Source organism: Cupressus sempervirens, chromosome 9 (assembly GCF_028749045.1).
Source record: "Cupressus sempervirens isolate cs-2001-9-10 chromosome 9, ASM2874904v1, whole genome shotgun sequence".
Classification (NCBI taxonomy): domain Eukaryota; kingdom Viridiplantae; phylum Streptophyta; class Pinopsida; order Cupressales; family Cupressaceae; genus Cupressus; species Cupressus sempervirens.
Window position 1 is genome coordinate 565,595,779 of NC_143126.1, and position 72,089 is coordinate 565,667,867.

Genomic DNA, 72,089 nt, shown 5'->3' on the forward strand with positions numbered 1-72,089 from the left:
TCCTATGAGAGCAAAGCCTTTGCAATAATTGGCACAATGTCTAAATTTTGGTTCCTGCAGGGAAGAATAAAATCAGGAAATAATTATTTATTAGGAATGAAAGCCAATAATTTCATCTATTTTTTAAACAGATAAACGTGACAAAAAAAACTTAGAGTCCCAATCACATCATCATAAGAGCGCATATATAACTATAACTATAACTGTCTAAAACCAACATAATTTACAAATATCCACAATTCAAATATTATCCCTTGATGTTTTCTTTAATAATGCTCCAATGCCTTAGGGCATTCAATTAGAAACTTCAAAATTAATGCTATCAAGTTAGATGTCGTTTCATAGCCACCAAGGATAAGGTCCATAATAAGATTCAATATCTCTTCATCCAAAAGATTTGTAGTTTTGATGAGTGAATGTAGAAAATCCCCACTCTCATCATCATTTTTGTTTCTCCTTTGGTTTATAATAACTCTTAGAGTAGCATGAATTCTGGACCTTGACTATCATGAAACAAGAACATTCTAATCACAATCTAATCCAAAAATTTGAAAGTATTAGCATGGATTGTGGAAATCTAATAGATCTCACAAGAACATTCATTATAACACTTGACTAACTTTGCAAATTGAAAAACATTGATAATTTAATGCATTTAAATCCACACCAAGCTTGCTAATTGAAAAACATTGATTTGACCTAATGCATTTAACACCCTAAAAAGAGCATTTGCACATTACCTTGAGAGCTTTTGTATAATTTGTACCAGGGATGTTGAGAGGAAATGCAACTAGCCCATTCATGAATGTCATTAAATCGTTAAAAATTTGAGATGATTGCAGACTCCTTGGCATTAAACTTACCAGCTGCTTCAGCATTAGATTGAGTGTAAACTGCATTAAGCAACAAAGGTTACCTTTCTTAAAATTATAATATTAGAATTTAGAAATAAATATAAATATTCTACTTAATATTAAAGGTTAAAATGCTTATAAATTATAATCTTAATATCAGAATATAACTAGTAGTTTTTGAGAGAATTTTATTGATGCATGTTTTATTAGTATTCATTGATAAAAATTCATCTCTTATGAGAATAAATGGTACATTTAGTGGACGCATTATTCAGAAAGTTGATAGATTAGGTATTGGGTTTTTTTGGGGGAGATCACCAATCTGAATACAACTCCAATAAAAGCATGTGTAACTATAGAGTTCCTTAAGATTAAGCCCACTAATTACATATAGGTCTATAGATGTTGATAGTGGAAGGGGTTAGTCCATGTTTCAATAATCTTGCACTCCTTGTGTGAGGCCTTATTGGTACTCGGCAAGTAAAGAAATTTGTGCTTGTGTATTGAGTGTATTGATAATAGTTGTTAGAAGAAAATGTATTGAATATTAGAAAAATATGTATTGTACACACCTTTAAGATAGTTATAGTGAACTATTGTTGAGACAACCTAAAGTAATTATCTAATATTAGAAAAATATGTATTGTACAGACTTTTGAAATAGTTATAGTGAACTATTGTTGAGAACTATAGTGGTCTTTTGCTGACATTAATAAAAAAATTATCTTATCTTATCTTATCTTGTCTACGTAATCACTTTTTTATTGGAACAAGATTAAGTAATTCTCCAATATAACTTGTATGCCAATAATTACATATAGATCCATAGATGTTGATAATGGAAAGAGATAGCCCATGTTTCATTAATCTTGCACTCCTTGCTCACCTAATCTAATTGAAAGAGTTGCGAGGCTCTATTGAAACTATTATTGAAACAACCTAAAGTAATTATCTAACATCACCTCTATGTAATCATTCTTTTATTAGAACAACAATATGTAATTCTCCAAGATAACTTCTAAATGACTATTTTTTAATCTTTGCACACATACAAATCATCTTGCATTATTCCTCTAAATTCAATGTACCTATCGAACCTAAAGTAAGGTCAAGTTTATTTTCTAAGATAGTCAAATAATTGTTATATTCAAACATCATCCGATCAAAAACTCATTTTGATTAATAAAAAAAAAAAGTGTATTCATCATATTTTCATGTGGTGGAGGTCAGGTTTACAATTGCTATTAATCCAGATGTTGTCTATGTAGGGCGTGGAAGAATTAGTATAACATGTAGATAAGACCAACTGCCCCTAAAAGCGATGAATGAGATATTGTGAAATAAAGATAGCAACATGTGTAGAATACTATTGAAATAGTTAGGAAAAATCTCAACGAGAACAACATTAATTGTCTATATTGTAATCTATGTTTGAAATAGTAAAAGCTTAAGCATAGCTTGTTTATTTATTTCTTTGCTCAGGCTGAGGCATTGAAGTGTTTGATTTGGCCATTCCAAAGCTTGGTGAATAAGTCATTTTTCTTGAACTCTAGTGTTGTTCATAATGTGGAAAATATTCAAGAGCACCAGTGACCTTAAAAGCACCTAATCAGATCAATGGGTCAGCAATTTTTTGATTTTCCATTCATACTCTCGCACAAATTCATATCATTGATCTTCTTTTGTTAAGGAATTGTGTTTTAGCTTCATTTTTCTCTTCCCCTGCAACCCACCAAATTTTGTTTTTCAATTCACTTCTACGAATGAAATGTACTCTATTTTGGTTTTCTTTTGTTAAGGAATTGTGTTTTAGCTTCATTTCCTCCTCCCCTGCAACCCCACAAATTTTGTTCTTCAAATCACTTCAACCAATGAAATGGACTCTATTTTAGTTTTTTGTGTAAAGTTAGATACTTTTGGAAGGTATGAGCAATTGTTATCCAATTTGTCTAATGTCTAGTATGTACCAATATACAATTAACTTTTATACACCAAATTTATACGTTGGGTGCTTCCTATTTCAATAAATGACCCACTCTTCCTACCCATCTCAAATATTATAATGTGAGCAAACGCCAAAAACTCACCTTGGTTGAGCAACTTGTCCACCCTTTTGATTCCCTCCACTGCTGAAAGAACTAAAATATATCAACAAATTAAGTGTTAGTGAAACTACTTGAACAAATGAAAGGGAAAAGTTAACAAATTTTGTACAATGTAAGGGATTTATTGTGAATTAAGTAGACTTCGAGATCATTTGATTTCTAACATATGATAATAGATCACACTATTGAAACATTGATATAAAAAGCATACAATATATTGAAAAATAACAACAAAAAACATTACATATTGTAAAAACAATAATATGTACCAGAGATGCAAGGGGTGAGGATGCCATCTCCTATAACCATACACGTCCCCACAAGGGCTAGTATTAACAAACATCTCTTGGAAAAGTTACTTTGTTCAAGAGCTTCCTTTATCCTAATGGCTCTATTGGGTTGTCTACCTACAACTTCAAGTGTATATGAGGAGAGTTTCTTGTCTTCTTCCTGGTGATTGGGTATCATGCTGACATTTGCATGGTGGAAAATCAAAGAATAAAGAGCAAACGTTCCACTTGCAAAAGAAACTGTCCCTTTAAACTTAGAACACATGTTTTCACATCAAAAAGATCAAACTTTGACCTAAAAACAAAGTGAAACTAGAGCTGTTATAATCTTACCATCTCCATTATCATTGGCCCACAATATAGTGAAGACTTATTTGATGAGGGGAAAAAGAGTGAAAGAATATATGATCAAAGACAAAGCCCCAAGAATGTCATCAGGATGTTTTATGCCATTAGGAAAAGTGCTCGCATACACATAAAGTGGTGATGTTCGTATGTCCCCATAAACCACACCAATACTCTGAAACGCCAATTGCACAATTGCAGCCATGCTCAACATCTGAGAAACACCACAATCACAAACATCATTAGAAAATATCCAAAATCATGTTGCCCTAATGAATAATTTCCTTATGTGACAATTGTGATGAGGAGATACCCATTCAGTAGCATAGTTAGTGTTCTACCTCGTAACAACCATAATAGCACTATTTAGTGGGAAAAGCTTCAAGACACAACTCTCTTCATCCAATCTCTATTGCCTGAAATCTGTACTGAGCTACTCTCTGCGCACATTCAGTGTTACTGAAGAAACTAATTCATTTTTGTATAGCTGCAAGTTATTTGATTCCATTAGTCCTTGTTCCAAAAACAATTTATCCATTAATAGGGTGGGGGATTTACTTACTGGGTTCTTTGTCCGTTCTTCTTGTCATGATGAACAAATTCCATATCCCTGTTTTGGCTGTTATTACCATCTGGATTGTAGTGTTTGGAGCACTACTTTTCATGGGGTTTCCTCTTTACAATGATGGAATACTATGGGCAGTATCGGTGGCAGCCTATGCCTTCTTTTCTACTCCATTTTTATGGCATTCACTGGTGAAGCTGATGAAAAATTTAGTCACATGCTTTGAAGACTACGCTTCATTATTCTTAAGATCTAATTACAAATAATCTCATCTTTCCAAACTGTCTTGAATGACAGAGCTTGAGGCATATCTTCGATTGTTTTGACTAGCAGAAGTCACCACCCCTTTCTGGAGTCTAAACTTGTGATATAAAACATGGCAACACATTTCGATGCACATCTAACCATGTTAATGTTTTATTTAGCATGGTTAGATGAGTAGTTTCACTTCAATCAATATATAAAAGGTAAAATATGTCAAACCAATTTCAAACCAACAAATTGTTATCCATACACTCTAAAATAGTTGAAACCGCAAACTTGCTTATGGAATCAACTGTGCGCATTTTACAACAAAACCTATTACATAGTACCAAATATGAGGTAAGTTTTACTTTTTCAAAATTAAATACCTCTGATAGATTCCTATCTATCTGGCATCTATCAATGACTAGTATATGAGTAGTTGTAATTTTATTTTGATTAAACCCCTAATATTGGTTTGAAGGTGGTATTTTCATAGACCACTATATAAAAATAAATTGTGTACATTTGAGCATAATATTAGTTTTATTTTAAGTACACAATTCAGCATACATCTTATGCCACCATTTTGTGTGAACAATCCATTTTGCTTATATGTCTTTTCGGTAGTTTCTAAGAGTTGAAATGTTGCAAATGATTCCTATGATAAACTTGGATTATCCTAGCTCTTTATTGATAGCACTGTTGTGAAGGTTACTATCAATCCCAAGAGCTGCACTTCTATAGCTCCCTATTCTTTTCTTCTTGGACTGATTTTAATGCCAGGCTCCATTGTACAAGACTGTACAATATTTACTCTATGAGTCTACATTAAATATAAGACTCCATTGTAGTTATAAACCATTATGTGCAATTCTAGTATAGCTATAAACTTGCCAGAAAAGCTCTCTTTTTATCATCTTATTAGTCATGTGAATCCTTCCATAAAATATTCAGTTTTCAAATTTCAATTCTAAACTTCTAAATTTCCATGAAATCTCTTGCCAAGATGTGCAGAGTTTGTTTTGGTAGTGGCCTATTACAAATTTCAATATAATCCTTTTGTGTGATGTGGAGATAGCTGACTTCCCCTTATCTTCACACCAAAATATCTTATGTCGGCGATGCCTCTTTGACAAGACTTGATGCACATTTTACCCTATTACCCTAAATAATTGATAATTAATACAACCCACTTTGTTTCATGTAAAACAAACAGAAAATTTTGCTTTCCACAAGCCTTCCCAGTCAAGCATTCCCAGCCACAAAATGAATATCCAAATAAGATGCAGTGCTTCAATTTGTCTCTCTCTCTCTATATATATATTTCATAGAAATTATTTTATCAGTGATCATTACAAGCTGAATATTCTGTTTAATTTTTTAAAGACTTATCCATCCATTACCTGCGGTGAGATTGGGTTCTTAAATATAGTTTCACAAACAAAGGAGACATGGCAGATAATAATCATGGCGACCCTACTAGAAACAGGAGATGAACTTTCAAAATAGTTTTTTTAATGTTAAAAGACATTAGATCTTAGAAAACTATTTTGAACTTAAATGTTTTACTAAATGGCTTAATAACATTTTGATTGGTTATTTTAGAGATTAACCAGAGCTTTTCGGGAGGACTAAGAGAGCTAGTTCATGTCATACTATACTGCAGATAGTGAAGAGCATATTATTCCTTGTATGGCATAAGAAGTTATGATATTCTTGATTTCAATAGATTTCACCTATTAGAACATTAGGCTTAAACTTTCTACTACCACTTTACGTTACAATCCAACTCTTTCATGAGAACTAAGTTAAAGATGCATCTATTTTATAATCCTCCTCCTTCTGTATGAGAACTAGGTCAAATACGTTGCATGTGTTTCAATGAACAAATCTCTTACTAAAATTATGGTTGCACAATTTAACTTTTGGTACAGGCTATCCTTCAAGAATCCTTGACTTTACTAGCCATCGTGGGCTTTCAAAGGGATTCCCCAATGTAATAATAATAATATACATAATACAATGTAGTTCAATTCAAAGCAATTAATGAGAGGAAGTAATTTTACCAGTTAGCAAACTCTATAGTTCAAACCTACCATTACTACATTCCCTCTCCCTCTCCCTCTCCAGACATCCTTGCAATTACCATAACCGATTGTAGTAGAGAACAAGATTATAATATAGTAAAAATATAAATGTATTAGAGTATTACTACTTCCATCCTAACAACAGTACAACAAATATATGCATAAACTATGGTTGACATGAGAAAGCTTATACCAGTATTGATAAGCTAGAAAATCTAGTAGGATCTTGCTTACCATAGAAACAAAAAGATCTGGGGTGAGTATTCTTTGGTAACTCATCCTCTAAAATACCCCTCTAAAGGAAAGCACAAATTGGAAGTCTGAAAAACATACCTTTTTAGCCTCCTTAGAGAAAAGTATGCCCTATTGATGGTTCCATTGATCAAAGACATAGAGTGCATGCCACTCAATATCTTCTAAAAAATTGGCACTTTTCTTAGCAGTATTGATCATATTAATTGCCAGAGATTGCATTCTCTTGTGTGCATCACCCATAGTGATGAGCACAGAAAACTCACCAAGAATACTATTTACTGACTTGGGATAGCTCCTCTGAAACAATCGATCCTCATTCTACAGAATATACAAACTGAAATTGAAATCACAAGATACAATTGTGGGCTGTCCAAACACATGCGACGCAAAAATCTTGCCAAACCTGCCAAAAAGACCACATTTTTAAAAACTCTATAACCCAAATCATCCTGGCATAGATAATCATTTATAATAAAATAGAGTGTAATGAAACAATTTGTACAAATGAAGAAGATAAGAAGATGCTACCAAATATTAGCAGTGAGTAATAAGACATTTTAGGACGAAAAACTTTTAATATCTCATACTTTTCAATATGTTGATCATATAAGCTTTACTATTTGAATTCAAGAGTTGTCTCTAAAAATCTAATTTTGAAGTTTCTAACTGAATGCCCTAAGGCATTGGATAAGTTAGTAAAGCAAACCCAATTTTTTGTTCTTTTTTATGACAAACAAGAGATCTCAAAATCTTTTTCCAATATTGAGTGTATAGTTCTAATCTTTCAAAACATCTGTTTGAGAAAAAATGTTTTTATGAAAGTTATAAAATGTACAAAATCATAAGTCTGGTTAATGTGTTGAATTCTGTAAAACTCTTCAACACTTTTTTCCCTCTCGCTTTCCTTTTCATAATCTATGTAAGGATCAAAGATTATAGTGCAATATGAATAATGTTTTTGATAGTTATGATTAATCCAAAATGAAGTAGCCATGGAAATTGCAAAAAAAAATATCACTTGAAAGCATGGCCGAATGTGTTGCTTTCTGGTGTCACAAAACCGCCATCCAAAACCAAGTCATTAAGAGCGTCTTCAACAGCTAGCTTGTCATTATGAATGCTGGTTTCATCTCCAAGAAGGGGTTCTGCAATATAATGTAAAGATTAAAGTAAGGAAGTAAAAACAGGGGAAAAAAACACCTTGGGTTTCAAGAACAAATCCAGAAAGAATGTTGTGAATGCACAAAGAGTTTGTTTGACCTGCTACAATAATTGTCATGTTTTTTAATACATACACCCCTTATTGCTTGTCACGTCCTGCAAGACAACAACTTTGTTCACGGAGCAACATTTTTATTGTTTTCTCAACATTCCTATTAAAATTCAATTGTATGAGGAGGGACTATCATTTCTTATTTTTGAATTTGACTATTCTTAAACTATTGAATTTGACTAAGGAAAGTGCAATTTCACACCATTTGCCATGTTGATGTTGAGATACAGACCTGTGCAATCCAATCTCCTAAGGAATAGACAACACCACGTATCACCATCTTTGCCAAAACAGGATTTGTCATAAAGCGATGTTAGAATAGTTACTAAAATGGTCATAAATTATGTTGTTATAGTAAAAGAATACTCTAACTTAAGAGAAAAAAACTATACAATATTAAAACATGATATCGTGCTTTAAAAACTAAAAAGGTACCTGTAACGAAGAACTTCATTTCGACTTGCTAATTGGTTGTCACTATTAACTATAAGCTTATCTTTAAAGTTTGAGCTTCGAGAATAGTTAAATATTCTCTACTTAACAGGGCCAACCACGTGAAGGTGGAAGCTCATTTGGCCCCTCCCCCCCCTCCCCCCCCCCCCCCCCCCAAACATCACTCTAAATTCCCCATTAACATTTAATAACATTCAATTCATCCATTTTTGAAATAGAACATTCAATCATTATAATCACACGATAACATTCATTAACACATAAAATTCATAAACACACAACATTCATGAATAATTCATTAACACGCAACATCCAAGAGTAAGTCATTCATGAATAATTCATTAACACAATATTCATTAACACCCAACATTAATGAATAATATTCATTAACACAATATTCATTAACAATATTCAAGAGTAAGTCATTCATGAATAATCATATCTGTTTTGCTTTCTTGCCGTTTCTTTTTTTCATAAAATTTCTAAGAGGAATATCAATGTCCTCGTCATCCCCATTAACATTTAATAACATTCAATTCATCCATTTTTGAAATATAACATTCAATCATTATAATCACATGATAACATTCATTAACACATAAAATTCATAAACGCACAACATTCACGAGTAATTCATTAACACGCAACAGTCAAGAGTAAGTCATTCATAAATAATTCATTAACACAATATTCATTAACAATATTCAAGAGTAAGTCATTCATTAATAATCATGTCTTTTTTGCTTTCTTGTCGTTTCTTTCTTTCATATAATTTCTAAGAGGAATATCAATGTCCTCGTCAGGATCCCCCTCCTATACTGGTTCTAACACATGTCTCCTCCTCATCCGTTCAGGAACATCATGAGGTCGCTGCACCAAAGGGGGGTCCGCTGCAATAACAAGTACTTCATGAGGTTAAATTCCCACCATTTTATATTAGTGAATTATGAGTTTGTATTTAAGTAAAAGAACTATAAATCAAAAAATAAATTTTAAAGAACAAAACATAGATTTTCTTTATCTGAATGTGCCACATGATCTACCTGCTGATCAGTCTGAACATCCTCTCGTACTTGTTCAGCACGACATGATTCTATATCCTCAACACAAAAAGGTTACACCAAGTTCAATTAAAGATGTTAAATTGTATTAATAATTATATAATTAGTTTTAAATAAAAAATGAGCACCTCCATCGACAGTACGATGCACATCAGGGGCTTCATGATGCTGCGTATGATCTGTGTCAGGATTAACAGGCTGCATTGCAATGTCATGCACATTATTATCAAATAAATTGTTGTTCAAGTATTCAATTTCTAATATATTTTTTGGCATATTTACCTATGCACATGATGTAGGAGACTGCTCGATTGGGGCAACGAAAGCTTTCCGTAGGCATTCAGCCACTGCTGCATACCCTTGCTTGAAGACAATTTTTTTGTGTTCTTCTATGGCCTCCAAATTAAAATCAGCGCCCTGCATTTTTTTATTAATTAACAAAATTATTTTCATTTTATAAATAATTTTTCTTTGCAATTCATTTATTGCTACTTACAACGCGTGCTTTGATTTTCGAATATCCCCTAGAGCCAAGTTTGTGTTGCCCAACCTTTTCCAGCCTCGCCTTTGTTGCCTTTGATGTGTCCTGCAACCTATGAAAAGTTTGAAATACGTTAGATGATATAGATATAAAGATTAGTACTAAATAGTGGATTATTATATATTGGTATGAAGTTTTTAGCATAAAGTAGCATGTTCCACCAAAAATATGAAAAAGGGGAAGAAAGTATAGCATCATACCTTTAACTGACATGTGTAATCATGTTGTTTATCCATGGAGTTCATGGTATTTATCATACTAGAGTCTAGACACATTCTACTTTGCATCGCCATTTATTGAAATTGTCTAAGTTTTAATGCATTTATTTTCTGTACTTTTGAAGGTATTCTCATTTGGTTACTAATGTTGTATATTGTGATGCAGATTGCAATTGAGACTGCATCGTTAGTTGTTCCTGATGAGCTTCGATTCTCTGATGGATTCCCTATTGTAAATGATTTCAATCGTATCATGTGTACTTGTTTCAATGGTGCATCTAATATTGCACAAGCTGGTGGATTAGCTTGCCTTTCTCCAGAAGGGTTAAAGGTAAGAAGTGCTCTTCAAAATGGTTGTTTTGACAGATATGTAATATCCGGGTTTCTGTTGTGTCATATTTTATCATTTTCAAGTTATGTTTTTTGATAAGAGACATTGATAAGGTAGCAAAAGGAAAATAAAGCACTCATTGATAATTTACCTTATCTATTCTTTATCAATGATTAATTAACTTACCTAATTCGTATGAATCATACTTGTTCTTGATGATATGAAAAGAAAAAACAATATGTCAAAAAAGGGTCATTGATAAGGTAGCTGTTGTAAAATTTTCTTTGACCTTTCCTCTGTTGGATTGAGATTGCTTATTATAAGAAAGCATGGTTTTGGTCACAGAGATCTGCAAAGTTGTAGGGAAGTTTATTTGAGACTAAAATAATGATCGTTCACTTTAACTTGTATTAGTGCTAAAATCTTTCATATGATGATTATTAATGTGGGATGCTCAATTTTGTTGCAGGCCATGCATGGAGTTGTTGAATTTTATAAAGAGAATACTAGAATCATTGTAGAAACATTTACTTCACTTGGGTTTGATGTCTTTGGAGGAAAAAATGTGCCATATGTATGGGTTTGATTTCCTGGTCAAAATTCATGGGATATTTTTACTGAGATCCTTGAGAAAGCACATACAGTTACAACTCTAGGAAGTGGGTTTGGACCCACAGGTGAAGGTTTTATAAGGGTGAGTGCCTTTGATCATAGAGAGAACATATTAGAAGCTTCATTTGTCAATATATCTTCATTTGTCAATATATCTTATGTAGGATTTATGCCTAGATTGAGATTGAGATTTATAAGCAATTGTGTCAGCATATGAATTACATACCTTTCATATTTACAATAACAAAATTTAAATAGCAAAATTGAGGATTATGTGTGGTAGTATGTTGGAGAAATAACTCCTATTTTAGGGATTTTGACAAAACAGCATAGCGAGAAATATTGAATTCAAAAGGATGAGAATGTGAAGGAACAAGAGGTGCAGGTGAAGGTTCAAATCACATGAAAAGTCATTTGTACACACTGTGAATTTTGTTGTACATTATGTTGTATTTTAAGAGTGCTCCCCCAAGGTAGATGTGTTAGGCTTGGTACTTTGTCTCTTTACTTCACTGATATATGTGTTTGAATTAGTCTACGCACAAATAATTAACATGTTACCAAAGCTGATACGCCTTTTGTGAGCTTACAAAGAGCTAAGGAATGGAAGAGAAAGATTGGAAGCAGGGTGATATCAGGAAAAATCTCTTAATGAGTTTCCATCTTTAGAGTTTCCACAAGAGAAAAAGCAGGGATTCCCTTAAAAGGATAATCTATTGGTTGGGTATAGACACATAATCCATGTGATCAAAGCTTCAGCAGCAACGAAAAATACTAAAAAAGAAGAATGGATTTTAGATGTGGTGGAAACGCTCAGCTTTAAATTCTTTAGGATTCTCAGACTACATTGTTATCTGAAGATAGAGATTAGATTTTGTGATGCTTCACACTTAAATCTGATGTATTGTGTATATGCACTTCTTTTTTGATATGCAACAAAGCACAAAATGGAATTGATGATAGTATAAAATAACAATCACTAATGACAACATTATATACTTGATGAAGGTTTTGAAAATGGGGTTGCAAGCTTTGGGTTTAACTGTGGAGGAAACTCCGTAGTTAAGCGCGCTCAGGCTGGAGTAGTACTGGGATGGGTGACCTCCCGGGAAGTCCCGGTGCTTCACCCTTGTGAGCATCACCTAGATCCAATGAGTGCTAAGTGTTCTATTTATTCTCATGAGAGATGGATTCATGTTGAATCACTACTCATGAAACATGAGTCATCGAGTTTGACTCAAAAATCACATAGTTAAATCCTGATATTCAAATCACAACATTATATACTATTATCATAGTTAACAGAATACTACAGAATATGGGATTTGATATCTTCAATGATGGATTTCATCAGGATTTACATGCAGATTAAGTGCAGATTTGATGCACACATGACCCAAAAGAAAACAAGGGATAGGAAACTCAAGATAGCGAGCAATTATTGTAAAAGAAAGAGAAAGTCAACAAGTATAGTGGTCAAGGCGTTGCCTATTTTTATGACTCAAAATCTAACATGGTACATCATATCACAAGATTCGGTTGTCACAACTTTGAGTAGGAATTTCTTAGTTGAATTCGAGTTTGAGTTCAGCGAAGATAAAATTTGAGAAAAGAACCCATAGGAGACATAGGCTCTAAAATTTGTCACTAAATATGAATAAAGGGCTTCATTTTGTCAATATATCTTATGTAGGATTTATGCCTAGATTGAGATTGAGATTTATAAGCAATTGTGTCAGTATATGAATTACATACCTTTCATCAATAGATAGATTAAATTGAGCTATTTGAAATTGTTGATACTGAAGTTGAACCCTAAATTTGCTCATTAATGTACTAGTAGTTAATACTATTGCATACCTTTTTGGATTTGCTAGTGTACTTTCTTTTGGGTGTTGCCCTTTCTCCTTTGCATCCAAAATGAACTCATTCCAGTCCCTCACTGAAACAAAGGGAGGACGCTCGTACTTTGGGTTTAGGACGAGGCTCTTTCTATATGTGTCCCTCACAACCTTAAGATGTCTGGCAGCTTTTTGTAACAATTTCTTACGATCAAAAATATTACTACCAAACTCATGCTCTATATCTTTGATGAGCTCATCTTTTAATTTTTGAGATTGGTAGTTCCACCTTTTAAGAAAAAACACAAAATTGTTAGATATAGCTAGTATAAGAAAAGACCTGAATGAAAGGAAAAATGTTGCACCAATTAATGATATGAAAAAAAATAGTGGGAGAAAATTAGTTCAGTTATGATGTACAGCAACCTAGTACGTATGGTGGGCCTGAATCTTCGCAGTGTGAGGTCATAAAGCCTCCTATAAAATGTATCATTTCCTGCAAAAAATGTCATGGGATAATTAATAGTAAAAACCATTAAAATGAATCATATGAAAGAAGACTCCCACTTTTAGTTCTCTGTAGCAAAATTGGTTAGTATCTTCTACTAAAAGCATGAAATTGCAATGTACCAAATTACTAAACTAGAGAATTACTGGTATAGACAAAAGGTCATTGATAATTCAGATGATCCTACCAAAGCCCTAATAAAAAGGAATTCCAGAATAATTAAACAACTTGCACAATACGACACACTAAAGAAGGTCATGAGGCATCACTCCACATCAAAAGCCCTTGCATTCACCACTTCCTATCATGTTTACATCTTGCAAGAAAATCCTTATTACAATATAAAAAATAATTATTTAAAGTACTTAGAATCTTAGGACATTTCAAAGGCATTAATTCATTATTGTCAATCAACAACGATGTCTCCATAGATCCCGTGCTAGAAACACGGGAAGCTCTAGGAAATGACGGTGAATTATCACCAATAGATGCACTATGACCCGCATTTGGTGACATACCAGATGGTGCATCTCCTACCACAAAAAAAAAATACACTATGTGATGCATCCCAAGATTAAAATACATATTATCAACTCATAATTAACACAAAACCAAATATAGAAAAACAAGGATTTACCAGCTAGATGTCCCCTTGTTGCCGACATTGCAGTCGGCAATCTCGTACGGGCATCCGTCAACCTCGTAGGAGTCTCCTGCACTAGATGACTTGAACAATACATTGTTAGCAAAGACATTCTGAAATAATAAAAGTAAGAGTTAAGAAGTTTTGAATGTTCAAAATAAAAAAATCCTTCTAACTTGTCAACTAAAAGATTATTTTATCAGTGGCAGTCGGAGCTCTGCTACTACCGGCCTCACCGCATTGTCCTTGACCACGTTGTGGATCAATTGCCAAAAATTCCTGTCTAACAAGAATTTAGTAGTTAAAGTTTCTTACAACTCTTTAAAAAAATTGCATCAATAAAGTATTTTTGCACATATTACATATTTTACTTCACAACATAAAAGATTATAAAATATAAATCTTTATTGAACTTTTGTTATAACTAAATATTCATTGGAGCTTACTTCATAACGCTAAGCTTTCGCTTTCAAATCTGATAGCTTCTTCATCATCTCCCCGGTTTCCATATTTGCCTCATCCAAAATTTTCATTGCTTCTATATTAATTTTTCTAATTTTTTTCTTCAACATTTTTATGAAATTGGGAGTATCAGCAATATCCTCATCAGAATGCATAGCTAGTGGCTCGGTGCTTACTGTTGCTGCTTTACCCTTATCCTGAACATCAAATTGTGAGAGGAATATCAGTAAAACTATCATAAAAACTCAAAAACCGTAAATAAAATAAAGTAATAATATAACATTTTTCAACTATCTAATTTGTACAATTTCAAAAAAGTTTACCCTCGCTGAAGAAGGGGTGGGAGTAGCATCCTGGTGACCTCTATCATTTGTCAGATCCATATCATCCTGTCACAAAGATTAAACATAAAAAATTTAGCTAACTGAAAGCAATAGACAGCAAAAAAAAACTTATTAACAAAATGGTAAATAGTACTTACAGCCCTCATGATAGTAACTTTGTTTGTATCTATGCGATTTAAATGGTAATCAATTAGCAGTTCTTCCCCTACACTTATTGATTTTATTGCACAAACAAAAACTTCATTCCCCTCACGCGCCTCAAATATGCAATTGGGTTGCTTACTAGTTGAAGAAGGTTGCGTACTATTTATAAAACTTGCAATATTACCTATTGCTTTTGGTCTCCCACCAATGTACATAGAAAATCTTTTACTTTGATCATTTTCTTTCTGTTGTATATAATTAGCTGATACCCCATACCTACGCATACTTTTTTTATATCGAACAATCTGCATCCAATCATTGTAATTGTAACATGGACCGACATACTTGAACAGTTCGACAACTTTGTTGTAACATACCTTTATCCCATTCATGGAAAATAGGCCCAAACCATGTAATGAGGATGGAGCAATTCGATATATCCTCTCATTAACACAAAAATCTATGTTAATTGGAGGTAGCTCATTGGGTATCCATTCTTTCTCAATGTGTGAGTACCGAAAGGGCACCTTGATGTCGCCTTTGGTCTCATCATCATAAGAACATGACCCCCCATTAGCAAGGAAAAATTGCATGCGTTTATCAAATTTTTTTCTATTCTTTTGACCTCTAGTTGATTTCCCTCTTTTAGTTGTACTACATGTAGAGATTTTATGTACCATTTCCTCATTTCCCTCATTCGATGTAGATAGATTTGACAAGTACCTATTTGGTGGGTCCTACAATCCATCAAATGGAAAGTGAAAGTGACATATATAGAATGTAGTAAGTTGAAAGTGATTATACAATTATATTTCTATAATTATATTTCTATACGGACCTTCTTTGTCTATATATACATTATATGATTATATAATATGTCTATTTATAACATACGTGCTCATTGATAAACAAGAAGAATATAAGAAAATTATGTCTATTTATTGACTTATACATGTTGATCCATGTCACTGTGCACAATCCACGCCAAATGGGTCAAATCTCTTGTAGTCAATTGACTGTTTGCAAAAATGGTGACAATCAGACACAATATAAACATTGGTAATTATAAATAACATATGTTTTAATCATTAGAAATGAACACAATAAATATGTAATCAAATTTCCTGAATATGTTAATCATTTACCTTAAGTTAGCTAAAAATTACATGATACACGTTTGCTACAAATAACTTAGAAGACAACATGAGCAATAGGCAACATCGCAAACATGAACAAATTTCCCTTATATATGGAATGCAAGATTGTCAACAGAAGGGGTGACGATGTACCTGTAGTCAATTGACTATTTGCAAAAAGGGTCATAATCAGACACAACATAAACATTGGTAACTATAAATAATATATGTTGTAATCATTAGAAATCAACACAATAAATATGTAATCAAATTTCTTGCATATGTTAATCATTTATCTTAAGTTCGCTAAAAATTACATGATACGTGTATGCTACAAATAACTTAGAAGACGACATGAACAATATGCAACATCGTAAACATGAAAAAATTTACCTTATATATGGAATGCAAGATCGTCAACAGAAGGGGTGATGATATTTGTAGTCATTGATTATCTTCATCATCATCATCATCATCATCATCATCATTGCCATCATCACCATCATCACCGCCATCATCATCGCCATCATCACCATCATCATCGCCATCATCACCATCGCCATCATCATCATCATCACCATCATCATCATCATCATCACCATCACCATCATCGTCATCACCATCATCTTGATCTTCATCATCTACTTCTACATCATCTTCACTATCTTTTTCTTCCATAACATTATACTTTATCGGCCTTCCTCTTGGATCATGTCTAACAACAAATGACCAACCCTGTTTATTTGGAACCTCTGAGTAAAACACTTGCTCACATTGGCTTGGAAGAACATAGGGCTCATCTCCAATTGGCTCAAATGACCTTGTATTCATCATTGTAAATCCATTATCATGTTGAATAATCGTTCTATCTGGATCATTTTGATTTAGTCGTAACCTGTACCATTTAACGACGAATAGAACTACTTTGAAGGTGTTAAATTCACACTCAATTATATCATCCAAGATGCCATAGTATTGATTTTGAGACTATTGAGGATGTATGTCGTTTCTAGATGATATATTGGTGACCTCGAAAATTGCAGTTATCCCAGAATCACAAGTTTTTTGTGTGTCATCCAACCTTTTTATGCGGAATTTGTGGCCATGATAGTACATAGCTTTGTGGTACTTGACCTACAATTTTTGAAGTGTGTGTAAATTATTTGCATCGTGAGTTGATACGAAACATATGTCAAGTTATGATCATTAATAAATTTCTACATACCTCTCCACCTCTTAAACCCTTTACTAGATCAACTACCATCGGCATAACATTGGAATCTCCATTACGATGAGCTTCTGTAACCAATGAAGCAACACCTTCCCATGTTAATGAGCAACCATTTTGTTGACATCGTTCAATCCATTCTGTCATCCAATCAAGATTGTTCACAATATACAAATGTATTGCATCCCACTCTCGACCACCTATTTCAAAAAAATACACCAATTAAAAATAACTTATATTGAAGATTTATATGAATTAATTAACTACAATAACATCTTAGATTTACCTCTCACTTTCCTCGATCTACCTTTTCCCATCAAGTACTCCCCTTTGAATTTGTTAATTGAGTTGGGATCCCAAATACGATCTACATGGATGTTTGCTGCAAACTTAGGAAGATATTCAGTAATGTACACCTGGTATACCATATATCCCTCCACCAGAGAACCCTCAGAATGTGCTCTCTGTCGAAACAAGCCTTTCAAAAATTTCAAGTGCCTCTCAACCATCCACATTGACCTGGTTGGTACAGGTCCACACAATTCAATCTCCTCAACTTGATGTATGAGGTAGTGTTCTTGTGCATTGAAAAAACTTAGAGGTAGACACTTTTGCATTTCACACATCAGAAGAGGAATTTTTCTCTTCCAATATTTTATATCTTCTTTATTGATTTCTTTAGATGACAACCACCTCATGTATTTTCCAAGATCATATATAACCTGTTTGACATTATTGGCAAAGTGGTGTGGGAGAGATAGAGGTAGAACGTACTACAATATTTTATAAAAGAATGCAATTGAAACTACATGCAGTATATAAATATATAGTGAATACAAAATAACATGAATTACCTTAATAAATGTATGCCAATCATGTGTTTTCAACCCTGGCCCAAATTCACTTTTATTTGATATGACATTGTTTATGTTCGCAACAAATCCTGTGGGAAATCGTTTTTTTTTTATGACTTCTTTTATAGCATTGCTCTGCTGCTCTGACAATAACCAAGGGCACTTGTATCAATCTGGTCTCCATTTTTATTTGGTCGAATACCATTTTTCATTGCATGGTTGGATTCTTCAATGTCACTACAAGTTTTGACAATTTGATCTTTGTCGCGCCTTCCATCTAAGATTTTCCATAATGTCTCTGCTACATTCTTTCCAATATGCATAGGATCAAACAAATGCACAATTGGGAGTTGCTCGTAGTACGACAACCTATTAAATTGTGTAGGATAAATTTTTAGTCCTTTTGGAAGTTGGAAATTGATGTCTTGACGACCTTCACAACCATCAATCACATCATCAGTAAACAAAACACAATATTAAAATATAAATTTGAAACAAAAAGCATCAAATGGAATGAAATTACCTCGACGATTTATTTTATTGTATGCCAACTTCCATTGGCGAGGTGTCATTCTTTGTGACTTTGATGTAGTCTCTTCTAGACCATTGAAAAGATGTTTTTTGGTAATTCGGTACTTATGATTTCTGTGCAGAAAGTGTCTATTCTCATCAAACACCTGCTTTCTTAAACTTTTTGAATCATGAGTTTTCATCTTTGGACCACAAACTAGACATGCAAATTTACCCTTTGTTTGAAGACCTACAAGATCGTCTATAATTGGATTAAATGTGTTAACTTTGACATACCAAAAAAGAGGTGTCAAGAAGAGAACATACCACAAAAATGTGTTAGCCCAGGGGCATCGTGTATTGTCCATGCAAGCTTTGCATGAAATTGAAATTGTCTTTGTCCTATTGGTCTACAAATGTCATACATAGTAACCCCATTCCATAACACCACCAACTCGTCGATAAGGGGTTCAATATATACGTTGATATGTTTGACTTGGTACTTACCTAGTTGAATGAGCAAAAGCATTACATAATTATTTTGACCATTTGATGGATTAGTAATAATAAATTAATTTAGATGACCACTAAATCAAAAAATACCTGAAACAATTAGTGTCAACATTATGTGCTCTCTCTTTATGGACAACCAAGGAGGTATGTTATTGTTGATAACAAAAATAGGCCACACTGAGTAAGTGGATCTCATCTCTCCATAAGGATTGACACCGTCTGCTGTGAATGAAAGCTTGAGATTATGAGGTTCTTCTTTAAAGTGTGGCCATTTTCCCTCTATTTCCTTAAATGCCAAACCATCTGCAGGCATTCACATAATGTCATCTTGACTTCTGTTGCGTGCATGGTAATCCATAAATTGTGCCAAGCTATTGCACTTGAATAATCGTTGCAAACGTGGAATAATGGAAATATGCCGAAGAACCTTGCGAGGCACCTTTTTTGTTAATCGATCTGATTGATATCTACTGATATGACAAGTAGGGCATTGTGTTGCAAATTCATGCTGTTTATGATATATAATATGATCGTTCGGACATGCATCTATTATTTGATACTCCATTCCAATATCTTTCATGATGGCAGATAATTCTTGGTATGAATGAGGTAGAATGTTTGATGGTGGTAACAAACACTCACCTATCAACCTACGACCAAAAATATAATTTCTTAATTTAAAGAATATTAATTGCTACACGAACCCAATGTTAATTGTAAGAGAACTACGAGTAAAATAATGAAAGAAGATGGCATACCTTAACATACATGTCATTGCTACATTGGATAAACCATTCATAACCTTCAAGTTCACCAATAGCAATACAACGACAAGAAGAGTTGTTTTGGAGCCTTCATATAGGGACTGGTGTGCCTTCTCAAGTAAAGGTACATCAAACTCTGCATCATCATCACCATCATCATCATCATCATTATCATCTTGATCATCGTGATCATTTTGATCATCATGATCTTCATCATCCTGATCTTCTTCCATGGTATCATTACCTTCTACTTCAATATTCACACCTCCATGTTTCCTCGTTTGGAAATCCGCATTCTTCGAATTGTCATGGTCCATAACATGAAACTCAGGGATGTTGACCTATATGAAAATGATGACCTTATATTAACCATGACCATGATGTCATCATCAAATCATGTCTTATGTAATTTATAAACTATTAAAATACATACCAATGGGTGATACTCATTTCCCCCTTCAATGTGACCATGTTGCCTACAATGTTGCTCAGCTGTTGTGATTAGATATCTTTGAGTCTTTAAGCCCTTACACATTTTGCAAGGACAATAACCTTTTCCATCACCTTTTCTTTTTAAGTTAGACCACAGTCTAGCAATTGTCTCCCTATTTTTTTGTGCGTTGATATCGTCAGACATGGTCTTTCTTGAATGGAATGACTCGTTGGTGGAAGAAGGATGATTTGTTTGCAACTTGCAGATGGAGTAGTAAGAGGAAGACACATATAAAAAGGAGTTAGGTCTCTGAACCAAGTAGGAGTTAGGACATGCTGGAGTGGGGTCAGCCCAAGATATTTTGGAATCTTGAAGAACCTGGTAAAGGGTATCTGGAAAGGTGAAAATAAACAAGTATTTTTACAGCTACAAAGGAGGAATCGAGAGCATTATAAATAATGAAGAAGAAACTTAAATCCATACAACTTCACCTCTATTTACAATTTGACCTTTCTGCAAGTGAAATATGACAATATACAAAATTTCCAATCACATTTTCACTTAAAAAAGAACACCAAATATACCTTTGCTACAATATCTTCTTCAAATTCTTTGCTATCAGATTCTTCAGAATTGCAAGCTCCTATGCAGAAAAAAGATGAGATGTACTAAGTAATTTTTGATGGGCAATATTTAAACAAATCAACTATCAAAAAAACAATTTATGAAATTCAGTTGCTTTATTATGTACTGAAGACTTGGCAAGATGTTCCCAAGTCTATCTATAGAATGCCTATCTGCATGGTTGTTTGCAAATAGTCTAGTACGGTGCCACTTTTGAACAACAACAAATGTCACTGGGGCTGGTAATTTGGCTCAAGAGATGCACAAGCCTGTTGACACCATAGAACTTTTAGTTCATCATATAGCATTCAGCTGTCTTCTTTAACAAAATCCAAAGAGAATACAAACAAACTAATGAGCCGTGTCTATCTCAATTGAATAGCAAGTACTATAGTGAGTATTAGGAAACTGACCTTGCGAATAGCATCCAATTCATAAAGTATTAGGGAAGTGACCTTGCTAATTAGTTTAACATAGATTGGTGAACATAAAATTCATAATAAAAATTTGATTTTTTTCCACACTTGTTCAAACCATATAATGAAACGACAAAAAATGAATTGTATACAAAGACCATATTGTAGGCTATCCAAGTTGAAAGTGAATAGATGACCTTTGTGGGGTGTTGTACCAAGTGGAGCAAGTATGTGAGAGCTTGAAGATGAAGGGATCCTATTTTGGGGCCAATATTTGGTGGTTTCGAGGTGCCTAGGGAGAACCTTTGATGCTAAGTCTTAGTTATGTAGACTTTGGCGAATTTGGTGAGCTTTCTACGAGTTTGTACCTGCTGTATCAGCAGCCACTATGCCCTATTCCAGACCTTCAGTATTCTGATTGACATCAATTATAAGTGTGCATCCAGATGTTAGCTACAATTGATTGGGGTGGCTTTTAGTGTGTATCAGTATAATTTGACATGTGTAATGGCAGTATCAACATGCTATCAACATCTTACATTATTTAGAAGAGGTGTAGTTCAGTGGGTAAATGTTTGATCATTGTGGGAATGGTATTCTATGCTTTCTGTTAGGTTAATTTGTGTTGTTGTAGCAGTCTGATTTTATGATCTGAATGTTGTATCAATTTTTTTCAATAATGTTCTTGTTATTTTTCTATATTGTAATGCATCTCACTATAATGTCCCCTTTTTGACATGACATTCAATAATAAAAATAAAAAGTAAAATATAAAAAATTAAAATAACATGTAATATAATTATAATTTAATTAAGTTTAGTGAATGATCAAAATGAATGCAATAAAGAGTTATGAGTATTGAAGGATTAAGATATAAAGGAGAGACCATTCTATGAGAAGAGAACATGAAGGAAGCAAACAATCATTTGGAAATAAATTATTATTCTGTGAGGCAGCAATGAAGGGTGGTGACTCAATTCCTTTTGAAGGGTGGCAATTCTTTTATAAATAAAATATAAAGGGAAGATCAATAGAAATTCACCATCAAATGTCATTTCATTCAACTAGATACAAAATCAGAAATCCATTCAAGAATCAATTTATGAAATCATTACACACCAATATATCAAATTAGCATTCATTCAATCATCACTATCAACATTTGTTAAATCATCAATCCTGAATCCATCAAAGTAAACCATTCAATTGTCCACCTATCATCAATTGGGAATCAAATATCAAAATAACCAAACAATCAGACCAGCAAGCAAACAATCAGTCACTTATACAGGCAAATATCAACTATTCAAGTATCAACCATTCTAGCATCCAATCATTTAAATATTTATAATTAAGACATCAATTGGTTAAGAATCCACCCATTAATCCTTCAAGAAATGATAATAAAGAGAAATCAGACAATTGACAATGATCTATCAAATACATCAAGATATCGATTTTGAATTCTAGTTAGTACTTGCAAACTGGACAGGTTATGGGCCCATAGGGTAGGCTAAGGATTTGAGGCAATATTTATGATACATATTCCACAAAAATTAGCATAATTGGTATAAATACTAGGTCATTACTGCAGAGCGTAAAAACTGGTTGATTAGGACATTTAGCAATTCCTGATTTGGGTACTCCGTTTCAATTTGTTTAAATTGTTTTGTCCAATGTAGGTTGATGCTTTTTAGTTTCAACGTTGAAACCCAAAGTGTCATATTTGGTAGGCATGTTTGTTCTTATAGCCTTAAATTCATTGACTGTGATTTTAAGAGAAATCTACGGCGAGACTTATTTTTCAAATGCATGATGAGAAACGATTTCCACATTGAAAAGTTTTATGAGAATTCCTAGGTTCAACAGCTATGTCTTTTCTAGGGCTTATAGCATCTCTTGTTTTGAGCTTATGCAAGTGACAAAGTATGAGAAGGGTAGACTTTAGCAATGGCTATTGCTTTTGTTATTATTCCATTGTTTATTATTTTTCTTATCTCATATCTATGTTTATTTTACATTTTTTCATTTCCACATAAATTGTGGCCTGAGGGGCCACACTTTTTTATATTGATTTAAGAAAAAAGATCACACATAAGGGTGCATCTATAGCTAACTACTTAACATCTAGAATCATATTAACAAAAAGGTTCATATTCATTCTCAAACATATTAAATTGTACATCAGGATAGCCACCAGGGCTAGCCTCTAAGAGCAATCTAGAAAATTTCCACTATTCAGATGGGTGACAAGAATCATAGTCCATCTTGCAAAAATCATTTTCCAAACCGATACACAGGCTTTCTCAAGAGTATAGAGAATAGCCCAACCTTCCATCTAATTTTTAGAATGAGTACTTAAGGAAGTAGAAAAGAAAAACTAAACAGGGCTTAAAGTTCCACTACTAGTACCACCCATTCCTGTTGGACGTGGATTACTCCTTGAAAACCCATCTATATTGATTTTGAGGAAATCATTTGGGAGGGGAGGCACTAATCTAAATGGTTCACTTTCTTGACTTGTTAAACTCTGGGACCAAACCTATTTTGTGAAGAAAGAGAAAAGCATTGATCCAAGTGATTAGCAATGTGGAGATCCAAATGAACAGTTGACTGAGATAGCTCTTGTTTTGACATACCACCCTCTCATGAAATCTCATTCATATTATAATCTTGCACAATTTTATCATAGAAAAGGTGATTATGAAATTGTCGGCTGCTACTACATGGCATCAGTCAAGGAAAGCCAGAAGCCATAGGATTTTGTGTTGCCATACTTTGGGTTGGGACAGGTTAAATGAAATTGGGAGATTTTAAGAGTTCTCTCTCAAATTTTGAAAAGGTTCTGGAGGTTCACCCTGAGAACTATGAGAGCTTGAAAGTTGTAGGCCATATATATGCTCAACAAGGGGAGCGAGAGAAGGCTTTGGAAATTCTAAGAAAGGCAACTCGCATAGATCCATGTGATGCTCATTTCTTTATTAAGATGGGTGAGTTATTGATATCATCAGACCCCAGTGCAGCCTTAGATTCTCTTAACACAGCAAAGTCTCTTCTGAAGAAGAGCAGAGAAGATGTACCCATTGAATTGTTAAACAACATTGGGGTTCTTCATTTTGAGCATGATGAACTAGAGTTGGCTCAGTAAACTTTCATGGAGGCATTAGGAAATGCTTTTTGGGTTGAATTCATCAATAAAAGCCCCAGTATCAATTCTGAAGTTTTTCCTGTGTGTTTAAAGGATATGGAATTCTTCCATCGACTAGAAGAAGAAGGTGTTTCACTTGAGTTTTCGTGGGATAAAGTGACAACATTATTTAAATTGAGTTTCTTTTTAAATACTATTTAAATATAATTTAAAATATGAATTTATCCATGAGAAATCCAATGAATAGGTGCTCCTGCATCATAGATGGAGATGCTGATGCAAGGTATGATGTTAGTGAATTCCCTCTTAGCCCCCTAGTCCACCAACTCATACATGAAACCATGGGACAAAAAAGAAAAAATGTTGGATTTAAAAGCTTTTCTGATTGGTTATTAGGAGTATGAACGAGGTCTGCATGTCAGATTCGAATGAAGCCCTAAGATTCATTCAAAGCCCCCACACCACTATTGGCATGGAGGCTTCGAGTGAAGCCCCTTGGGACCTTCATTCAAAGATTTGGCTTCATTTGAAGCCCCTAAAATTTAGCTTCCCCACTTTCCATCTGATTTCTTCATTATGAAAAGTGGGAACCATTATTGTGGCCCTACCCAGGAACAAAATTTTATCACCTAATTTTCCTTTTGTTGAGTTTATGATCTTTCTATGAAGAAAATAAAATAATAACTAACATTTTCTATGTTTCAAACTTCTATGTTGACTAAAAAACATCTGATGAAATAACTTTATTTGACAAATTCCATTAAAAAATTATAACCTTTTTCAACCTAGACTTATATTAGACATTTTATAAGTTACACTAGATTAACATGTTTAAAAGTAACTGCACATATCTAAATGTGTGCACTACATAAGTGTGCGATAAAAATATATATGTATATTTCAATCTATCTTGACATATGTTCATAATCACTCGTATGAAAAGGAATGTATTCAAATATTTCAAGCTCATCTTTGTCATTTGGCTCCCCAAAAATGTGCATACAAGTAACAAAATATTATAGAAAGTCAAGTATTCAAACTATTTGCTAAATGTTACAAGAGAACGATAGATCGTTCATTGTTGAATATATAAAATATTTCATATACCACAGAATAACTATTTTATAAATGAAAACTTTCATACATGGGATGAAGCATTCTGGTTGTTTGAAAGTCTATTGGACATTGTGAGCTTGCATAAAAAATATCACAATAGTCCTTGAATGCTTGAATGTTCTTTTTTCACCTATAAGTAGTGGTGAATATAGAAATAATGAGACATTTTATTTAATCTACTATATGGATTTGAATCAAACAAAATTATTATAGCAACTCAATGCAAAGGAAAATCAATATATTTAATTTAAAATAGTCTAAATGTGTTCATAAAAAAACTATAAATGATTATCCCTATTTAATTGATCTTTATATATTCCTAGTTTTTCAACTAACGACCAGCCAAATGAAGCCCATAAAGACAACAAGACACAATTTATACCCAAATTAGCATTTTAGAATATTATGAGTGAACCACTTTTCTTTCTTTGTAGCCTATTTTATCTTGGAAATAGGATACCAAATCATGTTGTTATCCTTGATTTATAATCTTATCCTAGTTGATATTTTCTAACAAAAAAATCAATAATCTATTTAGATAACTTGTCTTTTATAGTGTTAACCATTCTCCAAAAATACATTTTTTTTTTCTAAAAATATCTTTGAACTCAATGGAAAGCTCATGATTCAACTACCTCTTGTCTCCTATTGAGGTATTTTGGGGATGATATAATAAATAATTCATTCCATCCTACATTGGTAATACTTCTTATTTGGTGAATACATCATTTCATCAAAAAGACTCTTTGTGTGGTGAACCTTTAGTATTTTACCTATACAGTAGATAGATCAGAAGCAACAACATATTTAAATAAACTAAATATCTCTAGAAACATATATGTATATATGTAATAATGTAAATCAAATCAATCTGGAATATTTTCAAGATATAAGTTAAATTCTCATGGATCATTTAGAAGTCATATGTCACAAAAATCTTCAAGTGGGTTACAATTTCTTATTTTTGAAAAATAAATCAAATATTGAATAAATTTGAACCTAATATTATTTAAAATAATTTTAAGATATATATTCAATAAAAAAATAAAAAAATAAAAGATAATAGAACTATATCATTGAACATAAGAGGAACAAAATTTCATCACTTGATTTTCCTTTTGCTGACTTCAAAATCTTTCTATGAAACAAATAAAAAACAAATAACATTTTCTATGTTTCAAACTTCTATATTGACTACAAAACATCTTCTCAAATAACTTTATTTGGTGAATTCAATTCAAAAGATTAGAACCATTTTCAACATAAACTTATACTGGGTTTTCAACAATTTTCAAACTTCTATTTTGACTACAAATGATCTCTTGGAATATAGATCATCCATTAATTGTTGAATATGTACAATATTTCAGATACCATACTATTTAATCTTGCCAGGCTGTTTGAACAGCTACATGACACTGAAAAAGAAAATCTTTTGTACAAGCTAATATTGTTCAAGTTTCTTGATTATGTGGATGCATATCTACGACTTGCAGCCATGGCCCAGGCTCGAAATGAGATCCAACTAAGCCTAGAATTGATTGGGGAGGCACTTAAGGTGGATAAAACCTCAGTAAATGAGATTACCATGCTTGGCAACCTGGAACTAAAAATAGATGACTGGCTTAAAGCAAAAGAAACAATTAAAACTGCACAAAATGTATCAGATGGTAAGGATGCTTATGCTGACATTTCTCTTGGAAACTGGAATTATTTTGCAGCTTCACGCAATGAGAAGAAGGATCCAGATGTGAAGGGAATACATCTTGATAAGGCTAGGGAACTGTATTGTAAAGTGTTGGCTCAGAGACCTGGAAATGTCTATGCTGCAAATGGGGCAGGCATTGTGCTAGCTGAAAGGGGTCATTTTGATATTGCAAAGGAAATTTTCACACAGGTTCAAGAAGCTGCAGCAGGAAACATCTTTGTTCAGATGACTGATGTGTGGGTAAATCTAGCACATGTTTACTTTGCATGAGGACAGTTTGGGCTTGCAATGAAAATGTATCAAAATTGTTTGAGGAAATTCTATTTTGGCACTAACACCCAAATTTTATTATATTTAGCTCGATCACATTATGAAGCAGAACAGTGGCAAGATTGTAAAAGAACATTATTAAGAGTAGTACATTTGGCACCCTCAAATTACATGTTACGCTTTGATGTTGGTGTTGCCATGTAGAAGTTTTTAACTTCAACACTTCAAAAGCAAAAACGTACTGCTGATGAGGTTTGTCAAGTAGTGTCTGAATTAAAGAATGCCCTCTGTGTGTTTAGCCAACTGTCAGTAGTGCCAAGCCCTCATACACATGGCAGGTTTCAAGGATTAATACAGGCTGCCCACGTTGCAGCCCTATATGATTGCTTTCACAACCTGCCATCTCCGTGCATTTTTTCTATATGTATGCTAATTTGATTTAAGGAACTGTCAGGCTATGTAATTGTATGATTTGATCATGAGCAAAACTTTGTGGAATAATGAAATATGATACAAGAAACAAGGAATATGCACTATGTTTCAATGAATTTTTAAAAATGTCAAGGTTGATTTTGCAAGATGAGCATCATAGAACTTTACAAAATTATGAAGACAAGGTAGATTTTGTGTTGCTAAACAAGAAAGCATATTTCTAACTGAAGTATTGACATAAAAAGTTTAGTAACTATCCTAGAAAGTAATCTTGACGAAAGAGAGCATATTCTTAAAGTAGTGGCTTGGTAGAAATCCATTAAAAGTGTCCATTAAAAAACACAATACAACTTGAATATGTCAGTATATGGCAGAGAGTTTTACATGGCATTCCTGGGATAAATAGAATAGTAGTCAAGCCCTATTCAAGAATGAAAAAGCTTGTTATTTTCCAAGGAGAGGACTTCTATCAAGACGAATCATTAAATGTGGAGTGCACTTTGTAACAGACACAAAAGATTGCATGAAAGTTGTGAAAGGAGTGCAGAAGATGCTCACTTTTTCCTTACAGAGTAACAAGTAGTTGGTGTTGTTGTTTCTATTAGTGTGAATTATGCAAAGTAGCTAATTGTGTTTGATAAGAAACTCAGTGTCAATTCAGATGACATCCATTTCAAAGGAAGAAGACCTGATAAAGATAAGGCTCTTCAAGCCCTAAGGAGATCAAAAGCGTTCAAAATTCTAGAACCCTACATAGTCAAGAGAAGATAGAGTGTGCAGAGTTTCCCCTAATAGTTGAGATCATGAACATAATCCAAATAGGCAGTTCGTGGAAAGTCGCATAGTATGAGTGAAGAATCTAATGAGATGATACACTGCATATCATAAAAAGTGGAAAAAAAAACCCCCAAAAAAACTTTAAAATACCATGTGATCGGAGCATGAAGGAGGTGGCAAGAACAAGAGCTAAAACAAAAGGGTGATGACATTCAAGAAAGCACAAATGGAAGTCTACAATCATAGCAATAAGTCACAACAAAGTTTTATTACAATGTTTTACAATCAAACGCACCCGTCAATGATCTGTAGTAGACGTGCCCTTGTGCCCTTTTCGATGGAGATCAGACTTTTTTGCTTCCCTCACACCAATGTTGATGGAGATCAGACTTTTTTTCTTCCCTCACACCAATGTTGATGGAGACCGAACTCGCAGCTTCCCTCGCGCCAATGTTGATGGAGACCAGACTCGGAGCTTCGCCAAATGAAATGTGAATTACATTTTTGCCCTTTTTTTTTGTTTTATGCTGTCATGTGTGTCGCAATTTTGACAAAACTAATTTGTCGCAATTGCGACGAACACGGGCATGTTATTAAAAAAAAACAAAATTTTTCTTTATAACGCGACCAACCAACCCATTTAAAAAACTTGGTCACAATTTTTGGTCGCGATTTAGGGTGAAATGCACTAGTGAGGGTTTCTTATTTCATGTTACTAGATATCCTATATTAGGATTGATTATTGTATGCTTTATTTATTCATTTGATCTAATAATATTATGTTTTATATTTTTAGAGCTCAAACCCTTAGTTTGTTATTCCATTCTTTCCAGTGATAAGTTATCTTTACATGCAAGTCATCTTGGCTTAATGAAGTTGGATTGACAACTACATAATCAATGTCTCAAACACTTTTTTCACCATAGAAGATTTTAATTAGGTGATTATGAGGCTAGTAATTGGGGAAAAATGTTAGGATATTGATAGGATAAAATAAGAACACTTGAAATGAGGCATTGATGTCCTTGTACCTCATATCAATCATATAATCAACACTTAGATTACCAGTGTTGTGATTACTCTCCGCATAAATAATCCATCAATTAACACACTATTATTGTTAAATCCATCTTGTGGTTAAATGCAATATCATTAGGTGGATACAAATAAAGGCAAAATAGTTAAAGTGCAACTTAGTTTTAGACCAAAATATTCGACTATTGACTATGGTGCTACCCTTCAATGGTTGTGAGGCCTTTAACTTTTTTTTTTTGCTTTAAAAAAGCCTTTAACATGGTGTTACATGAAAATAATTGGTATATAATGAAAGAACTAGGAATCCCTGATAATCTTAGAGTTGCAATGTATTGTAAGGAAATTTGCAATAAAAAATATCATTATTTCCACATAACCCATAATAGATCTAAAATAATCAAGTACTTAGAATCCACATGTGAGAGAATAGAAAACATACCCACAAAATGTGACACAAGGTATACCTTGAGAAACCCAAATTTAGGGAAAAATCTAGACTCCAAAACCATCCATCACCATGCATTATTCAACAAAAACACAATTGCAATACAACCATGGAAGCCTTTAAAGTCATTTCCACCGCCAAGCATTACATGTGAACAAGCATGAACCCACACATACCACGTCATGCTTCTGACCTTCACAAATGCTCATTTGGCTAACATGTCTCTCCTTGTCTTGTTCATCAACAACTACCCTTGTGGTTGCTTTATAGTAGTAAGCTCCCATAGAACCACCAAGTGACCAGTATTGCATAAAACCATGTGCTATCAAACCCCCATTGAACCACATTTAATTTTGGACATTTAATTAGTTTTTCCTAATATTAAATAATTACATCAAATATTAATATCAATACAACTTATCAAGAATATTCTATGATAATCTCTACAAGGTGCGCATCCATCTAGGTGCCTGTAGGCGCAACATTACATAATAAAATACAATAATACAATATAAACAATATTATGCAACGTGTGAAACACCCATAATCCCAACAATCTCCCACTTGTTGTATACATTGCATAGGGTCAATCTATAGCCACATAAATGAACAAGGAAACAATCCCTCCTAGCACATCCATTGTCATGAATCAATGTACACCATGTGCTAAATCTAGGTACCTATAACAAAATCAAAGTATCCAACATCTCAAACATGAATAATCCCACCTCTTATTATTCCATTGCCATTGCACATATATAGAAGTCATAAAAAGAGAAAGCCATCCAACCTATCACATAGGAATCATAAAATCTTGTACCAACTGAAATACCAATCACAAACACACGATCCAAAGGTAATCACATGTATCTATGGTTGTCAAAATCTATAGCCGAAATAACACCCATATAAAGTTCTAAACCATCCAACTATCCATACCTCCAAATGTATACCATGTAAATCTCACATCATTAGTATATCCAATCTATAACCTGCAATCACAAGTCTCGAGAGAAATATCTACTACATATACACCAAAAAGATCTCACTGCAAAAGATAATGTCAAATCTATAACCAATCCACTCACAAAATCTCATACAAGTGAATCCATGTAGTATCAATGACATCCAAAGCACATAAACTATTAACCTACAAGAAGAACTCTCATAACAAGTCTCCAACACTCTCCCAAGTTCTCCATAACCAATAAAGGAAAGAGATAAAGGAATAACCATGTCATATCTCACATGACATACATGAACACAAATCAGTGATCATGATCTCTAACCAATCCAAATATAATGTAAGTGAAACCAAACATCCATGAAGATAAATAAGACTAAAGAGAACCCATGCAAATCATAATCTATATCATGTCCTTCTACACATGCCTCTGGATGTAAATTGTGCCAAGTAAGATCTCCTCTAGAAAACCTTAATGAAGAAACCATAAGAACAACCAAACTATACCATTTAACTAATTGTGGATGTAATCCTCTCACAAGAAGACCAAACTCATAAACCATTCCTAAACCAAGGAATAAACATAACTAATCCAAGGAATATACCTAATAACTATCTCCCAAACTCAACTATCATAACAACATATGCACAAGGAGATAACTAATGCTAAACCCTCTCTCAAATGAACCCTCCAAAACTAGCTCATATACTATAGCTCAAGATCCATATCAATAAAATACAAGCATAAACATAATGCACTTGAGAGAAACAATGGACTATACCTCTCAAGTACTAAACCATTGAGTAGACCAAGAGTGGATAATGAGAACGCTCATCAAGATATTCAAGTCTCTAATCAAGACACAACTAAGAAAAATATACTCTTAAGTCCAGATCAGGTGAATTAGATGCAACAAGAATATGAGGGTACCCCTACTAGATGTAATTTGGATCCCTACAAATAACCACACAATGGAAATATAACAATAATGAAAGATCTGATACCAAATCACAATACTTGGTTGTAAACATAAGTTTGGGTATCTCATTGAGATGCTTAGTTGGAGATAAACCAAGTAATTGGGATTTAGTGTTGGCACAAGAAGAGTTTGCTTATAAAAATTCTATGAATAGTAGTACTAGGAAGACACCTTGTGAGATTGTTGCTAGCATGCATCCTAGAGGAATTACATAATTAGGGAATTTTGGTCAAGAGGAGAAGAGAAGTGTTGAGGCAGAGGGTTGTACATATTTCATGAAGACTTTGCATGATGAAGTGAAACATAACTTGGTGTTGGAATTCTTTAGAATAACTTGGGGGGGAGGTGAATAAGTTATCCAAGGTCCAGATGTACAATTAAAACTTTTCACAACTTAGCGAACCCATATCCATAAAACATTTTCATCATGCATGCATCCATTAGATTATGCAATCACTTAAGCTTGTAGGTTAATGCCAAATCAATTTGCAGAAATCTAAACATGAAACATAACATATTTAATAACACATTTGACACAATGATTTAACGTGGAAACCCAATTTGGGAAAAACCACCAGTAATATGCTACTCATTCTCACTCTTTTGAAGTGATGCCCTATGAAAGGCCAACCCTATTAAAGGTTACAATACACACTGTTAAATGTGACCCAGTTAAAGTATTTCAATCATCCTATTAGGAGCGAGCCTTGTTAGAGGACTTTAGATCATTCACTTGGAATGTCACCCGGGTAAAGGATTTACAAATGATTGTTAGGTCAACCTTAATCCAAAGGGTTTACCCTAAACCGATACAATGATTAGAAGGTAACAGTAAGGCTTGATCTGATAACAACTTACAACTCCATTTGTAGATTACAAATCTCTATTTTAGTCCTCCCTTTTTCTTGGCTTTCACACTCTTCAACTTTGATAGCTTGTTCACCCTTCAAGCATCCATACCCTTAAGCCTTCTTGCTTTGCTTGCTAATGCAATCTCTTCTCTTAGGTCACTGAATGAAGCAAATACCCTAGACTCATTGTCTTCCTTAGGTTCTTGCACATGACAACCTTTGCTTCTAACCAACTATATCTATAAATAGAGTATTAAAATATTTTGTCTTTCATCCTCCATCATCCATTTCAAGGTTAGGTAGGATTCAATGAATCTACCGCTCAAAAAATTCTCCTTTCAATCCTCTTTGAATTTGCCTCAAAATAGTTCATCTTGAATTTTGTGCCACTAGCTCATCAAGCTTATCTTCCACACGGTTCACACAATCCAAAAAATCAAACTTGTCAGCTCAGATTTATCGAATTCATGATTTTTCTCATAATGCTGACACTTGACATTAACTAGCTTCTGATGCTTGGCACAAACTACATTGCTTGGCATCTGGACTGTCAAAACACTCAACACAAACTAAAGTTTACTGGTGCTCAACATCAACTAAACTTTTCTCGGCTTACACTGTTTCACTCAACTTACACTAAAATTGACTTTGCTCGGCTCCAATTGATTTTCTACTTGACTTACACTATCTTTGTTTGGCACCTACTATGTAGAATGTTAAGCTTTGCAGACAAACTTTGTTCAACTTGTTCTTCTAAACTTAATCATTGTAACCATCTTTTGCTACCTTAAGTATATTACCAATGCACTATAATATCATTTTCTTAACTGATCCTTGTACTCTTTTTTGGGTGATCCCACAATAATGGGTTCCACTTTTTGACCAATTTTGACACTAAAATTAATATTTTTAAAATAAACTTCACGTTCGAGTGACTATATCTCTAAAACTATGAATAATTTCGAGATGACATAAATTAGTGATTTCTAGTACTCTGTTCCTACTTTGTAACCATATTTTTTAATTAAAAAAAAAAAAATTATGTCAATTTTTTCTTCTCCTCTGAAAAGTGGTACATATTAAAATTCAATATTTTTAAAGAGTGATAGTCCGTTTGACACACATAACTTTTTTCCTAGAAAAGATAATGAGGTAATTCTTTCAGCATTGGAATTGTAACATCAATATCTAGATGATGCATTTGGTTTGATTCAATTTGGTTGAATATTGTATAGTTTATGAAGTTTTGAAGTGACACCAATCTTAGACATACGTTTGTTTTGACACAGATAACTTGAACTCAATTTATCTTAAATCTATTTATTTATTTTTGAATAGAAAGCTATCTCAATAACCTATTTCCTAGATATTTTTCAAAATTTTTTTTGACTTAATTTACTAATTTTCTCGAAGTGTTGAAGTCAGTTGATGTTCAACGGTAATGAACCTATAATGAGTTAAACTCATTTTTGAAAGTCTTAATGAATATAATATGTATTACAATTATAGTTGTTGGAAAGCTTGCTTCGAGCAACACAAATTGGCATTTTTTATTTTATAGTAGGAGATCAATCATTTTCAATTTTGGGTGTCAAAAGAGCCTTTTTTTCCCCCTTTCAGAATAGAGGGTCAAAATTTTGTAATTTGACATGTTTGTAGCAAACATACGGTTCACTGTGAACATGCATAATGGGTTCGCTGTGAACATGTGTTCGTGCGAACACACACCCTTAAGTTTTGCAAACATATTAATGAGGTATGTTCATAGTGAAAATGCCTAATATATGTGAAATATGTTCGCTGCAAACATTATTATAATATATGTTTTCTGCAAACATGGTTAATATGTTCGGGCGAACAATTGATAAATGTGATTTGTGGATTTTTCTATTTTTTTGGATTTTCTTCGTCCCACAAAAGTGGAACCCATTATTGTGGGTTCAACCTTTCATATCATAACCTAACCTTTCCTTTAGGTGCTATTGTTACCTCATTTGATCAAATCTTCTTCATCAATCAAAAAAATAATTGTACTTAAATCATATAAGCAATTGTCTTACCAGAAAGTAGCAGATTTGACATTAGTGACAAAACAATGATTAAAACACTATTCATACTCGTGTCAATCTATTTTCAACACTTAGAACATAGTAATTAGAAGTATAAGGACATAATTAATAACACTAGGAGACATAACAATTTTGCAGTAGGTGACGAGGTCATGATTCATTGAAATAATAGATTTCCTATTGGATCATACATTAAGATGAAGATTTAGCAGTTTTGATCTTGTAGAATCTTGACGAAGTTTGATAGTGATAATGCTTATGAAGTTGAGTTTCTTGATGACATAGATGTTTCACTAGTTTCCCATTAGAACACACAATAAGATGAAGATAAAGAAGTTTGAACCTTGTAGAACCTTAAGGAAGTTTGACAGGGATAATGCTTATGAAGTTGAGTTCCTTGATGACATGGATATTTCACCAATATTCAACATTTCTAATTTATATGACTAACATAAGCTTGTTGATGCTTCAACTGTGAAGTAACATTATCCTAAGAAGAAGATGGATGAGATCAAAAGGATTTTGGACAAATTTTTTGGAAAGAGTACTAGAGAAAATGATTTTTTGGAATACTAGTTTAGTGGAAGAATAAACTAGATGAAGAAAATTTTCAGATTTCTTAGTCTGAGTTAGAACATTTTAATTTTACTCAAGTTGAGCATGGATTCTAATGTGGAAATCATTTTTCTTCTTCTAATAACACTAGGTTTCTGATGTAGGAGCATCTTGGGTTCTTGGTAATCTTCCATCACATTGTTTTATTTTTCTATTCTCGTTTTCTAGTTTGACTATTCGTCTATGCAGTTCTTCAATCGTGCATTTTAGCCTACACAATTTGAGAATCTTAAAGAAGACCTATCACAAACCATTATTCTATGATTGTACATCGTATGGTTTTATATTCTTCGAGTTTCAAATCATTTGTCCTTCAATAACATGTTCCTCATTGGCACCTTGAGTGATGTATGCAATTTTTTTGGTGTGATAATTACTCTTATGTGTGGTGACTTGCAGCTCTTAATGAAGATTTGGGGATCATGTGTAGGCATTTATGTTGGCTTGCACATCCATTTGTGCTTAGTTGTTCGATTGATTATCTTATCGTTGAGGTTTGACCTATTTGTTGTAACATGTTTCCTAATTATTGGAAAGTGTGATACATTTGAACCACCCTATGTGTCATGATGGTTATATATGTAATATTCCCAATGTATCAAGTAGGGTATAAAAGGAAGATCTAGAGGCTAATCTCTTGTGCAATTTGTGACCACACTGTGGTTCAAGTCTATAATTGAAGGCTACAACCAAGGATGCTTGTTGCTCGACATGTGTGAAGGCAATTTTCCATTGGATCTACAAATGGACAATTGAATCTTTTGTTTCTCTCATTCCTTGTTATTGTTGCTTCCATTTGTTGTTGTTGTTGCTTTCATGTGTTCACTCTTGTTGCTTGGTTGGACATCTCCATCATATATTTCTCCATCCTTATCAATGTCAATATGAATGTGAGTTATGGCATTGGAAAACCTAGAGAATAATTTTTAAAGTTTGTTGGTCACCTTGGTGATCCTCTATAGGTGTGAAACTTGGTGCATGAACATGTTAGATTGAAAAAGGGTGGCAATTATAAAGAATTCAAAACATCTAATCATCAATAAACTCAAAATTGAAACTGTTCTTCTATAGGAGATCTTAGCTGTGGAAACACACATCTTCCATTTATAAGCATTGACGATGGTTTGATTGTTAAGTTACCCAAAGAAGATTTAGAATATGGAAAAACACCATTGACCTAATTTTATTGTAGAGGAAATATTACTTGGAAGGAAAAACACATGGATGATGTTAAATGATAAATAGATTAAAAAATGAGATGTTAATATACAAGAGTGTATGAATACCAATGAAGAAAAAATAAATTACAAAGGAAACTTCAGAAGTATCATATGGCTAAGACAAAATGAGTGTAATTTTTTTATTTAATCGAAGACCTCAATCCCATGGAAGATCATGAGGCAAAAACATATACAAGAGAAAAAATTAAATGAAAAGTGCAAATGTAAATAGCTAAAGTAAGAACTAGTTATCTTCTAAAATAGATGGATGATTCCATGGAACATTGGTAAAAGAGAATATGCTTATCTTACAACAGGGGAGTGGTAGAGACAAAGTGACATTTTGTCATGGAGAGTCCAACATACAATGACATTTATTTCAATTAAGTGGATATTTTAGAAGCACCTAATTTAAGTACTTTATTTGAGGAGACATGGGTAGACAAAACAACAAACTATTGATCAAAATTCATTGTTCAAGGAGATATCTAAAGAGGAATTACAAATTGTTCAAGAGTTAGATACCCAACTTTAAGATGTGTGTTATTCATGAGCACTATAAATTGTTTTGACCTCATAGACATAATTAAAATCTTTCATTTAGTCGTTGATATAACTACACCCTACATTTTCCACACTATACTTTTTTAATAAAACCTGAAAACATAGAATCACACCATATATTTATTTAGAAGTGAGATTTACTAACGCAAAATGTCTAAACAACAAATTAAAATGTAAGCATTGACAAGAGAACACAAATTTTTCTAATAGTTGCCTTTACTTATGAAACGTTACCAAAGTGACAGTTTTTAAAAAAAACCTTTATAACGTTTTAGTTTGCCGTTTAGCCAATTCCTGCCACCACAACCTATATATTTATGTGTGAAATATTTGACAGAGATTTCAACTATATAAGTTAACAACTGCGTCAACACATTTGCGTATTGTCGGAGCTCTCTGGATCAACACTTTTTCCTTTCCGTAGGGCCTTCATTTTATTTTTAACCCTCGCAGAGAGGAAAATAATGAGGCCAACGATATCATTGTCTTACCACGATCTTGATGAGCAGGCCTCCACGGCTGCCATGGAGGTCGACGACGGAGACCCGTTGGAATTCACGAACGACGTGCTTCCTGACAGTAAACCTTCCGACGCAGATTTCTTCAATTCATTTGAGGATGATTTTGACGACAGCGATATTGCCTGATCGGACCATGCAGGGTATTTTCTTTTCATTCTGGGGATGCACATCCTGAAATCCAATCTGCAGTTTAGCTTAAATAATCGGGGGCTTTGATTATAAGTCTGAACATTTGAAAATTTTGTTATGTGGATAATGAAGTGTATATATTGACTTGAGGTTTTATTACTTTCCGAAATTTCGAACATCTGAAATATCTATTTTCTTGCTGCACTTTTTGAAGTCTTAAGAAGGTTTTAATCAAGTTTTATTGCTGTGTTGGTTTGGACTTCGTGAACGTTGGATGGTGAAATTAATCCTTTGTTATGGGCATTTATTATTTGCCGAGTTATATTATCGCATGTAGGTGCTTGAAATCCTAATTAGAGTTTTGATGGTTTGAATGCTGATATATTTTTTTGTGAGGTTTTGATGGCGAAATGTTTACGCTGATTTGGGTTTTTAATTTCTTATTACTTTAAAAGACAAAAAACTCTCTATGGTCAGTATGTTTTCTGCGTGGCTATTTTTAAACCCTAATTACGAGAAATTGTAAAATTTGATTCTGGGTGAACTTTCAGAGAGAGAGAGAGGATGCAGTTTGTACTATATTTTTGCTCTCGGATGGGCTTTGCTTACTAATATTGTTTTTGGTCAGCACCTTTTGATGCCCCTGGTTTGTGTCGTTAAATGCCTATTCTCGATTTTGTTAGTTTTATTATCGGTGATTAAATTAGTTGGGTTTATGGGCTAATTTTGGGGGTCTTGCTGTATTCTTTGATCTCTTTAGTTCTTTTTGGTTTTCTTGGTGATGCTGAGGCTTTTATTGGACCTACTAGTCTTGTCTTTATTTTATTTCCCATGCATGATAGTCACGTATGTCGTAGCATTCATTTGAAATTGTTCGATAGTCATATTCGTCGCACCTTCCTTTTAAATGTTTTGATAAAATTCTGTTTATTTTAACTTCCTGGATGCACAGCATGAATAACTGTAAGGATGAGTAAATGGAGAGTTATCTTTGTTATGACATTGTTGGTAAGGTTGGAATTAACGAGAAGGATATGGGCGGAGGTAATAGGATTGACTAGATGCGATGGTTTATATTAGAGGCAACTGTGTTTGAATCCTGGGTTGATAATGGACTTTAGAGCATGACTGTTCGCAGGTTTAAAATATTGAGGACGAGAAGACTTATGACGTTTCATTTGCCATGGGTACTTTCCATATCTCCCAATCTGGATATTGTAGAAGTTGTAAAGAAAGTTGAAGATTGACTTAAAAGTATCATTTTATTCTTTGTTTTCTTGGATGCTAACTTCCTTTCTTCCACAAAGTATTTTGTTGAGTGGATTGGCAATATTTGGGGAGAAAAGATGGATATCTATGTACTATTCTGCAGAATGATCCAAAGAGGGTTGTTTTTGTTTTGCTTGTGGCTCGTAGAATGCAACCAGAGTTATTAAAAAAGAATTTTGGAACATGGGTCAGTCAATTCCAGGGTAGTCCCTTGGTTTTGAGTCTAGCCTGGTGAAGTTCTAGCTAACTCAATTTCAAGGTGGCTTGAACTTAAGAAACTTTCTCCTCATCTACGGGTTTTAAATCTTCAGTCTCTTAACTTCTAGGAAATGTTCTTCAAGTGGAATAAACAAGGTCAACCTTGCCTCATCTTAATGCTGGAGTCTTTAATAACCCTCAATCCTGAGGCTGTTGTTCTAAAGTCTTTGTTTATTCAAGTGGGAGGCTATCTGTTAAAATGTGAAATTGAGTTATTGAGGGGATTGAATGCTTTTTCTTTCTTGTGTAAGGAGGGGCATCATATAAGAGATTGCCCAAAAACCCTCAAAAACTAATAATGCCTTGTCAATGATGTTATGAATAATGTGGAAGTTGATTCTAATATTAATAATATTCCAGTCGAGGCCCTCTCTGGAGGGAATAATGTGATATTTAAGGTGTTGAATCTCTCATGGTTTCAAATTTGACCCCTCTACTATACAATGTAGTCTCCACTCAGGGTATTTGGTGAATGAGTCGGTTTCTTTGGAGGACATTCCTCCTAATGTTAATGTTTGTTTACAGGATGGAACGTATTGTTATTCCTTCTGTTGCTGTTGAAAATATGGATGAAAGTGATTCTGTTAATTTGCAAAATGAAGTTTCAGAGGAAAAAAGTGCTTACAATTGGCTCGAGAGACACAGACACAAGGCTTCTGTTGAGAACATGAAAAACTCACTCTGCTCTCCCAAAGTTGCTAGAATTAAACCTAGTTTTATAATTAGCTAACCTATATAGTGTATACAAATATTTATAAAAGGTAGAAAGCCACTCTTTCAAGAAGATAGTAGGATGATGACAATGGTCTCATTGAGAAGGGAGATGAATTGTGTGATGCTAAGAAGAAAAGAAATAAATTAAACAAGTTGATGTTACTCTAAAAGTTAGCAAAAAAGGGAAGGAGGAAAAATCATAGAAATGCTTTTACAGGCTTTATAAGAACCAGAAACCCTCTTCATCTCCCCCTTGTGATAAATGATATGAAATTTCAAAATTTTCTAACTAGAATATCAGGGCACAAAGTCTTTTGATGAAAAATAAGTTCTATGTCTTATTGCAAGAGTAGGTTCAAAATGATTTTCGTTGTTTGCAAGCGATTGAGGCTGTGCAATTACAGAAAATATGTTCTTTGAAAACTGTCTGGAGGAACTCTTTTGTCTTTGCTACTAAATATGTTAATCAGAATGGTGGCTTTTCTATTTAGGTTGATTCCAAGTGGGTGCCTTTTGTTTTTGACAGTGGGTCTTCTTGTAATAGATTGGCCTGAAGTGCTTTTTTGTATTGTTTTATATAACGAAAAACATGAGCACCTAAAGAACATTAATGGCTTGCAGCAAAGGCTTCCCTATTTTCTGTTGATAGTCTTCCAATTTTCAAATGATTATGTGTAATTGTCACTAGTTGGTGATCACTGAGAAGCATACAGCGAGTTCCAGAAACCCATCTCTATGTTAATCAGGCTGGTTGGGAGATCAAGAAGGTAATGCTATGATATTGCAGCAGCAAGAGATATTGCTGCTAGTGTGTAGTGAAAAAGAGAGCTTATTAGGTGTCGATAGAAGCAGTGTTACTATAAGCAAGCAAAGGATCCTAGGCTGTAGGCAAATTTCAAGCTAACTGTTTTGCTGTTCTATTATCTGTTTGAATGGTGGCATGGGGTTCACCCTTCCAGTGGAATAGATCCGAGGGTTCTTTGAAAAGAACCTCAATTTAGAATGTCAAAGCTATGATAGAATCTCAGATGATGAAAATGAAGGCATGGGGCTGACCCTCCCAGTGGGGTAGATCCCAGGGTTCTTTGAAAAGGACTCCAATCTAGGCTGTCAAAGCTATGATATAATCTGGGACAATGAAAATTGATGTTGTACCTTTATTAAAAAAGACAGTTTGTTAAAGAAAAGCAAATTCCAAATGTCAAATTATGAGAGCAAACATCATTTGAGCATACAGTGATCTCTCAAAACGATGATTGGTCTGCAGATTTCTCAATGTTTGGCCATCTCCCAAGGGCATCCAACTGGCTTGGGTTATTGTTCCAGGAACCAGATATCTACTTTTCTCTGAGGGATTTCTTCATGGTAATATTTCATTCGTTAAGAGATAGAGAAATAACCTTTGAGAAAGTGCCCTTTAGAAGTGGTTTGTTTATAAAGTACTAGGATGGCAATTCTGACCAAGGGAGGAGAAACTCAAAAGAACGGCCTTGCTAGGTTAAATTATGATGCTAAAGACTTGAGCAAGGAGCATCCAGCAGGAGATTTTTTTCTAAATATGCTGATTAAATTAGTAGTGAGTATTTGTGAAGTGATGGATAGCAGTTTTTAAAATATTGTTTGGGCAGTTTCAGGAAAGCTGGTGACTACTAATTTATTCATATATGATGCCGGTGGTAATTTGGTCTTATTTTTGTTGTCAACTGAGTAAGCAGTTAGTAGGAACATAAATGATGACCTGGTTAGATGCAGTGATTTTTTAAGATGCATTTAATTTAAGTTAGTTGCAGTTCAAAACATAGAGGCTTCATTGTTACAAACTAATGAAATAATGATTTCGGAGAGCAGTGATTTGATAAGGAAGATTCTAACCAAATTTTGGGGGTGGTAATTCAGTATGGTCATGCAACATAGAAGAGTAGTATTTGAGTACAGTCAGCAGATTGTATTAGTTTAGTTGTGAGGAGTATGTTATGGTTTTAGTGGGTTAACCAAATCAAGCTACTGCACATCAGGTTTTGTATGTTGTGGATCTTCATTTCCTAGCGAAGCAATAAAATTGGATGAAACTATATGTTGGTATTGTTTTGAAGCTATGTTTATCACTGGTAGTGGTGTAGAAAGGACAGAGTCAAATGAAATGGAGGAGTTGATAGTATAATCATGTAGACAAAGTTTTGTGGTAGAACGTGAATGATCAGTGGAAGGAGATTCTGGCTGTTTAACTATATTATCTTGTTTGTTGGGTTGAAACTTGAGTTATATAATGCATTCTGTTACAGTTATCTTCAATGAGCTGGGTCAGTCCATGTAACAATAGTCATATGTTATTGCTGGTCATCTAGAAGTGTACATGGTTGAGCCCAAGGACAAGTTGGCCTGTTCATGTTTTGTGTCCATGTGAATGTCTTAAGAGCCATATGATAGAGAAGTTTTAATATTTATTATGTGAAGATCAACAGTTTTGTTTTGATTCATATTCACTGCACTTCTGTGATAATGCTGTCATCATATTTTTCAATAGGATGTATTTCTTCTGTAGTAATTGATGGTGACGCTATTAGTCTGGTATGAGCTTCTTGTTTTGTTACCTTTCAATAGGTATTCAATTCTTGACTGGATCAAGTTGCTTTAGGAATTGATGGTGACACTATCAGTCTGGTAAGAGCTTCTTTTTTTGATACCTTTCAATGGGTATTCAATTCTTGACTGGATCAAGTTGCTTTATTTTCCTATCCAGTTTTGAAGGGGAAAATCCTTCAATGCTATAGAAGACTCTTGAAATTTATTGAAGTCACAGAAATGATTTGTACCTTGTGAAAACTGGATGTGGAATCTATACTCTTATTAGGGCATTTGCTACTTTCTGAGTTATCTAATGGCATGTACATATAAATATTATGGATGTCGATGTTAAAATCGCAAGTAGGGTTTGCCTGGATTTTTGTTTGGAATCAAGCCTGATAATTTTGAATTTGTGGCATTTAGATGCTGAAATGTACACCGTCATTTGGGTTTTTATTTTTTATTTACATAAATAAATTTTGATTCCTTGTTTCCTGCATAGCCACATTGAAATACAAAGTAGATATAGATGATTGCTATTGGTGTGACGGTTTGACCTTTGTGATTTCTGGATAGGAAATATATTGCTTCGATTTAGGTTTCTATTACTTTCTGAAATCTTCAATGCCATCTACAGTTTCTAGATAACCATGTTCAGAGTAAGAGCTTCTTTTTTTGATACCTTTCAATGGGTATTCAATTCTTGACTGGATCAAGTTGCTTTATTTTCCTATCCAGTTTTGAAGGGAAAAATCCTTCAATGCTATAGAAGACTCTTGAAATTTATTGAAGTCACAGAAATGATTTGTACCTTGTGAAAACTGGATGTAGAATCTATACTCTTACTAGGGCATTTGCTACTTTCTGAGTTATCTAATGGCATGTACATATAAATATTATGGATGTCAATGTTAAAATCGCAAGTAGGGTTTGCCTGGATTTTTGTTTGGAATCAAGCCTGATAATTTTGAATTTGTGGCATTTAGATGCTGAAATGTACACCGTCATTTGGGTTTTTAATTTTTATTTACATAAATAAATTTTGATTCCTTATTTCCTGCATAGCCACATTGAAATACAAAGTAGATATAGATGATTGCTATTGGTGTGATGGTTTGACCTTTGTGATTTCTGGATAGGAAATATATTGCTTCGATTTAGGTTTCTATTACTTTCTGAAATCTTAAATGCCATCTACATTTTCTAGATAACCATGTTCAACCGGCAAGTCTGCTTTGAGTTTTATTTAATCTTGTGTTAGTTTGAACTTTGAACCTTGCACTATTTGATTTGTGTAGTGTATATCTTCAGAAAATTTTGGGTTCTGTGGCTGTCATAGACTCTTGATCATAGAGACTGTTTGGGCAACTTTCTCCATGATATGAACATCTATCTTGTTCAAGCAATTGTAGCATTTCCATTTCAGTAGCTTCTTTTTCATGTAATTGTAACTTTAAGGTTTATAAAATTCTAGAAAGCTACAGTGTAAAGCTATTGATGAGTGCCTACAGAAGCAAAATGATTCAATTGATTACAACTTTTGTCATCTCTAAAAATCATACTGCAACAATTTGTTTGTATTAGTCTTTAGTCTTTATTGATTGTCATAGACTCTCTGATCATAGAGTCTGTTATGGCTATCTTCTGCATGATATGAATATGTATCTTGTTCAAGCTATTGTAGCATTTCTTTTAGGGTTCATAGTAATCTAGAAAGCTACAGTATAAAGAAGCTATTGATGAGTATCTACCGAAGCAAAACGCTTCAATTGATTGTGACTTCTGCCATCTTTAAAAGCAAACTGCAGCAAGTTGTATTTTATTTTATTAGTCTTGATTAATTTTTTCCTTCTTGCACTTAGTTTATCTAAAATGGGCAAAGATCCACATTTATGCATTTAGGAGCATTTTTTTTGGGCATTCATAATGATGTTACATTCTTTTCCAGTCAATTCTTCCATTTCAATATGGCATCAGAAAGAAGCAATGCATCCAATCTGCCAACTTTAAGGCAGACTGGGGTTCAAGGCTCATATGTCAGATGCAAACTAGAAATTGTGAGATTTATGCAGTTTTTGCTGCATATTGTTTTGCATTTTGTAGAGATTGTTCAAATAACACCTTTACAATTCAGGATATATACTTATGCGATGAGATGTCTTTTTATCAGTGATGTTTTTAAAAATGATTTTAGAAATGAAGTTTACAATAACATTCCTGGTAAAGCTTTGACAACTAACTTATTGCCACAAAAGGCCTACAAAAACATCCCTTTGGCCATCTAGTAATCTTGCTGAGAGCAGCAAAACAAAATTGGGCTACTCAGTTGGCCATTACACAAAACTTTCACTCTTTTTCAGACAAAATATAAGCCCAGTATCTTACAAAATGGGCTGAAAGAGGACATTCACGAACAGAGATTTCACAAGAACTAACAGAACAAAACAAGACTTCTGTTAGCATCCTTTGCTTTGATCATGGGGCCTTGGAGTTCTCTGGTATCCACGTGAGCATTCTTGATTTTCCTTGCTTTCTGTACCTTTGGAGGCTTCTCCTTAAGAGTCTGGCGCCTCTGCATTGCAATTTTGTTCTTTTCCTCCTCCATCATTTGCAACAACTCCTTCAACATCTCACATCTTCCTCTGGCTTCCTCAATTCTGCATTCCTTGCTTGTACTGGTGCTTCAAACCAAGAAAGGTTTAAAAGTTTGGGTCGTGTTTTCCACTGCCCTCCACAAACCCTCTTCTGTCCTCAAACCTACTCCAGGCTATGCCATTCCAATGCTAGACACCATTCCTTCTGTCCACTGAGGTTGGATACACACTTGCGTGACCCACAATGCCTCCTCACGCAACCATAACTAAAGAGTCCAACTAAAAAATGCTAAAGAAATATCAATGCTTGTATTGAACTTGTAATTTGTCAACATGAACTCTTCTCTGAAGGTTAAATTCACACCCTTCTAGAATTGTGGGCTGTCAATGATGAAAATTCCTCTCATTCTCTTATGGCTCACTTCCTCTCTAAAAGCCTGCAACTGATTAAAGGTATGCAAAGAGAACTTTGTCTCCATTCTGCAATCTGTTTAGTACTCTTCAACCAGATCACCTGTGAGAGTGAATTTACTCCCAAAGTGTAATGATAGGAGGAAGTCCACAAGGATGGATGTGACACAAATCAGATTTTCTTACTAATGTGAAAGTGAATCTGTAAATGTTTTGCATGGTAATATTTGGCACTAGAATTATTTGAACTTATAAAAAGATTAGGATAACCTGCATAATATGCCTGTCCTGAACAAGTGACTCATATGGGATGTTAACAGTATACACACAGTGAAATGTGTACAAATGGTCACACTGAAAGTAAAATTTATTTTGTTCCATAGAAACATTAAGGATTCTCAAGCTAGCATATCAATTTGAGCTTCAGGTTTGCTCTCAACTCATTTTTGGTGAAGTCATTGTCACCATTTAATGAATGATATAGTGTTCATCTATGCATGTTATCAATGAATGCATTGTGAACCATGTTTGCAAGTTTTTTTCCCCAAAAGTGGTAATTGGTTCCATTGCATAGAAAATTAAAGATTCTCTATTTGGATTCTAGGTTCTATGCCTACCTCACTTCTGCTGATGCCACTCATTATTTCTTGAAATTTATAGAGCTAATCATTTAATGATTAAAAATGTCATTATTTTGTAACTACTTTGTTGGCCCATTCCACTGAACTCAATGGCAAGCCACCATCAACATAAAAGGATTGAAAGTGTGTCCCAACCAGCCTTCTGTTAAAATCTTCTTCTAAACAATAATATTAAAAAATGCATCATACTAAGGTAGAAAGTCTACAAAAAGCATCAACCCAAGGAGCAGAATAGAAGAAAACCCTGATTTAGCTCAAAAGGAGGAGAGAAGAAACTCCTGATTTAGCTCAAAAGCAGGAGAGAAGAAACCCCTGATTTAGTTCACACTCCACTTGGTGTTGAGCACCTGCTGGCTCAACACCTTCATTGCCCAAAGAACCGCCCATTTGATTACAATTTGACCCGATATGCTCTTTAATTATCATTCATCCCAATGTGCTCTTATTTGATGAAAACAAAACAGTTCTACACATTTTTAATTTCCCACATAGTTTCTAAGAGGTTCCCCAACTTCAAGATTTCTTTCATGGACTTGATGGCCGACATGGAAACACAATAAACTTTCACAACTTCCATTCTTTTTTCAAGACAAATGTACAAAGGTTAGAAAAGACCAAAAAATAGAGCAACATTGTTTGGACTCTTACCTAAACCCTGAGCATACTCTACCACAATTTTTCCTTAATCATTAGCAGTGGTAGACCATTTGGTTTTTTCTTGGAAGAATCACTAGAAACCAAATGATAATAACTCAATGATATCAAAACTGTAAATATGGTTCCCGAAGTTTTTGGACTTGATATTGATATTCCCATTATGTGAATCAGCTTTTCCTCTTCCTTAGCAAACAACCAGACAAGCTGAAGCTTCATTTAAAAAAAAAAAATAGTAAAATTTGAGTGCAATAATTTGCACGAGAGCTTAAGCTCTCTTTCTACAACCAGCTGCGTATTCATTTTATGCATTGCAGGATTCCAGATAAGCTAAAGCTCTTCTTGAACGTCATTCCTGTTAAATCTGCCCTTGAAAGTAAGAACTGAAAATTATCTCTAGCTGCTGCTCTTATTGCTTTTTTGTTCATTAAAGCATCATCTTAATTTTCAATCACTGAAATATGATTTCTAATTCTATTACTAACCACCAGTATGTAAAAGATTGGAATTTGCATGTCCTTCATGAGCCCATAAAGCCTTGGATCTAAGACAAAATTAAGAGACATGCGCACCCAAGATAGAAGTAATATTCTGCAGCTTGCAAGCTCATGTTCTATTGTGTGTCTTTGCCACTCCTTTATTTCCTAGAATATGTTAGTTGTGCATGAGAGCTGTACATATCAGTCCCTTCTAATGTAATTTTGTTAGTGGAATGTTTGTAAGCAAGGGATACCAGCACATGAGCATGATCTGAATTAGTCAAAAGCAAAATAAAGGATTCAGCAGCAGCATTCAATCTGAAGAGCTGTTAGTCAACAATGAATCTATCTAATCTTCCTATGACTAAAACTTATTCATTTTTTCAATTTGACTTTGTAAAACCATCAAAACTGGGAAAAAAATGCTAACAAGAATCCTGTCCTCCATGAGGTCCAACACACTGAGAATTCTGATCCAGCAATATCGCTCCCTCTTAATTCTCACAACCTCCAAATTAAATTACAACCACCGCTAATTGGCAATGATCCAGTTTTACAGCCCATTTGAGGAGCCTGCTTACCAAATGTTTTGTTAGCACTCTTATAGTATTAAGTGATATTTAGGTCCATACACATTCGTTGAATCAACATTTACTTAAAAGCTTGGAATTACAAAGGGTACATCATAGCCCAAGGCACATTCTCAATACCAAGAGTTTGCACTTCTTTTTCCAGCTTGTGGCAATATCCTCGAAAGTCGTCGTACCTGGTCTGCTTATCCTGCTTATCGTCATTCCAAATATCGAATGATTCTCACAAATTCATTCTTTGCATGTTCAAATGCTTTAAAAAAACAATTATTGTAGATGGAAGAACTTGAATCTTCAGTTTAAGGGTTCGACTACAATATTATTGACCCTTAACTTCCAATACAAAAATAATCAAATTTCTGAGGTTGTCAAAGACAACTTTATTATGAGGTTGTTTTTTTTAAACCTTAGCTTCTAGAGCATCTATCAAATTTTGTTCACTTCCTTAAGTATGTTGCATTATCATTTTATTGAGGCATATTATTTGTGGGAGCCCTCAATTGCATTTTCAGAATACATTTGCAATTCAATGACTCCAATTTTCCACATCGTTAACTATCTTCTTCTCCTCTTACATTAGCGTTTTTCTAATCTCGTTTATTTCATCATGACCTTACTCTTTGAGAATATCTATATTTGTTATCTCCTTGATAATAACAGACCACTTTTTATATCAAAAGTTTGTTGGTGCTTTGCAATGACTCTTCTTGCATTTCTTCCATTTAAAACCTTGGGTCCTTCACATTTGTGGCCTTGATTGCGGTAACAATGTCTTTGCCTAGTATGGTGTTGGATGCCTTGACATTGGCATCTAGTCCTTGTTGAGCACTTCTAGTGGCCCTACTACCATGGCTGCCAATAGTGATCAACCCTTTACATCACTAGCCTCTTCATTGTTGACCTTTGCAGTTGGTTTTGCTAGCCTATATTGTGAGCCTTCCTCGTTTGCTAACCTTTATGTTGCACATGGGTGGCACAATGGTCTTTATCTAGGTTGAGTTGGATGCCTGCACCTTGACCTTAATGGTGGCACTTTCTTCCTTTGCCATCCCTAGTGTGACTGTATCGACTCCATCTACAATTCTTCTGGGTGCTGGTCATAGTGGTGGGCCCTCTTCCTTGGGAGTTGACCTTTTTCTTAGTGTCCCTTCTATTGCTCTTCTAGCTCACAATGGTGTTGATAAGGGAGGTATCCCACTGCACTTTTTTATTCTACTAGTAGAAGCTATGCTCATGTCACTAAAACTACTACTAACAACTTGTCTTAGGTGAAAGTGTGTCTTGTTTCTTGTACCAAAATGTTACCTCTTGTTGCATGTGGTCCTAAAGTGGTGCAAAAATGTGGATTTCTACCAAAGCCATGGATAGGTTGGTAAATACACAAGCCCTTGGCCTTCTCTCGTGGACTTACATGGTTGGGTTACCAACTCTTGGTGGCCTTGTGTCTCAGGTGACATTGAACTCTACCCTTACACTGAGGGGTTTTTTATTGATTCAATTTCTTCTGTTGAAGATTGTAATTTGATTCTGAATAAGTTGTGGGTTTGGCTTTTTGCCAAGCCTTGGGTAATCTCCTTCAACCCTCAATGAACCACTCAATGTGTGTTTAGTGTGGGTTTGTCTTCCTAATTTCCACTACATTTCTTTTAGGAAATGTTTGCTTTGAGGTTGTTGGGAACTCCCTTGACCATTTCCTAAAGGTGATCCACGCTATATCTTCGACCATTTTACTTTTGCCTGTATTTTGGTTGATTTAGACGTGTTTGTGCTACTTCCTGGGGACTTGGTGCTCATGGCTGGAAATCAACCAAGGTTTCAAGCACTAGGTTATGAAGGTCTTCCCTTCCACTGTCGACATTGCTTTTTTTATTGGTCACATTACCTTCGATTGTTTTGTTCTGTGTTGTAAGGGCATGGCTACTTGGTAGAAGGCTATAAGTAACGAGCATTTGATAGTTCGTGCTATTGAATATCTTTCTGAGTCCTCTTTTGAGGATTCACACTATAGTGCCTACCCCTTGTTTACTTTTCATGTTATATTGCTGAATTCTTTTAGGACAACTTTTATGGTTGTGTTATGATTAGTGGTACTTGGTTACTTGATTTGATTGATGGCGTGGTTACTTGGTGGAAAGTTGTAAGTAATGATCATTTGATAGTTTGTGTCGTTGAATATTCTTCGAGTCATCTTTTGAGGATTCACACAATAGTGCCTACCCCTAGTTTACTTTTCATGTTATATTGTCAAATTCTTTAGGCCAACTTTTATGGTTGTGTTATGATTAGTGGTACTTGGTTACCTAATTTAATTGATCTTATTTTATACTTAGTTTATATATTTGATGAACTACTTGATACTCAGTTATTTCATGTGTTCATGTTTATTCTTCTTCTAATGATGCTTTGTATGTTTGTATAGTGATTCAATTGTTTCATGATGATAGATGGATGATTTATATACGGTTTTTATGGTCACTTATTCCATATGTGCATGTGTATGGTGTATATGTACGTTTGACGTTTCTAGTGTGGTTGACGGAGTCGTAGTAACTTGCTAGTCGGGATTGACAAGATGTACCATTCCCTACCATTCCCTGTTTAGATAAGATATATATGCATATGCACATGTTCGACTTTTATACAGATTGTAGGTATCGGGCACTGATTTTCCTAAATTGCCAAGATGAGCATGTTCTATTACAGTATCTCAATGGTAAAGAGGGGGGATAGTTCTTGAGTCCAAATTCTAACCTTGAGTCAATTGTCTTAGAATATAGGACAAGTATCTAAATTATTCACCCTTCTAAAATTTGAGATTTTGACCATTGAGTTTGAAATCGTACTTTTTTAAAAAGTTGAGTTTTCTTATTTAGTTTGTGGGTCTTGTGATTTTAGTTATAATTAAATCAAATAAAGATATTATTAAATGACTTAATTTAATGAAAATATTATAAAGAAATAAATAGTTTTTAATTATAGTTAACTAATTGAGAAACTATTTAAATAGAGGAAATAAATTTAAAGATTTAATTAAAGGTCTAATTTTGGTGTAATTAGAGTTATTTAAATTAATAATAATTAATTTAGGAGTTTAATTTTGATAATGAACTCTAAATATTATTAGTTAAATTAATAAATATACTTTAAGAGTTCATTTTTTCATATAGGTTAGAGATGAGAATTCTTGCAATCTTTGAGCATTTGTTTGGTTTAAGCATCAAATCAAGGTAGGAACTTTGTTGAGATTATCACAGTAAATTACTACAATTTTTTTTTTTCTATCTATTTCATGTTTGTGGCTCTTGTTTTAGAGATAAATTTCTATTTGAAACCCTTGTTTGGAATTTCATTATTGAGACTTATTGAAAATTGGGGTTTTTAGAAAACAAAGATCGAGATAGGGTTTGAAAAATGAAACCAATTTTTAATTGGATGAATTTGATTGTTGCAATTACTTTCCTATCAAATCTATGAGCCAAAAACTCTAAAAATTTTATATATTAATTATCACAATAATTAAAATTATTGTGGTAATTTTTTGAGGTTTTTATAAAATAGAATTTTATTTTTTGGGGGGCTCCTAGGGAATCGGGCCATGATCCCCCCCCATTGCACACAACAAACATGAGTGTTGTAAGTAGCAACTCACGTTACTTGGGCAACGGTGAGTAGCCCATCAAGCCAAAAAAAGCTAAAAATAAAATGTTAATATTATTTTAAAAATATTTTTATTATTATATATTTTATTAATTAATATTATTAATATTTAATGAATATTATTTTTATTAATAAATTTAATAGTTATTATTATTAATTTAATAAATATTATTTTATTAATAATTTAATATTTATTATTAGATTTTAATAGTATTTAATTAAAGATTTTGTTATAAAGTTTATATATATTATAATTTCAAATTTTAATTAAGAGAAATTTTAATAAAACTTAGAGTATTGTGTACAAGTATTTCACTTTATATGAAAATTGTTTTAAGAACTAAGATGAATTTTAATAGATTGATTGGTCACTTGAAATATTGGTGTTGGTCACTTGAAATATTGGTGTACTCAAAAAACTTTATCAAATGTGACATTTTGAAAACGAAAACTTGAAACTTTATTGTGAATCAAATTTTTATAATATTATATTGACAAACCAAATGAACTATATAATTATAATTGTTTAAATACGTGATGAGATTTATGTTTTATTTCGTGTTGGGGTTTGGGTTAAACCTAGTTTTGACTAATTAGGTATGTTTACCAAAGTCTTGGGAAGTGTTTGATTTGTGATGATGTTATGTAATGATTATTTAGTCACAATATATTACTCTCAATCATTGTGATGTATTCATGTATTTTTGTGATGAGGTTTTGATCAGTAATTTGTTAGTGCTTTCCAGTTGCTTGTATAGGACTAAGGTGAATAGTGTATTTTTTCTTGGTGTAACATATGAGGTTTTGATCAATTATCTATTGGTGCTTTCGAGTTGTTTGTATATGATTGAGGTGAATATTGTGATTTTATGAGTTATACTTTTATGATCTTAGGGTAGGTTATCCATGTTTATGCTGGGAAGAGGCTTGCAATGGAGGTCGAAGCCCTAAACAGGCTGCCTAAGTAACCCATTGTAAGTTGTCTTAATAAGTAATAACATTTCATGAAATGGTTAAAAATGAATTAACAAGAGTTAGTGTTTTACCTCGCCCATGCCTTGAGTGCTCGTACAGGCTAGGATCGGAGTAGGGAGGATGCTTGGTTGCGCCTTGTCTCGTTAGTATGCATTGTCTGTAAGAGATGATACTGATGCCACATAGAGTCACTATGGGCTCGGAGTTGAGAGAGGCTGCCAAGGTAACCTTAGATTTGGCTCATGTGATGACATGTGTCCACATGCATATTAGGTTTCCTACGTGTCTTTGTTGCCTCTAGGATTAGATGTTACTTGTATACTTGGTAACTTTGAGATAGATTAATGCTATCAGGATTCCTTGACTTAGATTCTTGTTACAATTTTGAATTGTTGTACATTTGAGATTTGAGATTATCTCCTCAACACGGTGGGAGTGGGCCATTTAGGTTCCACAAGGTCGGGTGGTAGTGTTTCTTATACCATTGAGATTTTGATAGCTGGATGTACTTTTGCAGTTGTTCCATTCTTTTGATCTTGTGATTTTATTCTATGGACATATGTCAATTTACTGTACTTTGATTATTGAAGATCTTATGAGATGTTGTACCTTATCATGATGTATATTCTTTTAGCATTTCATACTCTATGACTTGTACAGAGAATGATTATGTGTGTTGGGTTATGTCATGTGGCATTTGATGTACTTGTATATTATTCATTTCATTTCGTACTTATGGTTATTTTGTTAAATGAATCTTTTTTATGTATAAGATTTAATCTTAATAAAATTTTGTATGTGATTCAACATCATGGAACCCTCAGGAGATGTAGCTATGAATGTATTGCTTATGTATGTATATGAGTTATTGCTTCTGCTATGTTATCTCTTGTTATAATCTTTCAAAAAAAATGTTTGGCAAACTTAGTGACATAATAAGTTAATTTCTTTTGGGTTCCTTGGTAAGGCGTTACACACACGCTACTAATGAAGATGTAACCTCTGTGGAAAATCGTGATGACACTCTTGGTTTTGTTTGTGATTAGACTTCTATTGATGGTTCCCCTATTGTTGTTTAGGACTAGGCTTCCATGTTTGTTTTAGATTTTGCTTCAAATCATGCCTCTGTTAGTGATCGTGCTATTGCTTTTCTCTCTAGACTTGAGGACATATTTGACCCTCTATGTTTGCCTTTGCTTTACATCGTGCTCCTATTATTGCCCAACTCTTACATCTCTCTGGAAGTTGTATTGTAGGCTACCCTAAGGAAGCCTCCTCTGTTGGGGAGTCTAAGGATAGTATTGCTTGAATAGTTGTACAATGGTGTCAAAAGAACATTTGTCCTCCTTTGGTGGCATGAGTTTTCTCTTTTCAACTGGGCATTTCCATTTATTGTTTGTTCTTAGCTTTTCTTTTATACTCTATCATTACATTGTGTGTTGCGTAAGTGTTGTTAATGATCTAATAATATGTTCTTGGGCATTGTCTCTTAAATGGGTCATCACCTATATATTTTGGTTGTTTTTAATTCACAAACATGCATCCTTCTCAAAGAACCTTGGGATAAATCTCTTAGGAGGTTGAGCTCCTCCTTTGGTGGCTTGAGTTTTCTCTTTTCAACTGGGCATTTCCATTTATGGTTTGTTCTTAACTTCTTTGTTGTTGTACTGTATCAGTACATCTTGTGTTGCCTAAGTGTTGTTAATGGAATACTAATCTATTCTTGGGTCTTGTCTCTTAAATGGGCCAACACCTATATTTTATGGCTTTTTCTAATTCACAAGCATGCATCCTTCTCAAAGAACCTTGGGATAAACCTCTTAGGAGGGCGAGCTCCATGCTACTACACTTTACTTGTATAACTATACAAAACATTTCCTCCTTGTGTTTTACTTTGTTTACCTAGGTTTCCTCTATTTATGCACATTGGTTGGTTCCTTATAGTAACTACCTACACCATTGCATTGCATTGCCCTTTGCCACTCTAGAGTTGTAGTATCACCTACCTAGTGTTACAACTAGCCTGTGTAGAAATTATTAGATGTTGGGGGGTAGGAAACAAAGTCATTTTTAAAAGATCTCCAATCATACTTGGTCTTTTCAAACTTGGAAGTTGTAAGTAGAAAAGAGAAAGTATTTGATGCAATTCATTAGTCCTCTTTAAGTGCCCCTACTTTAATTATATAAAATAAAATTAGGAGCATAGGAAATCATTAATTTTCTTACTCAATAATTTAATTCAAAGCAAACACATGTACCACCCTGCCAAGGAACCTAAAAGAAATTAACCTATTATGTCACTAAATTTGCTAAACATTTTTTTTAAAAAAGATTAAAACAATAAGAGATAACATTGTGGAAGCAATAACTCACATACGTAGAAAACAATATATTAACAATTACATCTCTTAATGGTTCCATGATGTTGAATCACATGATACATAACAAAATCCACATCATAGGATAACCATAAGTACAAAATCAAATGAAATAATATACAAGAATATAAGATGCCATATGGCATAAACAAAAAGCATAATCCTTTTCTGTATAAGTTACAGAGTATGAAATGCTAACAGAATATATATATATATATATATCATCCTATAGGATCTCAAAACCAAAGTACGATAATCAACATGACCATATAAAAAGATGACAAGATCAAAAGATTAGAACAACTACACAAGTATATCCAACGACGACATCCAACTGTGGAATCTCAATGGTATAAGAAACATTGGCACTCGACCTCGTGGAACTTAAATGGCCCACTCCTACCATGTTGAGGATATAATCTCAAATTCGGAACAAATAACAAATCAAAAGTTGTAACAAGAATCTAGGTCGAGGAATCATGCTAGCAATCTATCTCAAAAGTACCAAATACACAAGTAACACCTAATCCCAAGGGCAACAATGACGAATAGGAAACCTAATATGCATGTGGGTAAGTGTCATCATATCAACTAACTCTAAAGCTACCTTGGTAGCCTCTTTGGACTCCAACCCCCTAGTAACAATATAGCATCAGTATCCTTTCTTACAGACAAGGCATACTAATGAGGCAAGGTCACAACCAAGCATCCTCTTTACTCTCATCCTAGCCTATACTAGCACTCGAGGTATTACACTGACTCTTGTTAATTCATTTTAACCCCATTAATGAAATGTTATCACTTATTAATACAATTTACAATGGGTTACCTAGACATCTCTTTAGGGCTCCAACCTTCATTGCAAGCCACTTTCCAGCATACACATAGATAACCTACTCTAAGCTCATTGAAGTATATCTCAAAAAATCACAATATTCACCTTAGTCCTATACAAGCAACTAGAAAACATCAATAGATAAATCACAATATTCACCTAAATCCTATACAAGCAACTGGAAAGCACCAATGGATAACTGATCGAAAACCTCATAGGTTACACCAAGAAAATCATAAAACATGAACTTACAATAAATAACTCGATCTCATCATATAAACACATGAATATAACACATTGGTTGGGAATGAAATGATTAGGACAAAATAATATCACATAGCAACATCATAAAACCATCACTTCCCAAGCCTTTGGGAAACATTCCTATTTGGCTGAACTATTAGGTTTCCCCAAAAAAACTCATCACAAGATAAAACTCAAAACCTCAATAGGTATATAAAATAAGTGTAGTTAATCAACCATTTTAGTTATTATTTTATTTATTTTATAATTCCATAAAAAATGATTTGCTACATTCAAGTTTTCATTTCATAATTGTTTCATAGTTGGATAAAGGTTATCAATCATGCAATATTATCATGTTATATATTTAAATAATCTTAAATCATGAATGATTTAATTAATAACATAAAATGTATAATATTAAATTAAATTTTAATATCAATTTCATTTCTAAAATATTAATTCGCCTTCTATTTAAGTCTAATATTAACATTTACTTTTTTCCTTTAATTCATAATGCAACTCGAGATAACACAAACTTGAAATTATAATTATAAATAATTAAACTATTTACAATTTCTCTCATAATATTTAAATATTCATAACTAGATAATGATAAAGTTAACTCAACTACAACTCTTCTTAAAAAATAGTTAAGTTACATATATATATTTACCAACCTATTACTCCACTTGCATTAATAAATATATAACAAGTTATAATCCACTCAGAGTTTTTTTTTTAAAAAATTAATATTAAAAATCCATTTATAAGAAAAAAAGTAGTATTTATTTATTTAATTTTCAAAATAAATAAATAATATATTTTTTTCATTAATAATATTTTTTAAAAATTTCAAATTAATAATTAATCATAAAAATAATTATATATATAAAAGTAAATAAATCCAAAAATTAAATTATAATTTTAGAAAATTAAAAAAAAAACATTCAATTAGTATTTCCGCATGCCTTTGATCTCTCAAATCATGCAACTATAATATACTTAGTATATTTGTTTCACATGCATGTATGAGTTTAGCTACAACATGTTTCTCTTCCAATTAATCTTTTATTTTTCCAATCAATTTTGTAATTAAATTACTTTAGATATAAGAAGAATATTTATTTTTATTTAGAAAATTTATGATAATCACATGACAAATTTAAAATTCAAACCCAAGGTGTTCAATTTGTTGTTTTCTTCCAATTTTCTGTAATCAAATTTTCCCTATATTAGAAAAGGTTTTAAAAGAATACAATCATAATAATTTTCTATTTTTTTGTAAAACTATTTTCCCTCAGTCACATTTTTTTGATTAATAAGTTTTTAGAAAAAAATCTACAACGTAATTCTTTATCCAAAAATTAATTCTACAAGTTAACAAGCATTATGCAAGCACCCAAGAAGACACGAAGTAGACAAGTCTTTCAATAAAATTCTACAACAGGTTTTTAAACCCTACCTCAAAATAATAGCTAAAATATGAAACAACCTTTGAATGCATGCAAATCCAAACCCTCCGAAACTTTCAACAATTCTTTACTCAAATTTTAAAATTTTCTCCCCAAAACTTGTCTGTCTAGGAATGAACTCAAATCTCTTAATAAAGAGTATAACTCTACCCAGGGTCTTCAGTTTTTGAACATGCAAAGGCCTCTCCTTAAAATAAATATTTATTATTTTAATTTATTTAATTCCCTTGTGCATGCTTTTTGCCTTTAATTAGAATAAAATTTATTTAAATTATTCCAACTTCTCTTTTTTAATAAGAAAGACTTTTTTAAAAAAAAAATTTAATTATTTAACTAATAATAATATTTGCATTCCATTACTTAAATGTAACTTCTAAATTTATTGTTATTAAATTTTTAAAAAAAAATTAAGATAAATTTGGTCTTTTAATTTATTTCTCAATTAATTAAATATAATAAAATTAATTTTTCTTTATAAAATATTCAGTTAATTAAATCTTTTAATAATCTCCTTAGTAGCCTTAGATGGTCCTTGTAATTTGTGTGTGTATGTGTGTAACCAAAGCGATGGTCTAGGTTGATTTAATTACACTTGAAAACCACAACATACCCACAGTTTCAATAAGATAAAACTTGACTAGAAATGGTGTAGGAGCACCTAGGAGGGTAAGTGATTAAATGAAGACACCAAGGACTAAGGAGGAGATATTGACAACAAAGCCAATAAATTGGAGTATCGTGAAGCCTATTATGGGCTTTTGTAATGAAAAATGCAATGTAATGGATTAGTGTCTTAAAGGTCCTAATAGAGACCTTAGGTCTAAAATGCAATGTAAATAGGGCTAATAATGCCTTAGGAGTCTAGAGAGGCTTGTCAATAGGTTCAATCAAGTAATAAGGTCCATTGAAAGATATTAGTATTCATTAGGAGTCAGTCAGAGTCTTTTTGTTAAAAGTTTCAAATTTGAAATAAGCCTAACGACTAGTTAAGGATTATAGGCTTTTTAGGATTGTTTTACTGTTTTATCAGTTGTAAATGCTCTTAATTGAATGTAGTAGGGGTCTATAAAGCTTGGTGAGGCTTGTGATCTCGACAAGAGAGGAGTGTTGTACGGAAAAACACAGATTTGGAGAATAAAATCTAGTTTGTTCCTATTATTTGCAATATTTTATTGAATGTTTTCATTAACTATACATTGATTCCAAGTATCTAACTCTGTGGAATGAATTAGGACTCTCAACCAGTCATTTTATAGTTGTTTAAAGTGATCTTGAAACTTTAAAAGTCTCTTTGTTTTGTTATTTCTTCTAACAGTGCTATAATTGTCCAAAGAATTCATTGTTATGAGAGGTTCCAATGATGATCTGATCCATTCTTTGGGTATTTTCCTATTTTTTCCTATATAATGGATCTATTGTAACATATTTCAAATGCTATTAACCAATCTAAGTGTAGGAAGAAATATTTAAGGGGTGATCACCGTGACTAACAGTGGAAAAAGGAGAGGAAAATGCTACTACAAGTACAATAGTAGGGTATCTACCTTAATGAGGGTATGTTTTTATGTTTGGATGAGTTAGGGAATGTCCTAAATATGGCGTTTAAACTTTGAACGAGTCCTAGAAGTGATTGGAAGTGGGAGATCTAGAAAACCCTTGTTTTGCATCATTAAATGAGAGGGTTTGTTGGAAAGCATACTTAGAAGAGTCAACTTGGAAAAAGGACTGAGGAATCCTTAGTTTGGCATCAAAATACCATACTGTGGAAAGTTTGGAAGTCTGGAGATAATTTTAAAGGATATTTGTTTTGTAAAAGTGGCCTAATTAGGTCTAATTTTGAGACAAACTGCCCTGTTTCGTACAATCATTCCAAACGAGTGATATCTTATTTTTGGATATGTTATACAACTCTAAAAAGGGTATCTGAAAAGCACATTTATTTTCTTTGTGTTTTGTAAAGTTTGTGAGATAAGTCCTAAAAATAATGTTTAGAGACCTAATGGAGAGAGCAACCTAATCAAGGGGGGTAACTTGGTTTTTGGGGTTTTGAAACTTGTTGAAACATGTCATCTTGAGTCTGATAAAACAATTTGTGGGGTTGAAATAGATAATTGAAGATATATTCAAAAATTATGCATTTGAAGCCATTAAGTGCCTTTGAGAGCCTATTGAACTTTGTGTAATCATTATTGACATTTTGTTGTTACCTCCTTGGCTCTACATCAAGAAATACAAAAGTATGAATCAAACTCAAAGGTTAAAAATCTTGAATTCATGTCCCTTTGATGAATTCAGAAAGGTAAATAAATTAGATACTTGTCCTATATTTTAACAATTGGCTCAGGTTTAGGATTTGGACTTGAGAACTATCTCTCCTCCTTTACCATTGAGATATTGCGATAGGACATGCTCATCTTGACAATTTAGGGAAGTTGATGTCCGGTATCTGAAATTAGCATAAAGGATAAATATGTACATATGCATATATATGTAAACTAAATAGGGAATGGGGGCGAGTGGTACATTGTGTAGATCCTGACTAGCAGGTGACCATGACTCCCTCCCTCAACCACATCAGAAACATCAAACATAAATTAAAACATACATGTACACCATACACATGCAAGTATGAGATAAGTAACCATGAAAATTGATATAAATCATCCATCTAACTATCATCACGAAACAACTGAAATCACTATATGAAACATATAAAGCATCATCATCAAAAGAATAACCATGAACACATGAAATAACTGAGTATTAAGTAGCTCATGAAATAAATAATTAAGTATGAAATAAAATCAATTAAATCAAGTAACTGAGTACCACTAAATCATAACACAACCATAAAAGCTAGCATAAAAGAATTCTATAATATAACAAAAAAATGAACTACGAGTAGGCACTACAACACACAAATATCTTTGGAAAAATGAATTAAAACACACAAATATCTTTGGAAAAATTAATTACAACACACAAATATCTTTGGAAAAATGAATTGCTCTAGTGATTCTAGATTGGAATGTCACTGTACACAAATGTTTGGAATTTAATCTCCAACATTGTATATATGTTTGCCATCTTTTATTGATAGATATATTTTTAGATTGAAGTGTTATCTTAAGTAGATTTTGAGATGTCAACTTAATTAGTCCTAATTAACCTTTTATTTTTTGAGGAAGTTTATTTTATTTTTAATGCTTATTGTCTAAGTGGCTTTTAGTCATTCTTTATGGATAATGTTTCCTTGTCATTGCACATCCATTAGGAGTAATTTAAAGCTAGTTACTTTTCTGGGTATTAGGGGTAGCTTTCTCTTCAAGGATTTGATGCTCTGATATCATACTACTAGTAAAGTTTCATTGCAATACAAAATCTATTTCTAAAATTAGTGATTTTTTCCTGGTATTGGCAATAGGGTATAAAAACTTTGAACTTAGTTTTCAAGAATTTAGAGGTTCCAAAAATAAGTCAAACCTTGTTTGACTAGAGATTCCATGAGTCAAGCACAATAGGTCAACTTGTTTTATTTCTAAAATGAGGTCATAATAGTCTTTCAAAGAAACCAATGATGAGTAATGGTCTTGGAAGTCACACCACCTGAAATGGGCAAAATTTTTTTTCTTTAGTTTCAAAAGTTGTTGAGGCCTACTCTAATGTAATAAAATATGAAAATAATAGTAATTTATAGTTTATTAGCCTCAAGGTCTAGGGTTAAATCTCTAGAACTTTCTTGGGTGGTGGAAAATTGCCTGTATAAAGAAGGTACATAGGCTTGTCTAGGGTAGTTCTAAGGGATATTTATAGTAGCTTCGACTTTCAAAATGTTGTAAGGAAAATGCACATGTGGATTTGCATGTTCTATTTTTGAAATTTGTAATTCTGTACTTTTGGATATGATAAGAAGCTAATTTTGTGTTCTTGTAACTTGTTATTTCTATTAGGATTAACCACAAACATAAATAATAGTTACATGCAAATATAACCAATATTAGAAAATAATAGATCACATAAAAGAGGGCACAAGACACCAAGATTTAATGTGGTTCACCCAATCCTTGGACTACTTCCACCAACAACAAGTCCAATATTATTATTATCTAGTGATTACAATCTGCAATCCCTTACAACTCAATACTGCCGCAAGAAGCTACAACATCACCATTATATTATGAAATCCCTAACTCTAAGCTTTTTTATACAAGCTTTTTATGCTTACAATATTAGGGCTAGAATAATAGAAAAATAGTAGCTAACACCTTTTACAATATAAGGGCATTTTTGGCTTCGTACCCTTGACCCTGTAGGAGCGTTGTCCCCAAACCCCCGTAGAAATAATATGGGGAGAAAATCATGCTAAATAAACCTTCGAGTCTGATTAGGCTCCATATCACAACAATTTCTCTATTTTTGTCTTCTATTTGTGTTATTAATGGGAGTACATTTCATTAAGTGGTATCAAAGTAAAGTTTTCTTAAATGTATAGATAGATTGTCGATTGTGAGGCATTTTTCATTAAGGTCATGGTTATGGGTTTGAGCGATAAGAGTGAAAATGCCTCCATGAAGGAACTATGGTGGAAGAGTTGGAGGTGTGACAAAAGAGGGCTTTAGAGCCGTCTAAAGGCAAGTGCAAGAATTGCAAGAGGAGAGTCAGAAAGGAATGCATATTGCAATGAGAGATGAAAGTGAGGATGAATTTGGAGAAGAAGGGCATGTTAAACATGAAGGACAAGAAGCAACTAGGGATCCTAAAGAGGATAGGTTTTTCAAAGACATTTCTAATTGGAAAAAGACCCCAAGATTGAAGTCACCACATTTTTGGGAAATGTTAACCCAAAGGAAATGGTTGACTAGATCAAAGGTCTAGAAGAATATTTTTGGTATGAAAAAATTGAAGATCCTGAGAGGGTCAAGTTTGTGAAGGTTAACTTGAAAGGGCATGCAAAAATTTAGTGTTAGAAGATACAGTTACAACAAATATAAGAGAGGAGAAAATCACAAGATGGGATCAAATGGTGGATAAATTGAATAGACAATTCATTCTTGTCAATTATAAGCTTGATCTTCTAAAGAAAGTGCAAGGGTTGAAGCAAGCGAGAAGATCAGTTTAGGATTATACATAAGAGTTCTCTTGGGTCCTCATCAAAACATGTCATGTGGAAGCTGACATGGAGAAAACTACCTGTTACCTTAATGAGTTAAAGCTAAGTATTCAGGAGGAGTTGAGATTGGTTAAGATGACTAGTATTGAAGAGGCATACCAATTTTCCTTAAAGGTGGAAGAAAAGTTGACCAAGAAGTTTGAAAGCAAGATAGGTGCAAGAGGTCATAGTGGAAGATCCATTGGATGATCTTATGGAGGTTGAAATGAAGATAAAAAAAGAATGATAAGGAAAGAAATAGTCAGAATCAAAGGGGAAATAATGTAAAAAAAATTCTTGATTAAAATAACAGGGATTAGAGATAAGGAGGAAAAGGACAAGGATTAAGAAGAGGAGGTTTTCGTGGAACTTGTTTCCATTGTGGTGAAGAAGGATATTCAGCCTATGAATCTTCTCAACATCAAGGAAGGACATATAGGAGAATTGAAGGCCAATCAAGAGTTGTGTATGCAGAATAAGAAGCCCAGCATGAACACTTAAATGATGTTGAGAGGGGAGAAATCCTTATTGTTAACCCTGATAAATGAAGATAAGGAGTTAGATCAAAGGAAGAAATTGTTTCACACTAGGTGCAAGTATGATGATAAGTGTTGTGATATGATTATCAATAGAATGAGCACTAAAAATTTGGTGTAGAGGAGACAGTCACAAAATTAAGGCTCAAGAGATATAGGCACTTACATCCATATCAGATTGTCTAGGTGTAGGATGACCACAAGGTCATGGTCAATGAACGATGCTTGGTGAAGTTCAAGATTGGGAGGTATCGTACTGAGCTATTATGTGACATCGCACACATGGATGTATGCCATATCTCATTGGGGAGGCCATGATGGTTTCGTAAACGTGCAATAAATGATGGTCGTGCAAATGCTGATTCCCTACCAAAAGATCGAGTTTGACACAAAATCCATTAAAAGAAATATAATAAAAGGTATGTAGTAATGCCAAAATTTATTTAGTTAATGGAATAATTTTCTAGAAGATATAAGGCATGGTCACACATGTTTTTCTTTATTCCAAAACTTGGTAAAGAGTAAGTAGCAGATGTACCTACAAAAGTTGCATATTTTTTGTACGAGTCTAAGGATATTGTTTCTCATAAAATGCTTGATAGATTTCCTCTTGTGAGAAAGATAAGTCATCAAATGGATTTGATTCTAGGAGACAACTTTCCAAATAAGGAAGCTCACATAATTGTTCAAATAGAAAGTGAAGAATTGAATAGACAAGTGTCATTACTAAATATCACCTATGATTGTTATTGTTAATGGAGTACCAAGATTAGATAAAACATTCAACAATAACAAGGTTAACACCTATGAGAAGAACTTCAACATGAAACAAAAGATAATAAAAATAAGTGCAAACCTCACTCCTCCAAATAGCTCCATGTTGAAGAGGATTTGTCTAAGTGATGGCTATGTGTGCTCAAGTGTGCCTTAAACCTTCAATGGATGGTAAATGGAAGTGTGAGATGGGTGTGAATTTGAGCAGGTAAGGGTGCATTTGATGAATTTGTTCTTCACAAGACCATTACAATATTAGCATAAAGAGTGGATATGGATTATGAAGGGAGAGGGTTTCATTTACAGGCCAAGGGAGGTGAAGATGGAGGGTCAAGATGTTAATATGGAGGAAGGATGAGGGAGGACTAGGATGCAAGGAGAGGAAAGTACATGGATTGTTCTTTCTCAAATCCATATCCTTGTGCCAAGTGTTACAAGGAGAGAGGCTATGAGAGGATGAGCAAAATGGAGGGAAAGTGGGTGGAAAAAAGAGTTATTAAGGGGATGGAGTGTGTAAGAGAAATGTAAGAGAGTGTAAGGGATGTGTAAGGAGCCATTAAGTCTCTATGAGAGCATTTTATGAATGTGGGTGGGGATGTAAGTGAGGATTTGACTTTGGCTTGGTTTAGAAATTCTTAATTCATGATTAAAGTTGTGTGCATGATTAGGATGAGGATTAGGCTTGGATTAGAGGGGGGATTAGGAAGCAAGTGATATGTTAGAGAAATGCAAGTGGGTTGGGTAGTTAAATGGATTTAATAAGTTAATTAAATGGGTTGTCATGGGTGAATGGGTTGGGTTGAGTTAGAAATAGGGATTCAGGATTGGGTTAAGGGTTGAGGATTTGATTAAAAAGAATTATTTAATAAGGGAGGAATTTGCGATTAAATTAAATAGATATTATGAATATATTTAACTTAATGGAAGAATATGGATTTAATTGATAATTAGACTTTTGGTTGTCGTTTAAATTTATTGATTGGACTATAGTCAATTAAATGAATTAATTAACTAGGAGATGATATTAAATTAATTGAATATTTAATATTTAATTAATAATGCCTTAGTAGATGACTAAATAGGATTACTTAAATGATGTAATCAAATTTACTTGTCTACATATTGAAGGGGTTGATTTATGAGAGTTTGAGTCTATGTGTTGTACCAACAATATTAGCACCAAATAAAAATAAAGGATAGATGTACAAATTCTCAAGCCATCAACAAGATCAATATCAAATACATATTTCCCTTGCCAAGCATTGTCCATTTATGGATTGTTTGAGAGGTTTTATGTATTTCAAAAATGTAGATTTAAAGCTTAGATATCACCAAATTTGGATCAAAGATGGAGATGAATGAAAGAAAACCTTGAATAAAAATGATGACTTGTATTAGTGGTTAGTCATTCCATTTCAGTTGACCAATGTTAGCATAACTATCTAAAGACTAAAGGGCTAACCAATAGAGATACCAATGAAAAAAGTTATGACTAAGTTATCATTCATGTCAAGGTAAAGATAGATCATCAACCAGTAGGACTAAGAAGAATGAGAAGAACAAGACAAGAAGGTGTAGTGAAGGGGTAACTACACTTGGATGAAGTCATGCTAAGAATGAAGAATGATTTCAACAATACATGCAAGGTGGCGTGACTGGTGGTCATGAAGAAGGGCTAAGCCATGACAATAAGAGGAAGCTAATCGAAAGATACAAGTGACTAACACATCATGAAGTAGGTAGAATGCAATCGACATTTCATATAATTATAGCGGTGTTATCACATTGTGAATAGATGAAATAATTAAAATTTGAATTCTTTCTGGCACTATAAACCATCAAAGACACATAACATCTTTGACTTCTATTCATACATGGTACATATGACAAGAATGGTGCAAGATAGTAACATGAGTACAAGCTAAGTATAGGCTTGAGAATTCAAAATTTGATTTTGTGGATAAGGGTTTCAAGCAAAGCACATAAAAGATTATAGAAGCAGAAATTTTTTTAAGGAAAAAGGTTAGAGTGTCATATAGTAGGTAGAATGCACTTGACATTGCATTTAATGTAGGTGGTGTTGTCACTTCGTGAACATATGAAATAATTTAAATTTGAATTCTTTTTGGTAGTGTAAGACATACAAGACACAAAACATCTGTGACTTCTATTCATACATGATACATATGACAAGAATGGTGCAAGACACTAACATGAGTACAAGCTAAGCATAGGCTTGAGAATTCAAAATTTGATTTCACTGATTAAGGTTTCAAGAAAAGCACATAAAAAACTATATAAAGGGAAGTTGTTTCAAGGAAAAATGTTAGAATGCATATTGAATAGAAAAAGTGCTACAGAGATAAGCTAAGTTTAATCTCAAGGAGAGAAGAGTGGCATTGAGAAGCCAAGAGAAGAGTGTGAAAGATAGTTTGTTGAGGAAAAGCCAATGAATCCAATTAACATGAGTCATGAAGTGTGGAGTAGCTAGTAGAGCCAAGAGCATTAGCAATCATGTGTGAGTTGCAGAGCCAAGAGAAAGAAGAGAAAAGTTGTAGATAGGTCCAAGAAACATCAAAGTGATCTATAACCAAGCTAAGTAAAGTAGCTATTTAGCTTACATAATTCCTTATATTGTTTTCTAATCACTACAATAGTAAATCCCATTGAGTGTGGACTTTGCCAAGTTCTATGTATTAAATTGCCTAATAGGGTGGCACATTAGTTTATGTTTAGAATTATTTTAACCAAGTTGCTCTTAACTGAGCAAGACTCTCATAGGTCTTATCTAAACCCCTTAACCAGGTGACACTTAACAATGTTAGTATAATCTTTTAACAGAGATAAGCTCTTGATCGGACATATTTTAGGAGAGTGCAAATGAAAGATCCCAAAAGGATCCTTTCACTGAACTTCTGTAAATTTTAATTAAAATAATAGATTTTCCCGTGCTTTCCTTGTGGTCTTAGAGAATTAGACAGAAGTTGTAGAAAGATTGTTTCTTCTTTTTTGTATTTTACAGATATAAGTAAAACAATAATTAAAAACAACAACAAATAATATATTATTTTGTTAACCATAATGGCTACAAATCATACCAGGGAAGATATGCACTCAATATACTAGCAAAGGTATTTAGAAACAAAGAATGATGACGCCAACTACAAGAATGGACTAGCCATGCACCAAAGGGAAGATATGGCTGACGTAATCTAACAAACAAACCATGTGCTAGTTGAAAGGCAATTATATGATTGCTATAGTCACGCCAAGGCAACAAGAAGATCCCAGCGTGTCAATCAATATCCCCAATGTGCAATGCACAAGCACCCTCAACACTGAACTTAATAATATTTGTCAACTAATGAAACAATACTGTAGAATGCTATTGAAACCATCTATTGTGGTTTGCATCCCAATAGCCAGGCTCTAGGATTTGCATCCCCGACCTCTAGAATCACTCCTTAGAAAAAAATTCACAAATACCAAGAATGAAGATGTAAAAGATAATGAAAGAATGAGTCAACATCTCCTTTTATCTCCCTCTCAAATCCAATCAAACCTTAAAGGGAGAATATGCCTTTCCCCTTATTATAAAATGACATCTTCTCAATTAAAAGGTCTTTATGTATAGGAAAACCACCCCTTTCCTCAAATAACATAACTTTAGGTGCTCAAAGGTCTCCTCATGATGAAAATAAGTTATAATAATTCAAGACCTTTCCAACAAGCTATAACACATAGGCCTACCTGACCAAATGAAGCCAAAATCCCCTTATTACTCCAATTAGATATATAATAGCTTTATTTTAATTTATTTAAACACGAACTTAGGAAAAATATTTCCTTTTATTCAACCAGAAAGCCAAACCAACCAAATAACTAGTGAACTGGTCCTATCACTTACCTGTAACTGATGTCAAACAATGTGGACCAATTGGCAGTCTCATCCCTAAAAACTAGGGATGCTCCTAGAAACTAGGGAATATACCTTGTCACCCTGAAACTGAAACCATATATTGGTCCTGAGGAGCTTCAAATCTTATCACTGCTACAACCTCCCAAATTTTAGGAAAATCCTTAAAATTAAGAAATTGCCTCGATTGGCTCTCAAATTGACTGTAGAACCAACTCTGGTCATTGAGTATTCACTATGAGTCTCTATCCACCACTGCTAGCCTATGAGACTCCAATAATAGGCCAACTCTCATGACTCTATTAGTCAGATCATCTCACACACTGTTGTTTTCACCCTAGCTAGATTTCCACAAGATAAATACTTATGTTATGTGATGTTATATTTATGATGATTATTTTTTCTCAAACCTAACTAGTTAAGTTATAATGATCATCAACAAGTAGATTGGTGTGAAGTAAGACAAGTGATAAAAGTTGAAGTTACCTAGGATATAATAATCCACCCCCCGATCCATCTTAGTATATTCATCTATGTTTGGATCAACTATTTGTATAAGAGCCTAGGTCCTCTGAAGAAAGGAGTCTAACAACTCAAGGCAAAGATCAAGATGCTAAAAAGAGAAGCACCAATGTTCTCAAAGGAAAACTACAACTCATGGTGTAGAAAAATGAGGTTTCATCATAGAACCCTTGGGGGTACAAACTGGAGTCACATTGAGACCAAATATACAAAACCTATTGATCCACTTAGTGTAGACCAAATAAAGGACAAAGAGACTCATACAATCACAATGAATGCACTAGCTATCACTCTGTCTTATGCAAAATATAAGGATGTAGAGGAGGTGGAGACAACATATGAGATGTGTAAAAAACTTAAGACTTTCCACAATGGTGATAAGCATGTATAAATGGCTAAAGATCACAATTTGAGAGGAAAGTATGACGAGATGAGAATGCAAGAAGTAGAAGACATTGAAATGTATGGAAAAATGGTGAAAGTTGTGATGCTAGCCATCAAATTTGTTAGAGGTACACTACATGAAGATGATGTCATAAGCAAGATATTGAGGTCTCAACCATTCATGAACTAAGGTCAATAGAGAAAATGGGGGCATCTCTTGATGTCCTAATAGGAAAGTTTACTGCATTTGAGCTAACCATCTTCGACAACAGTCAACCAAAGGTTTAAGTTTCATTCAAATCCTCAGTTATACCAGTTGCAACTCATAGAGGAAAGGATGAAGAAAGCACTTCCAGACACAAAAGTGACATGGAGAGTATCTACACTAAAGAAGACAAGAAAGAAGAGTTGGAGGCTTTGCTCAAAAAAATATTATTGAGAGGCAAGGGGAATTACAAAATTAAGCTTCCTTTCAAGTGATATAACCACAAGAAGGAAGGATACATAACTGCTAGATGTCTCAAAGTTGTGAAGAAATAAAGGAACAAATGATGGACATGCTACAAAGGGAAAGACAAGAAGCAATGTCGCATGATTGGAGAAGGTGCAACTGATCAAGAGTCAACTAGTTCTAATGATGATGATGATGATGAAATAGAATTTTTTGCTATAATAGAAAAAAGGGTGGAAAGTGTCATAGTATCAAGTTCACACCACAATAAGGATTGGATAATTGAAAATGGATGCTCACAACACATGATTGGTGAAAAGATCAAGTTCCATGAAGTGGAGGAGTACAATGGAGGTATGGTGAGATTGGGCAACAACTCTCTATGCATGGTGGTAGGTAAGGGTATTGTATCCATTAATGACTTCACTAATTGTAAAGATGTGTACCTAGTTAAAGGTTTTAAATATAACATGTTAAGTTTTCTCAATTGGTAAACAAGGGTTATAAGTTTGAGTTAGAGAAAGGGTCTTGTAGAATTATGGACAAGACAGGTAAGCTACTATAGGTGAACAAAGAACAGATAATATTCTCTACCTTAACACTTATGTAACTACTCGTTATGTAGCTAGATATGTCCATAGCTGGTTATGACATAGGATGTTATGTCAAGTAAATTTTGATATTATTATCAAGGTAGGGAAACAAAAATGTGTACGAGGTTTGCCTCAGATAAATAGACCTAGATAAACAAACCTAATAATGTAATGTGTAAATATTGTCAACTGGGAGAGTTGGCTAGTTCTAGTTTTTCTAGAAATTTATTTACTTCTAAATAGATTTTATAGCTTATGCATACTGACTTGTGTGGTCCTATGAGGACTAAGAGTGTTACTGGTGACATATATTTTATGTTATTCATTGATGATTTATCTAGAATAATGTGGATTGTCTACTTGGAAGAAATGTCAAAGGCTTTTTATTGGTTTAAATCCTACAAACCAAATGTGGAGAGAGATTGGTAAGGCATTGAAGTGCCTAAGATCAAATTGGGGAGGTGAGTTCATCTCTCAAGAATTTGAGAGCTACCACCAAGAGCATGGGAAGTAGGAAGATGCCAGCTTTAAGAACACAATTACATAATGGTGTAACTAAAAGAACAAATCGAATAATTATAGATTGTTTTAGGATAATGATGATTCAACATAAAATTTCACAAATGTACTCGAGAGAAGCTATGAGCATAACTTTGTACACCTTGAATAGAGTACTAGTGAAGAATGGTACAAACAAGATGTCCTACTAACTATGGCTTGGACACTCACCATTAGTGAGATACTTTAAAATATGAATGCTATATCAAAAGGGATTTGTATCAAAGGAAGTTTGATCCAAAAAGTGATGAAGGTATCTTCTTGGGATACTCTAAAAAGAGTAAGACATACCAATGTTTGAACATCTGGACAAACAAAAATGTGGAATCTACCAATATGAAGGTAGATGAGCTCTTTGAGAAGAATGAAGAAGAAAGTAAGTAAGAGCCAGAAGATTACAAATAGTTTGTATACACTCCACTAACAAAACCAGTGATAGAGGTATTAGTAGAGACAATAGAAGAACAAGTGTCTTTATAGGCATAATTAGTTCAACCTAATGAACCAAGTGAAAAAACACCTGAAGGAGAACCATTCCTAGCCAAGTATGTGAGATGAAACCACTCAGCTAATCAAATCATTGAAGACAAAGATGTTGGAGTGATGATGTCAAGGAAGGTGAGAGAGACAATTTGTCTTCTCTCACACATAGAGCCCAAAGTTACAAGGGAAGGTCTAAAGGATGAATACTGGGGAAAGGCTATGGAGGGAGAGATCACCTAGATAATGAAAAATGATACATAGACATTGGTGACCTAACCAAAATACACAAATCTATTTAACACTAAATGGGTGTTCATAAACAAGATGAATGAAGATGGAGAAGTAATCAAGAATAAGGCCAGGAATAAGGCTAAACTTGTCTCCAGGGATATACACAAGAAGAAGGCATAGATTATGAGAGACCTTTGCACCAATGGCCTTACTTAAAGGAGTTAAGATACTCCTAGCCTTTGCAATGTAAAGAA

At 33.5% G+C, this 72,089-nt stretch overlaps 2 protein-coding genes, 1 long non-coding RNA gene and 1 pseudogene across 3 annotated transcripts; all 4 read left to right on the plus strand.

Annotated features, from left to right (window-relative positions):
• Positions 1-10,488: 10,488 nt before the first annotated feature.
• On the plus strand, positions 10,489-11,256 carry LOC149539913 (LL-diaminopimelate aminotransferase, chloroplastic-like). The gene is made up of 2 exons (XM_089799390.1): positions 10,489-10,624; positions 11,094-11,256. The coding sequence occupies exons 1-2, from the start codon at positions 10,547-10,549 to the stop codon at positions 11,208-11,210; spliced, it is 195 nt and encodes a 64-aa protein (XP_089655516.1). The 5' UTR covers positions 10,489-10,546; the 3' UTR covers positions 11,211-11,256.
• A 2,793-nt stretch (positions 11,257-14,049) lies between these two features.
• Positions 14,050-29,602, plus strand: LOC149539914 (protein CTR9 homolog; annotated as a pseudogene).
• An 8,598-nt stretch (positions 29,603-38,200) lies between these two features.
• SMAP1 (small acidic protein 1) lies at positions 38,201-38,723 on the plus strand. The gene has a single exon (XM_089801130.1). The coding sequence runs from the start codon at positions 38,315-38,317 to the stop codon at positions 38,495-38,497; it is 183 nt and encodes a 60-aa protein (XP_089657256.1). The 5' UTR covers positions 38,201-38,314; the 3' UTR covers positions 38,498-38,723.
• A 4,333-nt stretch (positions 38,724-43,056) lies between these two features.
• On the plus strand, positions 43,057-45,442 carry LOC149539916 (uncharacterized). Its single transcript, XR_016356318.1, has 2 exons — positions 43,057-43,402; positions 44,605-45,442. It is a non-coding gene; the product is annotated as an uncharacterized LOC149539916 (long non-coding RNA).
• Positions 45,443-72,089: the final 26,647 nt, after the last annotated feature.

What these genes read in the sequence shown, in the direction of transcription:
- SMAP1 (XM_089801130.1), top strand. Translation starts at nt 38,315, where the DNA reads ATGAGGCCAACGATATCATTGTCTTACCACGATCTTGATGAGCAGGCC.
- LOC149539913 (XM_089799390.1), top strand. Translation starts at nt 10,547, where the DNA reads ATGTGTACTTGTTTCAATGGTGCATCTAATATTGCACAAGCTGGTGGA. An exon ending in TTTCTCCAGAAGGGTTAAAG is followed by an intron (nt 10,625 to 11,093) that starts GTAAGAAGTGCT and finishes ATTTTGTTGCAG; the next exon opens with GCCATGCATGGAGTTGTTGA.